Below are 72,089 nucleotides of genomic sequence, written 5' to 3' on the forward strand. Positions count from 1 at the left end.
ATACAATAACCGAGTTTTTTTTTACGATATTTCATACAATAATTTTTTGTTTTTTTGAACTTGCCTTTGGACCGATATCATCATTTTTTGTAATTTTCGTTTAAAAAGATTGCTAATAATATTTTATTGTTTCATCTTCCAAGTTCCCTAATTTTAGAATGGAGAAAATTTAAACTATAAATGTATAATCAATTTAAATTTAAACATAAACCTTAAATCCCTAATCAATTATAATTTCCAACAAACCATAATCAATCATTCAATTGCTACCAATGGGGTGGTGCTCCATTGCCAAAGGCAAAGCCTTTAAAACACCTGGGTTTTGAGGGAAGGTCTTGGGTTCAAATCCTAAAAGCAACAAAAATTAAAAGTTCACTATTAAAAAAAATCATTTAATTGCCCATAAACAATTCCAAATTAACAATTTATACAACAAATAAACAATTGCAACTTTAAGTAGAAGTAGAAGAATACCTAAATTGAACAAGTAGAATTCAAACTGTGGACGAGGGAGCGAGAGATTAAAGGAGCACCGACCGTTGGCTAGGTTGGGGTAGTGTGGGGTGGAAGCCACGACTGAATGAAAATTTGGTTTGTTGATTGTTGATGTCCGATCTAAACCAAACGTTTAAGCCTAAACGAAACAAACAGATGGTTTTATTCAGTTTGTGCTTAAATTTGGTTGGGCTTTAATTGGTTTTGGCTTTTAATTTGGTTGGGCTTTAATTGGTTTCGGCTTTTAATTTGGTTGTGCTTCAAACAAATAAGGGTAACGTCATATTTTTTTAGGGGTAGCGAAATATGAAAACCGACAAAAACATATAAAATTTGTACAACCGGTGAAAAGTTGAGAGGTAGCAGAGGCTACCCCTATTTATATACTAGGTCCGCCACTACTTTTATCATCACAAAAGAGGTAATCTACTACTTTAATAAAATAAAACCTTTCTAAAACATGTAGTGACGAACCAATAAATTTTTCTCATGAGGATGAAAATTTATATTGATTGTTTGTTTTTCGCCATATAATATTTTCTATTAATTCAGTTTTGGTTGATCATATAAAAAAAGATCGTAAATATTATATTTAGTGATAGCAAATCAAAAACATCTCGGTATAGCCACTCACTCAAGCAATCATAGTATCACACTTACTAAATAAAAAGAAAATAAACTAAATTTAAAATAAAAAAAAAGCATTTACATATATCCTCTTCCTAAGTTTCTTTATTACGTATATACTCATCCCTTAAAATCAATTTCATATTTTCCTTCCTAAAACACATATATTACATATCTCCCAATTTCACTAAAATTAACTAATTAAATAACTGTTTTACCCTTAATGAACTAATTAAATAACTTTACATATATCCCATTATTAATAGCAACAATTACATATATCCTCAATTCAAACCCAAACCGAGTCGGTGTTAAAACGAGCATATCGGTATTATTAAATTCAATCAAAGTTGATTTTTTTACTCGTTAGCAAATATAAAATAAGTACTTTTTTTTATATAGTTTATAGATTCAATATATGTAATTAAGAGACTTAAGAATATACAGAAAAATCTCTTTAATCATTTTTTGGATGAATTTAATATTTATATTATAATAAAATGATCCAATTACAATAGAGAGACATGTAAGTGGGCAACAAGTTGCTCGCGCCATCCCCTTTGAATGGAAAAACCGATGCTGCTGACAATAAAGTTATCGTTCTTCGACGTCATTGAGTTACTGTGCATAACCCGCTGAACTCTTTCAGAAATGTAGCCGCATCGGGGATAAGAGGACCAAATGTATCGAAAGTAAAATGAATGAAGGCGTATTGATTCTCAACACACGCTTCCTCGTGCTTAACATTTTTTCCTGATTCTACCTTTAGCACAACCTGCCTAGCAATACACCCGGTGTCCCTAAGCCGAACAAGAGGGAACACCCCAGTAAGGTCCACACAACCATGCTTCCCCCCCCCCCCCATCCAAACACAAGAATGTCCGTTGGTCGGAGAGTAGACCTTCCTTCACACGGATCTGACAAGAAATTCACATGAGCCTCTTTTTTGCTGAGATTCCCGCCCGATTTAACACATCACAAAGGACATCCCTGGCCAAACCATGTCTATATTTAAACCCCATGAGTTATTTGCAATGAACCGCATGTCAACAAAATTATGTAAACAAACTTTACGGCAGGCTGGGCAGGGCTTATCAACTGGGAACAGGGGGACCATTAAATGATATTTAAGAATGGCTCGGTACTCCACTGCTGAGATGTGCTGGCCTAAACCTTCGATGGGGATGATAGTCAAAAAGTCTTAAGCATGAGGAGCCTGAAGACATTCTAATACCGCTCTCTGACGAGGGGAGAGGCCAAATTTTTCTCCCAAACTTTGGACATTAAAAAGGGCACACACCAAAGAATTTTGGGCTTTGGGGGGGGGTGTCCTTATTAGTGAACCCGCCAAGATCAAGATCAGGAATAAAGTTGTGCAAACAATCCAACGCACACCCAAAATCGGAATCTAACCCATCAACACCATAATCACGCAAAATGTGGTCCTGTAACTTCCAAGATTGTGCTCTCGAGGCTACGAAAGCATAGGTGAAAACATCCTCAGCTGAATATAACCCTAAACCACCAAAACGGATATAAAGAGTACTTGAACATAGACCCCGGTAATCACATGAAAATTATCGGTGTTCATTGTTCAGTTTAAACCCATAAAACCGGTCATTGCTTTGGTTTTCAACATCAAAAAGATGTTACTAATGGTTTAGCTCACCGATTTAACATAGGATAGTCATAACCAATCGTGAACACCCCTACCTATCATATTATTTTTTTTTTCATTTATAAACCATAGCGATAGCATACTTATATTAAAGCGAATAAAATGCTTGTTCTTATGGTGCGACTTTTTTTGGAAAAATATTAGGGTACAAAAAAGTTATGGCCATTTAAATATCGTGAGGGGAAGTTGGTTTAACATTGAAATTTAAGTTAATACAAGGTTAAAGATGATGGGGTAAACTTGCAATTATCCTTTAATTTGACAAAAGTTTAGGGTGCAAAAATGTAAATATTCTAAAGAGTTTGTAAATTAAGAATATGAGTTGTGTGTTTAAAAGACAAGTTTGTAATTTTTTTACACGTATACGTTCTACATTGTTGTTTGTAAAATTCATAAAGCAAGTATCAAAAATTGCACGTGTCTCCTCCATTATGTACAGGGGCGAATTCAAGAGTAAAGGAGGGTGGGCGCATGCCCACCGTCCAGCCGGCGTTCAACCCATGTTCTTAGTGTAATTAATAAATCGATCTTCCTGTTTAAGCCCAAGTGACTGTGACATCTGCCCCGATCCGACCCGACCCAGGTACCCGTTTCTCTGACCCGATCTCTTTCTTTTATGATTTAATATTTATTTATACTTATATTTTACTTTTAATAATAATAATATACTTTCCTTCCCGCCTCTTTCTCTCTCTTTCTTTCCGCCGTTCCGTCCCTCTTCTTCTCTCTTTCCGCCTTCTTTTCCCTCTTGTCGCCGTCCCGCCCTTACGCCTTGTTTCCCTCTTTTTCTTCTAACTCTTTGCTGTCCTTTGTTCCTTCCCGCCTAAGGTTGTCTGCGCAGCTCCACGCGCCAGACCCCTTACAAGGAATCCTGCGTGAAGACCACCTGTTACAGCGATACGCGAGACGAACTCTTCTCGCAGCGCGCTAAGAATTGTAATTCTTCTCGCAGCGCGCTAAGAACGGTAGTTCATCCCTCGACGCGCGAAGAATTATAGTTCTTCCCGCGGCGCGCTAGGAATTTTAGTTCCTCCCGCGGCGCGCTAAGAAATGTGATTCTTCCCGCGGTGCGCTTAGAAATGTAGTTCTTTCCGCGACGCGTTAAGGTTGGTTCTGTCTGCCTTCGCGCTCGCGCTCTCTTGACCTTCTGTGTCTGCCTTCGCGCTCCAGCCTTCTCGCGCTAAACCCTTTGAGTTTTCTTCTGTTTAATCTAGCCGTTGCTTTTGAGTTGTCTTATCTTTTGAGCTGTTGACCTAATCTGCTTTATGTCTGAAAAGTTACTTTCGGCGCAGCATGCGCACCAACCCCATTGGTTGGCAGAAAAAGTGACTGACATAATCTTTTGAGATCTGCTTTTGCCATGCTTGACCAGTACCTTTTTCTGAACCGCCCATGCCTTTTTTTTTTACTGTTCCCTGACAGCTTTATCTTGCCTCTGCAGCTGCCATATCTTTCCATATCTTTTGCTTTTGGATCCTTATGCTCTTTGATATCTTTTGCTTGATCCTGTTAAAGATCCTTTCCCCTTTTCTAGGGATTATGTCTCCTAGGGTTTTCCTATAAATAATAATATTTTCATAACACTACACACACAAAACACTTAATCTCTCCTGTTCTCTTGCTCCTTGCTCTCTCTGCCGTCTTCCTCTCTGCCTCCGTCTTCCTCCCTGTTCTGTCCTGCTTTTCCGGTAATATATATATTATATATAATAATTTACTTATTAATTATGCTAACTTATAATCAAGACTTAAAACAAATCATTAAAACAATAATCTTATTTATAGGTTAACTTGTGCTTGTTTAAAGTTGGTTCTTGCTTTATCTTACACCGCATCGTTTATCAAGTGAGTAATCTCGTACCTAATCCCTTTTTGCTTTTAATGTTTTGGGATGTTCATGTGTTCATACAAACTTAGAGTCTTAAACTGTTTATGAACTTTAGTCGCGCAGTATCCCATGTGTTGAGGACGTAGACTTGGCTGTTTATTTGTATGTGTGGATCATTAACCGTCTTGTCGGTCTATTCCGCAGTTTTCATGGTACCATTAGATGAACACGGGAGAACTATCGTTTATGATTTTCTCTTTTGTTTACACATGCACAGTTTGTCTTGTTTGTGAGCTCAATTGTGAGCACTGGCAGTCTTATGAATCTTAGAGTTGGTCCCGATCAGATTACACCCTTGTTGAAAACCAGACATACACATGTTGCGCGCAGATTTATTGTTACCTATGTATTGTATTAAACTTGATTTCTCACCAACACGCAAGTGTTTGACGTTTATTTTAACACATGTTCATGTTTGCAGTAGCTGTTTTGGAGCTTGTGGACACATAGGAAGTTTTCTTTATTTTGGACCTAGATTAAAATGTATCAAGACAAGTTATTGCTGTTTTATTATTATGATTTATAATATATTGATTTATGATGATTTATGTTATCTTGTGTTTACCCTGCGCGTGCGCGAATGAACGTATTTATTAAATATTGACACCCAATAGTGTCACGAGTAATGAAACAATATGTGGCGCCCCGATGTATAATCCGCCTTTGGTCGGGGTGTTACAGATTGGTATCAGAGCTCGTTGACTTTAGGATAGGTGGTTAGACGTAACGGCCTAGAATACCTAAGAGTCCCTTCTCGCGCATGAGAGAAATCTCATGTTTGCGCGCTTATTGTTAATTACTCGTTATTTATGAATATGCTCGCGCTTGCGCAGTATATGATTTTATGTTTTATTTCGCGATATTTCGATTTTTGTTGAATTTCGATTTTTATTGATTTTACTTACATATTCGTTTGTTGGGATTGAAAATCCGAAAAGTCATGGTGATACATGAATAGTTGATTTTCAATTTCCATTTACGATTATGTTCTGAGGTTGGAGACTTGAAAAGTCATGGTGATACATGAATTGTCAACCTCCAATACTCATTTTCTTGTATATTTTATATTGAGGATTGAAAAGTCATGGTGATACATGAATCGTCAATCTCCAATACTCGTTTACTCGTCATTTTAAATTGAAAATTTGGAAGATCATGGTGATACATGAATTGTCGATTCTCGATTCGAATTTGTTACCTTAATTAAGTCTGCATTTAAAGTAATTTATTTTACTTTAACTTTTGATAGTATCTAACTCTGCGAAACCAAGCTTTATAAAGTTATACTTTGCGATAAAACCAAGATATTAACTAAAATTAAAACTTTTATAGAATGCCTCCGCTATCTCGCCGATTTCAGAGAAGAGAAGCCTCGCGCATGCGTAGACAGCAACGTTCCCAGGAAATGGCCGCCGCGATAGCCCAAGCCTTGAGCCAAAACAATACCTCCAGTTACAACATTAAATCCTTTAACGCGGGTAACCCTCCAAAGTTCACAGGTCTTGGAGGAGCCACCGTGATGCTCCAATGGCTCGAGAAGATAGAAAACACTTTCCTCCACACCCAATGCCCCTCAGACAGACGAACCCTATATGCTTCCAGTGTCCTGGAATCTAGAGCGCTTACATGGTGGAATGGAGTAGCTCATGCGCGTGGCGCAGAAGCTGCTTCCAGCATGCTATGGGAGGAATTTAAGGTAATTCTGACGCGAGAATTCTGCCCTCCCAACGAAGTTAAGCGCCTGTAGGAAGAATTCTGAAACTTGAAGCAATACAGTGGCGAAGCGCGCGAGTACGCGACGCGCTTCCACGAGCTAAGCTTACTGGTCCCTCACCTTGTTACCCCTTCACGCCGAGCAATAGAGAAATTCCTTGGGGGTCTCCCCATGGAAATTCAAGATTCTGTATGGGCCAGAAACCCAGTAACCCTCTCTGACGCCATTGAGTTGGCCGCTGTGCTCAGCGACAACCATGTCAGAGCAGGAACCCTGTTCCTGCGGGGAACAGAAAAGACCAAACTCACCAAGACTGCCCCTGAACCAACAGAAACCAAACCAGAACCCTCAAACCGTAACAACCTCAAGCGCAGGCGCAAGGCCTATGCGCTTACCAACCCGCCCATTGTCCAGCAACCCATCTACCAACCCCCAGTTTACGCGCCTAACCCTCTGTCAGCCTACCCAACACCTCCTGTAGCCCACAACTATGCCTTAACCAATCCAGCACTCCCTGCCCCGCCAACTAAGAAACCTTACACAGGAAACCATCCCTTTTGCCCAACCTGTAGATTTCACCACCCAACCCAAACCCCGTGTCGACTTTGTAACCGATGTGGCCGTACTGGTCACACTGCTGAAAACTGTAGAGTCCTTCCCGCCAATCCAATTGCGCCAACACCACCAGTCTACCCGCAGAACCCACAATCAATCTACCAAAACCCACGACCCAGATCGTGCTTTAACTGCGGTGATCCCAGTCATTTCCGAACGCGTGCCCAAGGCTACAAGTGCAAATCACACAAGCGAATCCGGTGAACCAGATTTCAAACCAAGTAACGCGTGGACGAGCTTTTAACATAACCGCGCACCAAGCGCAAGCGAATAATGACGTAGTTAATGGTACATTTTTACTTAACGGATTTTATGCTTCTGTACTTTTTGATACTGGCGCCGATCGAAGTTTTATCTCTCGCGCCTTTGAGCTGAAGCTTGCGCGACCGCGCGATAACTTAAAAGAAGATTTTTCAGTTGAATTGGCTAATGGCGAAACTGTTTTAATTAACTCTGTGATTAAAGATTGCACGCTTAACCTTAACGAAAACGATTTTCTAATCGACCTCATCCCCATGCCTCTTGGAAGCTTTGATGTCATTATTGGTATGGACTGGCTCTCGAATAATCGCGCCGAAGTTATTTGCGCCAAGAAGATGGTTCGCATACCTCGAGAAAATGGTGATCTTCATATCTACGGCGAAAAACCCCCCCGCGGTCTTAAACTTATGTCTTGCGCCGAAGCCCGAAGGCTCATGCGGAAAAGGTGTATTGCATTCTTAGCTCATGTGGTTAAACCTGCTGAAGAAGAGAAGCTTCGCGATATCCCTGTTGTGCGTGATTTCCCTGAAGTTTTTCCTGATGATCTTCCTGGTATCCCTCCCGCTCGTGAAGTCGAGTTTCGTGTTGATCTTGTCCCTGGTGCTTCCCCCGTAGCTAAATCTCCTTATCGTCTTGCACCCGCTGAGATGCAAGAATTGGCAAGCCAACTTCAAGAGTTGACTGCTAAAGGATTCATTCGCCCTAGCTCTTCGCCCTAGGGTGCTCGGTGTTGTTCGTTAAAAAGAAAGATGGATCGTTCCGCATGTGTATTGATTACCGCGAGTTGAACAAACTCACCATTAAAAACCGGTATCCTTTACCGCGTATTGACGACCTCTTTGATCAACTCCAAGGTGCCTCTTGTTTCTCCAAGATTGATCTCCGCTCTGGTTATCACCAGTTGCGCATCCGCGATGAAGATGTTCCGAAGACTGCTTTTCGAACTCGTTATGGCCATTTTGAATTCTTGGTCATGTCCTTCGGTCTAACCAACGCACCCGCCGTTTTCATGGATCTAATGAATCGGGTGTGTAGGCCTTTCTTGGATAAATTCGTGATCGTGTTAATCGATGATGTTCTGGTGTATTCTAAGACCAAGGCCGAGCATGAGCAACATCTTCGGTTGGTGTTGCAAAAGCTTCGAACCGAGCAACTCTATGCTAAGCTTTCCAAGTGTGAATTCTGGTCTGATGAAGTACAGTTTCTTGGTCATGTTGTCAACAAGATGGGTATCCATGTCGACCCATCCAAAATTGAAGCAATCAAGAACTGGATTACGCCATCTACTCCTACCGAGATCCGTTCCTTTCTGGGCTTAGCTGGTTATTACCGGCGCTTCATTTCGAACTTCTCGAAAATCGCTTTGCCTTTAACAGCTCTAACGCACAAAGGTAAACCGTATATTTGGGGCTCGAAGTAAGAAGAAGCCTTTCTAACGCTCAAGCGTTTGTTGTGTGAAGCTCCTGTTCTTGCGCTACCTGAGGGTAATGATGATTTTGTCGTGTACTGCGATGCCTCCAACCAAGGTCTCGGTTGTGTTCTCATGCAACGAGGCAAGGTTATCGCTTACGCATCAAGGCAACTTAAGGTTCATGAAAAGAATTATACAACTCACGACCTCGAACTTGGTGCAGTTGTTTTTGCCTTGAAGATCTGGAGACACTACCTTTATGGTACTAAGTGTATCCTCTACACTGACCATAAAAGCCTTCAGCATATCTTTGATCAAAAGGAACTCAACATGAGGCAACGCCGATGGAACGAACTCATCAGCGATTACGATTGTGAGATCCGGTATCATCCTGGTAAGGCTAATGTGGTAGCCGATGCGCTCAGCCGAAAACCCTGCCAGCTTAACTGTATCTTGCCGCGCACCCAGCTTCACTTCGCGCCGATTCAAAGCAACCTTGAATCGCGTATTCGTGACGCGCAGCGCGCATCCATCAGTAATGGTAACCTTCGCGCCGAGTTAGCGTGTGGCGCGGAAGCACTCTTTGTCCCTAATCTGAGTGGAATTCTCTGCTATCTAAATCGCATCTGGATTCCCTTTGATGAGAATCTTCGCGCTGATATCCTGAGTGAAGCGCACAAATCTCGGTATTCTATTCATCCTGGCGCTGATAAGATGTACAAGGATTTGCGCATTACTTATTGGTGGCCCGGTATGAAAAAGGATATTGCTGTGTTCGTAGCTAAATGTCTGACTTGTTCTAAAGTAAAAGCTGAACACCAACGCCCATCTGGTTTGCTCGAACAACCAGAAATTCCTACGTGGAAATGGGAAAGTATAGCGATGGACTTTATTACCAAGTTACCTTTGACAGCAAGCAAACATGATAGCATTTGGGTAATAGTGGATCGTTTGACTAAGTCTGCTCACTTTCTGCCCATTCGTGAAAACTACCGTGTTGAGCAACTCGCGCAGCTTTATGTCAAGGAAATTGTCTGCCGCCATGGTACTCCTTTGAGCATCATATCCGATCGCGATGGCCGTTTTATATCTCGCTTTTGGAAATCTCTCCAATCTGCGCTAGGAACTCGCTTGGACATGAGTACGGCATATCATCCTCAGACTGACGGTCAGTCTGAGCGAACTATTCAAACTCTTGAGGATATGCTCCGATCTTGTGTTCTTGATTTTGGAGGTAATTGGGATTCGCACCTGCCTTTGATCGAGTTCTCTTATAATAACAGCTATCATTCTAGTATTGGTATGGCCCCATTTGAAGCACTTTACGGTCGTAAGTGCCGCTCCCCGATTTGTTGGAGCGAAGTGGGAGAAGCTCAAATCACAGGACCCGAACTTGTTCAAGAGACAACCGATAAAATCGCCAAGATCCGTGATCATCTGCTGACTGCCAGAAGCCGACAGAAGAGTTACGCAGATCGCAGACGAAAGCCTCTCGAATTTCAAGTTGGTGATCTTGTTCTCCTCAAAGTGTCGCCCTGGAAGGGTGTTGTCCGCTTTGGGAAGAAAGGTAAGCTTGCTCCTCGTTATGTTGGTCCATTCAAGATTCTCGCGCGTGTAGGAAAAGTTGCCTACAGACTTGACCTGCCGCCTGCGCTCAGTAATGTGCATCCAACGTTCCATGTATCCAATCTCAAGAAGTGTTTAGCTGACGAGAACCTTCACATTCCACTTGATGAAGTTCAAGTTGATGAAACTATGCATTTCGTTGAGAAGCCTGTTGAGATTATGGATCGCGAGGTTAAGCAAACCAAGCGCAGTCGTATCCCTATCGTGAAAATTCGCTGGGAGTCCAAGCGCGGAGCCGAGTTTACATGGGAAAGGGAAGATCAAATGAAGATCAAGTACCCGCACCTGTTCTCTGCGCAACCTACTTCGAGATAAATTTCGGGACGAAATTTCTTAAAGTAGGGGAGACTGTGACATCTGCCCCGATCCGACCCGACCCAGGTACCCGTTTCTCTGACCGATCTCTTTCTTTTATGATTTAATATTTATTTATACTTATATTTTACTTTTAATAATAATAATATACTTTCCTTCCCGCCTCTTTCTCTCTCTTTCTTTCCGCCGTTCCGTCCCTCTTCTTCTCTCTTTCCGCCTTCTTTTCCCTCTTGTCGCCGTCCGGCCCTTACGCCTTGTTTCCCTCTTTTTCTTCTAACTCTTTGCTGTCCTTTGTTCCTTCCCGCCTAAGGTTGTCTGCGCAGCTCCACGCGCCAGACCCCTTACAAGGAATCCTGCGTGAAGACCACCTGTTACAGCGATACGCGAGACGAACTCTTCTCGCAGCGCGCTAAGAATTGTAATTCTTCTCGCAGCGCGCTAAGAACGGTAGTTCATCCCTCGACGCGCGAAGAATTATAGTTCTTCCCGCGGCGCGCTAGGAATTTTAGTTCCTCCCGCGGCGCGCTAAGAAATGTGATTCTTCCCGCGGCGCGCTTAGAAATGTAGTTCTTTCCGCGACGCGTTAAGGTTGGTTCTGTCTGCCTTCGCGCTCGCGCTCTCTTGACCTTCTGTGTCTGCCTTCGCGCTCCAGCCTTCTCGCGCTAAACCCTTTGAGTTTTCTTCTGTTTAATCTAGCCGTTGCTTTTGAGTTGTCTTATCTTTTGAGCTGTTGACCTAATCTGCTTTATGTCTGAAAAGTTACTTTCGGCGCAGCATGCGCACCAACCCCATTGGTTGGCAGAAAAAGTGACTGACATAATCTTTTGAGATCTGCTTTTGCCATGCTTGACCAGTACCTTTTTCTGAACCGCCCATGCCTTTTTTTTTTACTGTTCCCTGACAGCTTTATCTTGCCTCTGCAGCTGCCATATCTTTCCATATCTTTTGCTTTTGGATCCTTATGCTCTTTGATATCTTTTGCTTGATCCTGTTAAAGATCCTTTCCCCTTTTCTAGGGATTATGTCTCCTAGGGTTTTCCTATAAATAATAATATTTTCATAACACTACACACACAAAACACTTAATCTCTCCTGTTCTCTTGCTCCTTGCTCTCTCTGCCGTCTTCCTCTCTGCCTCCGTCTTCCTCCCTGTTCTGTCCTGCTTTTCCGGTAATATATATATTATATATAATAATTTACTTATTAATTATGCTAACTTATAATCAAGACTTAAAACAAATCATTAAAACAATAATCTTATTTATAGGTTAACTTGTGCTTGTTTAAAGTTGGTTCTTGCTTTATCTTACACCGCATCGTTTATCAAGTGAGTAATCTCGTACCTAATCCCTTTTTGCTTTTAATGTTTTGGGATGTTCATGTGTTCATACAAACTTAGAGTCTTAAACTGTTTATGAACTTTAGTCGCGCAGTATCCCATGTGTTGAGGACGTAGACTTGGCTGTTTATTTGTATGTGTGGATCATTAACCGTCTTGTCGGTCTATTCCGCAGTTTTCATGGTACCATTAGATGAACACGGGAGAACTATCGTTTATGATTTTCTCTTTTGTTTACACATGCACAGTTTGTCTTGTTTGTGAGCTCAATTGTGAGCACTGGCAGTCTTATGAATCTTAGAGTTGGTCCCGATCAGATTACACCCTTGTTGAAAACCAGACATACACATGTTGCGCGCAGATTTATTGTTACCTATGTATTGTATTAAACTTGATTTCTCACCAACACGCAAGTGTTTGACGTTTATTTTAACACATGTTCAGGTTTGCAGTAGCTGTTTTGGAGCTTGTGGACACATAGGAAGTTTTCTTTATTTTGGACCTAGATTAAAATGTATCAAGACAAGTTATTGCTGTTTTATTATTATGATTTATAATATATTGATTTATGATGATTTATGTTATCTTGTGTTTACCCTGCGCGTGCGCGAATGAACGTATTTATTAAATATTGACACCCAATAGTGTCACGAGTAATGAAACAATATGTGGCGCCCCGATGTATAATCCGCCTTTGGTCGGGGTGTTACAGTGCCCACCCTCTGATTACCAGTTTTTTCGTGTGAAGAGAATAGAGAAAATAACAGTAGTGATTACTGATAAGTATAAAGAAATTTACAGAAATTATAGAAAAAAGAAGGAAGAAGAAAAGTTCCCAAAACACTCCAGCCAAAATCATCTGATTCATGACATTGGAAATCCCAATGATAGATTTGGCCGGACAATGAGATTATGACAAGTGTATATTACTGATATAACGTTTAATATATATAAATCCCGTGTACATTTTATTTATTATTTTATTAGTTTTGTTCGTTTTCTTGCAAGATTTGTATACTACTAACATGGTTTTGTATTTTAGGTTCCGGGTTTCAATTGTGGTGAAAAGAGGGAGAAAAATGAGCGAAAACGAGCTAAACCGGAGAACCGGACCATCAGGAAATGAACCGGACCAGATCAGGAAGTGAACCGGACCGAGACCAAGTTAATTGGCCACGCTGCACGGCTAAATAAGGGTCTTTGGTAGCGTAGCGCGGCCAATTTGCCCACGTTGGGAGGCCAAGGAAGGGTGTTTTGGTAGCGTGGCGCAAGCAAGCTAATTTCTAGAATATTCCGGGTTTTGGGCTATAATCACTATATAAACACCCCTAATCTTACCCTTAAGGAGACGAGAAGTTGCTAGCCGAATTTGGAGAATTCACGAGCTTAGGATTGCTACTTTTGGCGACTTTGGAGTTGAAGAATCATCCGGTGGTGTGCGTATTGTTTGAAGACAAAGAACACAGGTTTTATCTTTTGTTTTCTTTCGTTTTCTTTATTATCTGCCATGAATTCTTATTTGCTTGTTTTGTTTAAACCTAAGATGCTAGGCTAAAATGCATGAATTGCCTAGGCTTAGGATGAACCTATTTTGATGTTTTGATTTGACTTTGGGATTATTTATCGTTATGGTTTAGTAAAAGATTTATCTATAACTAGTTGATGCGTATGAATGCTTAGGATTGCTTGATGAGTTTTATTCCATAGTTTTCCTGATTATTATTTGTCATATGATAGGATTGCTATTAGGTCAATTACTTTGTGTTTTTGATTATTTTATGATTGATGTAATGATAAGATCATAGGAATATTATTGTCAGATAAACCTAAGTGTGCTCCTAACATAAAATCTGTAAAGTGCTAAGTTATTGATGAGTCTTTACTATTTAATCTTGCTAGATTTAGTTCTTCGTAAGGAGTCCGTCTAAGGTTGATTATTTATTATTGTTTATCATATCAATTAAATATAGTAAATTGTCTTTGATTTCCGCGCTGTAAGGTAGGATTTCGTTATAAAGGAACTAAATTATAAATAATTGGGTGACCGTAAGGAAACTTGATTTTTAATACTGTTGTGCGTTAAAACTTGTTAGAAACCCATAGGTGCCACTTGAGAAGGGTCAGGGGTCCTGCTCGGGTTTTCTTTTAAGCATCTATTTTATGATCCCAGTTCATAACTAAACATTTTTCCGAGTCAATTCATTACTGAAATTTAGGGGAATCTAGCCTGGGTAGTTTTCTCATCATCATCTTATTTTCATAACAAACTTTGCTTTCGTTTAAATTACTTGTTTTCTTAATTAGTTTTTAATTATAGTATTAAATTAGTATTTTAAATAACCCCCCCCCCCCCCCCAAACAAATATAATTAATAAGTTGTGTTTTGTAGACGAGTCTAAATAGCTAATAAACGTAATTTAAAGAGTCTCGTGGGTTTGATATCCGGACTTACTTAGCTTTACTAGAGTCGATCGGTTCACTTGCCGGTTAGTAGTTTAGTCGAGTTTTAGAGAGTCTAGAGTATTACTTAGTATTTATTTTTAGTTAATTTTGTTAATAAATATTAAACTACTTCAAGCACATCATGTTTTTGGCGCCGTTGCCAGGGACTCTTGCAATTGCGTTATTAGCTTTGATTAGACTTACTTGCTACATACGTGCTTTTTGTATTTTTTTTTGAGTCGTAGTAATCTAAGTAGTTTGTTTTATATTTAGTTTTTATTTTGAGTCGTAGGAGTCTTATTGTCCGTGTCTTTTATTTATTTTGAGTCTCGTAAATATGTTTGAGATTTGTGGTGGACCCCATTTTACTCTTATATGTCCTCAATATGTGGGGTGTCTGGCCCATTATTATACTAACCCTCCTGTGCAGCCGCAACAAAATTTTCTGCAGGAACCTCCGCCGTATTATTATGATAATCTATATCAGCAGCCGTAGAGCTATCATGGTCAATTCGATGATCAATATTCTAGCAGCAACCCTGTTGAGAGTAGTGTGTTCGAGAAGGTGAATAAATTGGAAAATATATTGACTCAATATCTGGCCTCAGATTCCCAACAGAAGTTAGCCGAGCATGCTATCATCTTGAAAAATCGGCAGAGCATTATTACAGATCTCCAGCGTACATTAGAGAGCATTACTAGCAGATTAAATGAAGAAAAGGAGTTAGCAAAGAGATTGAAGTTATTGGAGTATGTTGATGAGTCAGATGAGGGGATCACTCAAGTAACGGAGACAAAAATGGACGATGAAGTCCCACCTCCGGTTCCAAAGTTTACTATTGCTAATTACTGGAGTGACTCTGATGATAAGATCGACAAAGAAGAATGGGCAGATTATCAGAAGTCGTTAGTGAAGAAAGAAGTGATTGAGAAGCAAGTGGATTTGGGAGACTCAGTTGAGTTGATGTTTGGTGTTGAAGAAGAGATAGAGGATAAAGTGGATTTGAGTGAGTCACTTGAGTTGTCGTTAGTGACGAAAGAAGAGATAGAGGATGAAGTAGATTTGGGAGATTCAGTTGATTTAATGTTTGGTGTTGAGGAAGAGGTCGAGAATAGGTTATGTGAGGAGGACGAGTTTTTGGATTTTGAGTTAGAAGGGTTGCCTGAGTATGATGAGATAGGTGAGTTCGATTCGGAGGGTGACTTAGCATTTTTTGAATCCCTATTAGAAGATATGGAAGTGGTGCTAGTTGAAGATCTCCACAGCTGGCCAGTGGCACTTATTATAAATGTTGCTCATAAATCAAAACCACGGGAGAAGGCGAAGAGAAGAGCATCTGTGAACCGAAATAATTTGCAAGTCAGAAGATGGTCTATAGGAAAGAAGAAGCCATTGAAGTTCGAGAACGACCAATCTTCTCGATACATGTCATGCATCTGGTTCTTGCCAGGTAAGTTTAAATTTTGGTGGTCTGACCCGTTAAGAAGTTTTAAAGCATTTTTCAATTCCATCGAGAAAATTTCAATGTTTAACAAGTACCGGGTGGAACTGAACGGGTTAGATAGGGTCCAGGTGAAAGAGAAACCTCCTGATTAAGTTCAAGTGTGGGGAGGTTTCGCTGAGTTTGTATAATTGTCGAGTCACTAACGTAGTCTGTTGTAGTTTTTCTTTGTTTTTGTGTTTTTATGTTTTTGCAGGATTTGAGCTAGAAGAGCATCCCCTTTAAGTATAATGCAACATTCAAGTGTGGGGATGGAGCAGCTGGAGCCGTATACTTTTCTAATTATTTATTTGCTGCTTTTATACATGTTTATTGGTTTGGTTGGTCGGTCTGGTTCCATACTTTGAATGATTAATATCTATCAAGTTGATAAGATGAATTTTAGATATTGTTTGTATTGTTGTCGTTCCGTTCTTGTACGAGAGAAGTCGATATTGGTTGCTGAGCACGTTCGGAGTTGGAGGGCATTTATGGAAGAAGACTTTAGCATTATACTTCACTCGCATATTACCAGCTAAGTCTTTTCCTTTTTACTTTGTTTTTATATTTTTAGTTTTTAATTTTTAGCTTTGTTTTATTCTTATTTATTTTTGTATTTTTAGGTTTTGTTTTAAATTTTTGAGTCGTGTTTCCGTTCCTGTATTGAGGGCAATGCAAATTTTAAGTGTGGGGATGGGAATACATATGTTTTTTTCGTTTAAGTTTTTATTTATATTAAAAAAAAGTTTTGAAAAATGTCCCTTGATTTTGTTTCTTTTTACGTTTAAATGGGAGATGAGGATATTTATCGGGGATCGGTTTTTCAAACTACTAATAATAAGATATAATAAAGAGCACGCACTTAACTTGGAATGTGTCGGTAGGCTCAGCCTTGAGAATGAAAGGGCAGTTTGATAGTTGGTTTTAAACGATAATATATGATTTTTAGTGGGAAACATGTTAAGTCTGTATAAAATACGAGATGAAAGGTCGGGCCATACTCAAACCTCATTTTTAGTTTCATTGTAGAAAATTATGAATTTTAAAATCTGAATACGTTATCATACGATGCTTGGGTAGGTTTAAACGTTAAAGTATGCCGTGCAGACGGTGATATAAACTTAAAGACTTGCACTTCTAGTTTTAGTGTTTAACACTTCATAGGCATATGGTTTTATAGCCTTAAATCCTGTATTGATGGGATGCCTCGGGTTCGAAGACCACGGGTCTTTTTACGGTTGTTCATATGGTATATTCGGATATTTAAGTAAATAAAAGCTTTTAAGCATAAACCCGCAGTTTGCTACAATCATTACACTCACTTACATCAATTACAGTGAATAAAAATCTTGATGATCCAGTGATCATCCTGTTGTTAGTCATACGTGGTCCTCTTACTTGCGTCCCATACCATTAAGAACAGGATCAACTAGAGACACGACGTATGTAAACCGACAGATGGAAACTTGTAAAATCACGTGTGGTAATGGGTCTGAGGTATTGCTTGATAACGGGGGTATGTCATGTAGTGGGGAATACTAGCTAGTTAGTTGAATAATTGAACCTTAATCGTATCTACTGGTCGCTTGGTATACTTTGATGTTTTAATTTAGGTGGATAAACAATATCCTTGATTATCTTAGCTATTCATGAAAAATGTGCAACAATGTTTTAATCTGCTATTATGAGGTTTAAGTCAAGTTGGGATGGTTTGATCCAGTAAAATCTAAAATAAAACGAGTCTTGACTGTGGGTTCCACTATATTATATACAAAATAATAATAATAATAATAATAATAGTTGGATCTTACTTGTCCCGGTAAAGACAAAGGTATGAGTTTAAGTGGACAACAATATCGGTGATCGCAGTTTTTGCGTTGTTCTAAATTTTAAGATAACCTTATATGTTTTTAAGACTGTATTTCTCCGATTCTGATCCCATTGCAATGAGACTTTTTCAAGGACGAAAAAAAATAAGTGTGGGGATATTTGATATAACGTTTAATATATATAAATCCCGTGTACATTTTATTTATTATTTTATTAGTTTTGTTCGTTTTCTTGCAAGATTTATATACTACTAACATGGTTTTGTATTTTAGGTTCCGGGTTTCAATTGTGGTGAAAATAGGGAGAAAAATGAGCGAAAACGAGCTAAACCGGAGAACCGGACCATCAGGAAACAAACCAGACCAGATCAGGAAGTGAACTGGACCGGGACCAAGTTAATTGGCCACGCTGCGCAGCTAAATAAGGGTCTTTGGTAGCGTAGCGCGGCCAATTTGCCCACGCTGGGCGGCCAAGGAGGGGTGTTTTGGTAGCGTGGCGCGAGCAAGCTAATTTCTAGAATATTCCGGGTTTTGGGCTATAATCACTATATAAACACCCCTAATCTTACCCTTAAGGAGACGAGAAGTTGCTAGCCGAATTTGGAGAGTTCACGAGCTTAGGATTGCTACTTTTGGCGACTTTGGAGTTGAAGAATCATCCGGTGGTGCGCGCATTGTTTGAGGACGAAGAACACGGGTTTTATCTTTTGTTTTCTTTCGTTTTCTTTATTATCCGCCATGAATTCTTATTTGCTTGTTTTGTTTAAACCTAAGATGCTAGGCTAAAGTGCATGAATTGCCTATGCTTAGGATGAACCTATTTTGATGTTTTGATTTGACTTTGGGATTATTTATCGTTATGGTTTAGTAAAAGATTTATCTATAATTAGTTGATGCGTATGAATGCTTAGGATTGCTTGATGAGTTTTATTCCATAGTTTTCCTTGATTATTGTTTGTCATATGATAGGATTGCTATTAGGTCAATTACTTTGTGTTTTTGATTATTTTATGATTGATGTCATGATAAGATCATAGGAATAATATTGTCAGATAAACTTAAGTGTGCTGCTAACCTAAAATCTGTAAAGTGTTAAGTTATTGATAAGTCTTTACTATTTAATCTTGCTAGATTTAGTTCTTCGTAAGGAGTCCGTCTAGGGTTGATTATTTATTATTGTTTATCAAATCAATTAAATATAGTAAATTGTCTTTGATTTCCGCGCTGTAAGGTAGGATTTCGTTATAAAGGAACTAAATTATAAATAATTGGGTGACCGTAAGGAAACTTGATTTTTAATACTGTTGTGCGTTAAAACTTGTTAGAAACCCATAGGTGCCACTTGAGAAGGGTCAGGGGTCCTGCTCGGGTTTTCTTTTAAGCATCTATTTTATGATCCCAGTTCATAACTAAACATTTTTCCGAGTCACAAGTTAATTATTTAGGGGAGTCTAGCCTGGGTAGTTTTCTCATCATCATCTTATTTTCATAACAAACTTTGCTTTCGTTTAAATCACTTGTTTTCTTAATTAGTTTTTAATTATAGTATTAAATTAGTATTTTAAATAACCCCCCCCCCCCCCAAACAAATATAATTAATAAGTTGTGTTTTGTAGACGAGTCTAATTAGCTAATAAACGTAATTTAAAGAGTCTCGTGGGTTCGATATCCGGACTTACTTAGCTTTACTAGAGTCGATCGGTTCACTTGCCGGTTAGTAGTTTAGTCGAGTTTTAGAGAGTCTAGAGTATTACTTAGTATTTATTTTTAGTTAATTTAGTTAATGCATATTAAACTACTTCAAGCACATCAATTACCTTACCTGTCACGTGACTTTTGTGTTCAAATCAATCAGCCCAGATAGTTTTTGTTTGAAAATCATCTCATCTAAAACCATCTCGCACGTGAATTTTGATCTTGTTTTCATCTCTTACGTGAGATTTCAAAAAACTTCAAAAAAAGTTGTATTTTGTGTTTTGTGAAATTTATCGTCTCAGATGAATTTCAAGTGAATTTAGTCTTTTGATATAAAATCCATAACAATCTTCATCTTCATCGTCTGGCCATGAACATAAAACCCACTTTCCGACCACCGGCACCACCACTGTCACTCCACCGCCGGCAAAAACCCACCTCAAAGTCCACCACCATTCCACCTGCCGGCAAAAACCCACCACCACCATTCCACACGTCGGCAAAAACCCACCACCACCACTACCCCACTATGTAACCAATACTCATGGAAATTCAAGAAAACATAAATTATAATTGAAATTTTCAAAACATACATTAAAATCTTAGTTTTAAAACGTTGATATGTAATTCTTTTTGAAGTAGACATTTTTAACCAATCTTTTGTAAAAGAAAATAAAACTTAAAAACAAGAAAATAAAACAACTACTGACATTAAAACAAGTTTAGGGTTAACTTTAAAATAACTATAACTTTCAGGATAAAAAGCAAACTTATCATTAAAAAATGGAGTACAAAAACATCGAAGTAGTGGGATCAGGATGTGCAGATCTAAGATCCCTCCACTCTTCTTTATCATTATCAACTTCAAACCCTAAATCCCTAATTATGCACTCCATGTGGCCGCTTCAATTGATAGAATCATGAAAGCTTATCCATTTTCAATAGGAAATGCCCTGAAATAGTCTGAATCGCCGGAAAATTGCTTTGAATCTGGCCGGAAGTTACTGAAACTAAGGCCGATTGGCGGCAAAGTGAGATGGGATCGGAAGCAGAGAACAACGAAGATTGTTGTTAATTATTTTTTGATTAAAAATTAAAAAGAAAAAACATTTACCGGTTCACCGGTGGTTAATCTGGTCCATCTTGATCGCAATCCGCAAAACCGACCAGCTTTTTAGAAAACGGCCCAAATAGCATGAACCTACAGCGGGTCCCAGTCGAACCGATCGGTCCGGGTTTTAATAATCAAACACGTTACAGTTGACAATTGAAATGGGATTGGTCATTTGTTGGTATTTCTGATAAGAAACAACATATTTCAGTTTTTGTTTGGATTGAGGCATACATGGAATTGACATCTTCAATTATTTGGTGTTTTGAATTTGGAATTTTACTATCTTTGCAAATTGACTTTCAAATACAATACACATATTTATTAAAATTTTTCTTAATTTTTATACACAACTCCGCGTATCACAACGGATTATAACTTACAACTCCACGTATCGCACGGGATTATAACTTAGTGACTTCATCAATGGTGGATTAATGATTTTTTACATTTTCCCTCATGAACTAAGGTCATTTCTAACATAATTCGCATATAAATCAAGCTCATAACTTTGGGTGAGCAAAATATTTACCGAATATCAGATTAAAGCAAATTAAAAGTTAGTCAAAACCGGTTTAGCCCAAACAGGTTTAACTTTGGAACCAGTTAATAAAGAGTAAAAACGATCAGTTTGTCTTTTAAACCGGTTTTCAACTGGATTGCATCAGTATTAACAGTTTCAACTAAGCAGTTGTTAAAACGAACTACAAACCACCAGACCAGATCAAGACCAAACCAGGTTTCTCCCAAACCAACTGCTAAGTCGAATATGTATCGACTTAGGAACCGGCTTCAAATCCCAAATTGGTTTCTATGCGCATCCTACTAAGCATGTTGAGTTTGACGGGAGCCTAAAAATAGTGAGCTATTATAATTATAATTATCACGCATGGTAATGATAACAGTAATAGCAGTAAAGTAGTAACAATGAAAGTTACACTAATTGAAAGTTACATGAGTTAAAAAACAAGCTAACATGATCAAAGAAAATAAGACTATAATAATAAAACCGTAACATATCTTTGACCCACCCAAACATTCAAAACTGATAGACAATAAAAATTCATGAGAATATCTAAAACCCGAACATAACTTGAATTTAAAAAACACATAAACTTATCTTTTCTTGGACACACCAACAGTCTTTCCCCTACGACCAGTAGTTTTAGTATGCTGTCCACGCACACGAAGGCCCCAGTAATGACGAAGACCACGATGATTCCTGTCAAAATTCAATCCTTGCCCGTTAAAGACATGTAAACAAACCAAACGCTCAGTGAAATGCTGGCAAGAAGTTCGTTTATTTAATAAACAAACAACCATAAACGAAAACACAAAATTTTGTTTATTTAGTTAAATAAACAAACATGAACACATATCCTATTTATTTATGTTGTTCATTTATATAAATTTGCTTGCTTCGTTTACGCTTGTTATGCTTGTAAATTACGTTAGTCTGTTTGTGAATTATGTTCTTCTGGCATAAACATAAACGAGCATGAACACCTTCACTTTCTTAACAAACAAGCATAAACAGGGAAATCAAATGTATATTTGTTTGTCCGTTTGTTCGGTTAAAGTTAAAAGAACTAACATGAAAAAGCCACGTTCGTGTTCTCCCATTTGTTTACAAGCCTACCCATTAATAATTAACTTCCGAATAAAAAATAATTAACATTATAAAACAGAAACATAACCCAAATCGAGCAAACTATAATAATAAAGTTAGAGAGTTAAGACCGACCTGATCTTCTTCAACCGCTCAAGATCGTCTCTCAATTTCATGTCAAGAGCAACTTTTTTTTTTTGCCAAACCTTGTGTATTCATTTTACACTACACAACTGAGCTCGAGCCGAGCTTAGGCACGTTAAAAGATTTTTATAAAACAAGTTAAAAGAGTTTTATAAAGATAATTTAAAACTAGATAAATTCATAAATTCTATAAAAATAATAACTTCCTAACAAACAGTGATTATAATCGAAATGTGAAATGACCTCTTGTTCATGTCGACGTCAGCCTTTTTGCAGACGATGTTAGCAAACCTCCGACCAATACCTTTGATAGAGGTCATGGCAAACATGATCTTCTGCTTGCCGTCAACGTTGGTGTTCTGAACACGAAGAATGTGCTGAAAGTCTTCATTTGCCACTAGCGACCAAGTATTAATCAAATCAGCAATTAGTTATAATAATAATAATAATAATAATAATAATAATAATAATAATAATAAATAATAAAATATTTTTCGCTTAGACATATTGTGTGGCCTGTGTCAGTGTCAAGTGTCAACCTGAGAATACATAAGTTTTCGAGTTTGTGTTTCTTGCTACCACAAACATAGCTCGTTTAACGTATACTAAACTTCATTTTAAAGTTTCAAAAGCTTCATATTTGAGCGCTTTAAAGTTGCTTTTGCTTTTTAAAAATCAAATAAGCAGTTTTTTAAAGTTCATTCAAACAACCCCTTAACTCGAGCAAATTTTCTATTCAGAAACATTAGTTGGAATGACTAAAACTTTTGATACATAGGAAATCATACTTGATAAAGCCGGAAGTAATTTAGTAATCAGTATTACTTTAGCAATTTAGTTAAAGTTTCTTTAATTTTCTTAAAAATGTTAAGAATAATCATCTATAACGTTTGTACCATTTGAAAATTTATAAATGTAAGTAAACTCACATGAATAAACAAAATATCACTTTGAGAAAAAACACATCAAAAGTATTCTAAACACTCATGATTTACGTTTGAAACTATTTCGAAAAACTTATCAAGAATTCTATCTTCGAGCACTCCTGTAACATCAATTTCTGCTCCTCCCTCCTCTCCCTGGTAACCCAAGAACACACCGAAAACACTTCAACTTTATGCCCTCTGCTGGATGTCGACGATTTGCACGGTTATGTTCGGTTCGGTTATTAGGCGAAACCTAAACCGAAATCAAAGTAATCGGTTATTTGAATATGCAAATCGTTCAGTTTTTGGTTTTCCGGTTTTTCGGTTTTCAGTTAATTTCGGTTTCGGTTCGGTTATTTTCGTTTTTTTTTATTCAATTATATGTTGACATTGCAAAAAAAAATTAAAAATGAAAATGCATATTTTTATCCTGTATAAGAACATGTTATAGTACCATAGTCCACATATATATTGAATTTAAAAAACAAAAACAGCCACATGCTACGTGAAATTATACGAATATAAAGTTGCTAAATAGAGCTTAAAAGTTAAAAAGTTTAGTCTTGATCTTCATTCATCATCTTATTTATTTATCTTAAAAGTTTAGTCCATTCCTCATCATCTTGATAATCTTTATCATTATCAATCAGTTCGGTTCGGTTTTTTTCGGTTTTTTAAAAATGGATAACCGAATCGAAACCGAAATTTAATTTTTCAAAAAAACAAAAAATTAACCGTCGGTTAATGCTTCGGTTTGGCTTTTTCGATGTGATTTTTTCAATTAATTCGGTCTCGATTCGGTTAGTTCGGTTTTGTGCTCACCCCTAGTCGACACCACTCGTTTTTATATTTTGCCCAACATTTTAAAATTTTTAAAAGTTACAAGTAATCCCTCAAATCTTGAGTTTTATAGTTGGACACAAATTCATAAATATCCTTATTTTAGTTCATACTCAGCACCATTTTAGCGTGATTGTTTGACAAATTTTATCTCCATTAACTCTTATAAATTATCAAGTATTGGGATGTTACATAACTGCATGCATAGCGCCCACAGGTTGATGACTAGGGTTGACCACGGTTCGATTCGGTTCGGTTTTTAGGTGAAACCGAAACCGAAACTGAAAAGTCGGTTTTTCAAATACACAAACCGTTCGGTTTTTGGTGTTTCGATTTTGATTTGGTTATAATCGGTTTTTTTTTTTGTGTGTGTAGGCATCGCAAAAAAATCCAAAAAAATGAAAATGCATATTAGATGCAAAACACAAAATTAGACATTTGTTATGTGGAACCAAACGAATACAAACTTGCAAGAGTACTAGAGTTTAAAATTCAACAAAGTTCATAATCAAAAAAACTAAAAGTTTAGTTCCAATCTTTATTCTTCATTTTATTCATTTTCAAAGTTTACTCCCAATCTTCATCATCTTCATAATCTTTATCACCACCAACGGTAGATCCTTTTGGTGTTTTGTTTCCAGGCATAACATCTACAAAAAATGCATATAATTGTATTAATAATTAAGTAAAAACACATATCGGTTCGGTTCGGTTTTTTTCGGTTTTTTAAAATGGAAAACCGAACCGAAACCGAAATTTCGGTTTTCCAAAAAAACAAAAAATTAACCGTCGGTTAATGCTTCGGTTTGATTTTTTCAGTTCGGTTTATTCGGTTAATTCGGTTTCTTGCTCACCCCTAGGTGGATCTATAAAGATTTTAGGGGTAGTTCGATTGCCCCTTAACTTTGTCGGCAAAGTGAAAATTAGTGAGTTTTTCTCATGAGAGAATTGTCATTTATGTCCCTATGGTTTGGTTACTTTTACCATTTCCGTCCAAAGTTTTTTTTTCGCTAGTTCCGCTCTCATGGTTACATGTTCTTGTTATTTCAGTCCAGTTTACTAACACCGATGATTACTTTCTGTTAAGTGAAGGGTATTTATAGAGGTGGTCAAAAAAACCGGTCGGCGAACCGGTTTGCCGGTTTAAACCGGAAACCGGTTTTTAAAAAAACCGGTTTTTTGTAAACCGGTTTGACCGGTTTACAAACCGGCGGTTTGTATATCGGTTACACAATTTGGATCCTAAACCGGTTTTATAACCGATTTTTAAAAAAACCGGTTTTTTTTAATAACCGGTTTATTAAAAACCGGTTTTTTTAATAACCGGTTATTAGAAAAACCGGTTAACCGGTTTTTTTATAAACCGGTTTTTGACCGTTATAAAAAAACCGGTTAACCGGTTTAAAACCGGTTTTTGAACGTTGAGTAACGGCCATATAGCCGTTTTTGGTTATTTTTGACCGTTTTTTTTTTTTCCCATTTTACCCCCACAAACATCTATATATAGCTTAGGTTGGGTATTGGTTAGATCACACTCGATTATACAACTCCAAACGCTCTAAACGTTTATTACATACGCGATTATTTTGTTATCTCACGCTCAATTATACCACATTACCACTCCATACGCTCTTATTTCGTAGTCGATTATCATGGCCTCCCAAAGTGCTGCTTCATCCGTCAACATGGGTGCCTCGAACACGGGAGAAACGGTCGTTCGGGTCATCCCCACGAAACGAAACCAAGATGTTTGGCAACATTTCGACCTATGCGAAATGTCTAACGGTACCCAAAAAGCTCGATGCAAACATTGTTTGAAGTTTTATGGCAAAGATGCAAACTCCACTTTAAGAGCGCATGTACAAAGGCCCTTTTGCAAGGCCTTGAAGGACGAATCGGGAAGTAGTTCGCAGCCGGAGATGACGAATCAAGGAACGGTGTTTACGTACGACCTTGAAGAGGTACGTCACCAGTTTTCAAACTTTGTGATTCAAAATACACTTCCTTTCAACCACTTCGACAACCCTCAATTCACGTCGATGATGCAAAAGTATGTTCAACCACGCTACCAACACGTAAGTCGTTCGACCCTTAGAAGAGATTGTCTTAAAGCTTGGAAAAACGCTAAATCCGAACTAATTTCATACTTTTCAAACTTACAAACTGGTGTAAACTTAACAACGGATGTGTGGTCGGTACCTAATGGTTCGCCCGACTCATACATTTGTGTGACGGCTCATTGGGTTGACCCCGGGTCGTGGCAAATGATGAAACGAACCGTTGCGTTTCAATTGTTTGATTACCCGCACACGGGCAGAAATATTTTTAAACTCTTGGATAAAGTCATTCGACAATACAAGATTGAAGATAAAATCTTTTCAATTTCGTTTGATAACGCGTCCAACAATACGGCCGCGGTTGGCCATTTAAAATTAAAGTATAAACCTATTTGTGATGGAGCGTTTTTTCATAGCCGATGCATTGCACATATTATCAACTTGGCCGTGCAAGATGGGTTAAACGTGATCGAAACGCAAAGAAACAATTTTAAAAGAATGTTACGAGATGTTTTTAGCAACAATAAAACATTTTCAAGATACAAAAAATTTTGTGATGAAGCTAATTGTCAATGGTTGGGGCCCAATTGGGATTGTCCAACAAGATGGAACTCGACTTGTGATATGTTTGAGAAAGCCATCCAACAAAAAGAATCACTAGTTGCGTTTCATCAAATAATGTCAAGTAGGGGTAAATGTGCACCGTACGATCCTAGAAACTGGTTATTGATTGAGATCGTTACGGAGGTACTTCAAATTTTTAAATCTTGCACAACAAGTTTATCCGGGGTTTACTATCCAACAAGCCCCATTGCTTTACCAAAAATTGCTGTCATGTGCACAAAGTTGGGTGAACTTCATTGTAGGGGTGCACCTTATTTTGATATGGGTGTAAAAATGAAAGAAAAATTTAGAAAATATTTTCAACAACTACCCGCTGTTTTGACATGTGCTGCTGCGTTAAACCCTTGCATAAATGTTGGTGGTGTTGAAGCTTTAATAGAAAAAATTTGTGATGAGCTAGAGTTAAACGACGATCAAAACCCCTATTATAACCAAACTTTAAAGAATGCTTTCAACACCACCTTGTCTAACATGTATGATGTTTACCTTACAAAATACGGGTCGTCTTCCCAAATTCATGACTCGTTAAGAGCTGTTGCCCAATCCCAATCCCAAACCGACCTTGAAATGGGGATGTACTACATGATTTGGGAAGACGCCGGTAAACGTCAAAAGGTAAACACCCCAAGCAGTGAACTTGGAAGGTATGGTGGTACCAACTTTGTGAAACACATGACTCCGGATGAATTTAGAAGTCTTGATTTGCTGGCTTGGTGGAGAGGTAAGGAGGATGAGTTTCCGATCCTCGCCGCCATGGCCAAAGATTTACTAACGGTCCAAGCTTCCACGGTAGCTTCGGAGTCTGCTTTTTCTGTTTCTGGCAGGGTTATATCGATTAGGAGGACTCGACTGACTCCACCAGCTGTAGAGATGTCTATTTGCTACAAGGATTACTTGGACGCTTTAGATAGGGCACAACATCAACGCTCACTCGAGGGGGAAATGGACTATGAGGCGGGCTTGTATGAAGACGAGGTCAATCAAGGACACACTCAACCAATGACCGATGAAGAAGCCGCGTACGACGATTACCTAAGGAATAGCTCGGGATCGGGTAGCGATGAAAATAATGAGTAAGAAACAGCAAGTTGTTAATGTAATCGTGTCTAAGCATTCTTTAATGTTTGTATTTTTGAGTTACGAATATGCGATAACGATTTAATGTTTGTATTTTTAATGTAAAAGCTATAAATGAAAGTTATGTATTTTTGAGTTACGAATATGCGATAACGATTTAATGCTTGTAGTTACCGGTTTGTTTATACTGTGAAAAAATAATGGTTATTTAAAAAAAAAAAAAAAAAAAAAAAAAAAAAAAAACCGGTTAACCGGTTAGACCGGTTATTAAAAAACCGGTCTATAAAAAAACCGGTTTATTAACCGGTTCTAACCGGTTCCCAAACCGGTCGTAACCGGTTTGACCGGTTATGGTTTTCATGCACAAAAACCGGTTATTAACCGGTCCGGTTATTAACCGAACCGGTTTTTTTCCAGGACGAAAAAAACCGGTCCGGTTAATAACCGAACCGGTTTTTTTAAAAAAACCGATTTGTGCACCTCTAGGTATTTATGACTTTTTACATGCTTTATTTTATAATCCCTTCATACGAGGCTCACGACCACCACCCCCACTATAAAATTCGGCCACCACCACCACCACAGTTAAATCTACGACCTTCAACGACTGCTATGCCAGCAACCATCACTGAGATTTGTGACCTGCGACACCAGTCATAATCATATAAACATCGGTCATCATTTAATCACTGAGATTCGTGACCTGCGACACTAGTCATAATCATATAAACACTGGTCATCATCTAATGGGGCAACTTCGTATAACAGTAAGCAACTTTCAAAAGTGTTCCAATTAGGTCACTCAACTTTAAAAAGTGTTCCAATTAAGTCATTTAACTTTCATGTTTGATTAAATTAAAGGTTTTAACATGTTTTTTTAGTTTTTTTCTTTTTTGTTTTACATAGTTAATCTTTTTACCTTTTTTTTGAAGTGGGCGCTGAGTGACGACGTGAATTTTATTTTTTATTTTTTAATTTAATAAAATTAACGTTTTTTTTAATTTTTTAATTTTAACTACATATATTGCAAAATCCAACCCCCACATCTTATCCTCCAGTTCTTTTCTTAATGCACAAAAAAATCGGTGAGACTTGATTTGAAGATTTAGTGACCCGATTTGGGAAAAATATGTATTAGTGACCTAATTGGAACACTTTTAAAATTGGTTACTATTCTATAAGATTTTTTCGTAAAGATGGAGATGATATGTATTACTGTGTTTGGTGGAAGTTAGGGTTATTATTTAAAAATGGTTTTATTTAACTGGTATTAAAATTGGTTTTATTTTATTAAGGGTATTTAGGTAATATTACACAATTTAACAGAACCATGCTAACGGAGTTAGTAATCTAGACGAAAATGGCAACCTTTAGAAACCATGAAGACGTAAATGTCAAAAAATAAATTATTGGATGGAAACTAGAAAAAGTGACAAATGACAGGGACAGAAATGACAGTTCTCTCATTTTGTCTTCATTTTATGTATCGGATACCCTTGAGCAAATATTCGGATACCCTTAGGCCCTACTCCCTAGGTCCAAAAACCAATTTTGAGATATCCCTGAATTTTTTTCTAAATCTGCCATTACTAGCGTCCCTTCCCCTTTCGCAAGTCGAATCTCAAGTATCTACACTGAGTTTAATAATTCTCTAGTTAAAAAAAAGGGAAAATGATTGGAAATTGATGGCTTCTACTCTCAAAAGATACCAGCGGTCGTAAAAGAACTTGGATCAAGATCGCTAATATCCAACTTCTTTTCCATTGCAAGGTATGAAAGAGTTTTTTTAACTGTTTTTCTCCCCGTTAAATTTGTAACCGAGTGCCATAATGCATGAGGAATAATTTATTGGTTTGTAGACATCTGCTGTAAATATTTTTCTCACTATATGAGTTTTATCTTGTCTTCTTCAAATGTTCGCTACTGGTAATTTGCTTCTCATGTTGATCCTTCATTTCTTTCAAATTCATTATAACAAAATAACTTTTAAAATGCTTCAAATTTTAAGACCTTAAAATGATTGAGTTGGCTCTCATTTAACTCAATATTAGCAATAATAAAAAGTACATAAGGTTCAAAAGCTGAGATTTTATAAATTCTTAATCAGATCTTCAAATATTTCAAATTTGGGTTTGCACTTGGAATAATTGTCAGCCTTCACCTTTCCCTTTGAAAATTTAAGACTTTTACAGGCTGAATTGATACAACACGTACATTTACAACTTTTACTTGAAAATAGGACCAACAATATCAACAAACTGGTGGCTAGTATAACCAAGATCATAATCTTGTTAACAAGTGTGCGATATAACACCGAATGACCAAGTAACCGATATGCATAGAACAGACCATCCAAAATTTGAAAATTAGTCAACAAAGAAGTAAAGATAACGCTCTTGCTATACCAAGTTCTCTAAAACTTTGTTCCTCTCATAATGGTAATAATCGATTAAAGATAAAACATGCAATAGTAAGTCGAGTACCAAGAAAAAAATAAAAAGAACACAGATGATTTTGAAAATGCAGCAAATGATCTCAAAGCTTTTTACTTCTTCTTGGCAGCATCTCCGGCCTTGGTCTGCACAAACAAGAAAATCACATTAGACCTGTTTAGTTACAATGTGGGTCAATTTGCTTTTATCTCAAATGGGTCATCTAGCTTTGACAGTGTTATATTGCACACATTATAAAAGGTTGTGCATAAAACCTTAGCTGGTTTGGTTTGAGCCCAAAGCGACACAAACCAATACATGCACCACCCTAGTTTACATGAAAATGTGTCTTAATGATTGACCGAAAAGAGCCCGTTTGCTGGTAGTATTATTATCAACTATTTGATCATTTACCTTCTTTACACCTCTGATCTTCTTGGCCCTGTTCTTTCTTTCCTTCAATTGCTTTCTTGACTTCTCAACCTTGGTGTCCAAACCATTCTACAAAACCAAAAAATATGTATTTGAAAAAAAATATATATATGACAAAAACATAAAAACAAACTTATGAGTAAGATAGTTAACTACTTACCCTGACAAGCCTGTATTTTGGTTCATACTTCTTAGCATTTTCAACGGAATCATAGATCAATCCAAAACCAGTTGATTTACCACCACCAAAGTGAGTTCTGAACTTGAATACAAATATGGCATTCGGATCTTTAACTTCGTACATTCTAGCCAACTTCTCTTTCAATTCAGCCTTAAAAAAATACAAAAAAAAAGAATCACTTTTTGATACAGCTTAAATGAGTAAAACCAATAGAATAGCTAAAAAAACAGTAAAAACAATCATCTGGCTGATAAATTGTCTATGGTAGAGCTTTACAAAATACTAAATGGCTTTAATAGAAAAAAAAAACAAGATCATTATTTTGTATAAAAGAAGCCTGTTTAGAGGGTGTTTGGGATTGAGTTTGAAAAATGCTTATTGGCTTTTTCAAAAAGCCAATAAGCAAAAAAGGTGTTTGGCAAATGTAAAAGCTCCTTTTGTTTTGGCTTTTTGATTGGCTTGAAAAAGCACTTTTCCAAAAGCCCCAATTTAGGGCTTTTCAAAAATACTTTTGGCTTTTGATTGGATTTTTACTAATCTACCCACCCTTTACCCTTTTTGATCATTTTACGTAAATAAGCTAAGCCAAACATTTTTTAAAAAGGGCTTATGGCTTTTCCAACCGCATAAGCTAATCCAAACACTTTTTTAAAAACTCCTTTTCAAAAGGCCAAAAGCCAATAAGCGCTTTTGACAAAGTTAAATAAGCAATCCCAAACACCCTCTTAATCATAAACGAAAAAACCTTTTAATTCAAGATTATCTAAAGCAATCATTTGTAAATTGCAAGTTGTTACAAAGATATAAGATTTTACATGTATAAAAACATATTCAAAATGAATAGAAGAGTGTAGAACCTTGGATACATTGGGCCTTCCAGGATGAAGCACATCAATCACCTACATGAAAAAAAAAAAAAACAAATAATTAAATTACTACAAATGACAAAAAAGAAAAAAAAACATAGTTAAAACATGAACTCACGAACTGCTTCCTGGAAAGAAGCCTGTTTGTCATAAACTTCCTGGTACGGATTGTCACTGCCTTCGTGTCCGCCATTTTCACTATTAATTAATTAATTAATCCCACCAAAAAAAAAGAATTAACAACCAGTAATACCGTTATATAAATGGGTATGAAGAAATGGGTTACACTGGACATTATTTTACTTTTAGTGGGCTACTTAAATTTATGTTTCGTTAGCCCGGCCCAGTAGCCCATCTTTATTGGTTTATGAAGTAAGTAAACAACTCAAGCGACTTTGTGAATGAATGCGCTGTTGCGACGGAAATATGGTCTAACAGTTTGTGGTAGCAAATATTGTTAGGACTTACTTTTGTTGTGTTCGACGAAAACAATTGATTAAGTAGCTGATGAATACATTCAAACCAAAAGTTTGAGCTAATCTTTATATATGATAAAGCAAGATATCATAAACCACTTCGCCTTGATTACATTATTTGGTAGATATTACAAAGCCTTGTTTTTAATTATCATTCTTCAGGATTATTAGTGGTTTAGGTCTAATACAGGTAGTGATACATATAACTATTATAATTAATTTTGTACTTTTCGACGTAGAGAACTTATTCTCTTTGCTATTATGATATAGGGCATAGGGTTTGTTGTAAGAGAAGTGTGAGGATCAAATATCAACTTAACAACTATGCTAGAAAAAAATTAAGCGTTACAAAATTGATAAAAATATAAAGAGTGATAATAGGTTGGATGATTTTTAGTTATTAGAATTGTGGGATTTTACGCCCAACTTGCGGTGCGCCCATATAATGTATATATGTGTGAACCCTCGGGTGGGCAAAAGTGAAATTGCACTAATTTTGACGTTATTTTACTAATCTCGTGAAAGTAACGTTAAAAGTGGCGGGAGGTTAATCAGGCATCATGTGGTGGCTCTGATAGCCGAAAGACAAGGGTACACGCACCAATCGGCTGATGTCCCGGTGGTTGAGTGTTATGTGTCTTATGTCCAAGGCTTGATGCAAAACTACTATCGAGCCGGGGGTCTCACCGGAAGCAGCCTCTCTATTCCTTTGGGGTAGAGGTAAGGCTGTCTACATCTTACCCTCCTCAGACCCTACCATAGTTTTGCTATCGGTGGGATTTACTGAGTACGACGACGATGATGATGATGAGAATTGTAGGATTTTATATAGCGCAAAAAATCCAGTTGTTAAAAGAAAAATTATAGGGTATTATAGAATTTAAAAGAAAAACTATGAATTAATATTTTTTTTATGGATTTTCACCCTTCCCCAACTTGGGTTGTTCACGAGTCGAGCTAGGGTGAGTTTGAGCTCGAAATTAGTTAAATGAACCCGCTCAGCTAGGCTAAGCTTGATTTTGATGTTAAACTGAGTTTGGAGCCGTGAACTTTTTGAATAGCCCTCACCCTAACCTCAGGCATCCCCATGTTCCGACGTTCACATCTCTCCTTTGTGCGCTCGTCACCGTGCTTATGAACAACCATATGGTTCCCAACCGTGTCACCCTGTATCGGTGTTCATCGTTCCTTGTGTTCGTACTATCAAATACTCACCCGTACCTTCCACACACCTTTCTTGTACAATAACACACATAAGCCAATTATTAGGGGTGCCCAAAATGCCCGAACATGATTAGCCCGGCCGAAGCCGAATAAGCTATTAAGAGTCGTGTTAAATAGAGTCAAAAAAAGTGTAAATCGGATTAGTGTCAGGTTTCATTATTTTTTTTTAATGAATAACAAAGAGCTATTTTTGACTAACTTATATTTGCAAACGACGCCGTTACGGCATTCTATCAGCAAGATATTTGGAAGCGTATACCAAATGAAGATAATGGCGAGCCTCTCTGTCTTGAATCTCTGGTCTACTCCTTGGCCGGGATCTCATAGCGGCATATTCCGGCCACGTCTTCGAGTTCGGTCATCTACTTTCTTCCGCAACAAAACCCAACGCATTCATAGCAACGGACAGCAACCGGACGAATCCGCGGGAAGGTTTTTGGATGAGGATGGCGTAGTGGAAGACATGGACGGTTATCTCAACTATCTCTCTCTCGAATACGATTCCGTTTGGAACACCAAACCTTCCTGGTAACTAACTATTTCTCCACTTTTCCTTCTTCATTTCTTCTTGTTAGAATTCAATGCCATTGTCTGCTTAATTAAGCTTTATTTCATGTGCTCAAGATGCTGGAGTGTTAGATATTTTAACGGCTCCGAGAAAGAAAAAAAAAATTGGGCCTCGATTTTGTTGGGTTTAAACAATTTAATTTTTATACGGGCTTATAATCTGGGTTGTGTAAAAAACTTTTGTATAAAAATATGATTCAACATGTCTCTGATGAGCTTTTGGTTGGGAGTAATACCCCTTTGCCACTAGATTTTATGTAATTGAGTTGAAACATTAAATATAAATATTGTTTTTAATAAAAATACATATAATTTAAAAAGAAAAAAATTGGGCCTAGCGGGGTGTCGGGCCTGTGACCGTCGACCACTCAGCCCCCCTTTAGGGTCAGCCTTGTAATTGGATTGACTTGTCGACCAATGTAAATCATAATATACATTAAACAAGTCAGGCGGAGTTGAGTGCACACCTGTTTGTTGTTTTAGTTTATTGTGATGTTAGGGACAAAGCCCCTGGGTTTCCAAGTGACAGCGCCCCTGGCCGGGGTTGACTATAATTACTATGTTGAAAATTCATTAGAAAATGAATTTTTGGATTTTGTCACATGACTATCATAAGTCAAAATAGAGAATTGATACCCTGTTCTTTTGGGTCGCATGCTCATTCTCTGGTTCATGAAAATTCACTCTCAAAAACCACATACGAAGTTCTTGATCTCTCTGAGTTTCATCTGGTTGAAATATTTGGAGAAACACCAAATAGTTTCAATCTAAAAGTGCGAACCTTTCGAAATTCCCAAAATGTATGATGGAAGAGCTCAGGAGAGATTGGAGGATTTTGAATGTGTGAATGGAACAGAATGCATGTAATTCTGTTATCTTTAGGGAAATCTACTGATGCAGTTTCATGTCAAGTTTTTAAAACCTTTTATTTGTAGGTGTCAACCATGGACAATAACATTAACCGGAGCATCAGTTGTTGCTGGCAGTTGGCTAATACTGCATAATATTATAGCCACTTCGGTAGCTTCTGTTTTAATTGGCACATGGTGGTACATTTTTCTCTATTCTTACCCAAAGGTACGACCCAACAAACTAAATCATCTGTTCTAGCGGTTGAGCTTAAGGAACCACGAGCCATGATTTGATTTTAAGCTAAATGAGCCATGTCTGGAGCCTGCGCTTACTATAAAAATGGAATATATACAATTTTTAATCTGACAAATAACTCAAGCTGTAGCCTGTAAAACCAATCACTAGTTGAGGTCAAATTTTACACATAAGGCTCTTAAGGAGCCAAACTCGAGTTCTATTAAGTTAAACATGTTAAACTCGAACTTATAGTCTTATATGTGCAATGCCCACTAATGTTATTCCGACAAACAAGCCAAGTTTGAGCATGTAAAACCTCAAGATTAACACATGAATTTTGAAACAAGCTGAATTTAAGGTATGCAGAGCTCTGGTTTGGCTTGCTCACAGTCCTATATTATTAGACAGAGCCAGGGCCCAGGGATGTTCATGAGCTGAGCTAGGGAGCTCGGGCTCGGATCAAAGATAAACCGAGCTGGCATGGCTCAGTTTTGAAACCGAGCTATAAATATGAGCTCGATCTCGGTTTATAAAAAGCTAGGGCCGGTTTGCTAATTTTTTTTATATAGTGATATATAAAAGACAATTTTTTTTAACATAACACATAATACAAAATTTATAAACTAGAGAATTTATAACAGTTATGTATTATTTTTGTTTTTCCCTATATTTTATAAGTTATTATTATATATATTTAATATGGGGTTTAATTTAAACGATCCAATTGAGTGAGCCAACCAACGAACCTGGCTCAGGCTTGGCTCTTTTACATACGAGCTTTTCTCGACCCAAGTTTTTTTCAAGCGAACCGTGAGCTTTTGATCAGCATTCAAAAGAAACTGGTGACTAGATGCTAATGCAATAATATTTACTATGTTTTCCGTTTCAGGCATATACGGAAATGATTGCTGAGCGGAGAAAAAAGGTTACCAGTGGTGTTGAAGACACGTTTGGCTTAAAAAACAGCCCTTAATCTTTGGCTAGAAACAGGAGTGCGTTTCTTTTGCTATGTAAATTGCCAACTATTTTAAGATCTTATTCTATGAATTAGCATTAAATTTCTCTATAGTTTTATAAATGTGCTAGTAAACCGATTTTGCACAAAAGAAGCATAATTCTAAAGGCCTGTGACATGAACATGACTAGATAACTTTACTCTTTTAGAGTTCTACAGGTTTGATGATCACTTGCACGATTCAGTTCTAAGAAACAGGAAAATAATAGTTTGTCAATTTCGGCTCATTTGGGCTGATTTCAATTTTTCAAGGGTCAGAAAGATCAAATCAAAAGATTAGCTAAAGGATTAAGACCATTCCCATAAATCAAAAATTGTTCAAGTCGGTCGGCCAAATAGTTTAAAAGAAAAGAAAAAACCCTTTAATTTCCGCGACTTGGTTGCTCCACCGAACATAAGTCATTCTCTTTACACATGGCAAAATGTTATTGGTAAATAAATTTTACCTTTTAAACCTTATAATCTAATTTAATTCAAAAGGTTACCCGCTTTAAAGGACAATGCATCATAATTTCATATCCACTGATTCTACCATGAATTATTAGTTCCAAATGCTTATTCAAAATAAATAATTATATTATCCAAATACCAAATTTGTAACTTTTTTTGAAACATTAATATAATTTTTATTAATATCAAAATTTTATTTAAAAATGTAAGAGTCGTACTAAGATCTTATACGATTCTTATTAAAGGTTAGAATTACATAATTAGAATTCATATAACTTGATAAGATTCATAATTTATATTATGATTCGTTGGAATATAGTCATCAAGAAATACAGTCGTTATGAAAATAGTTATTTAATTTTTTTCTATTAAAAAAATACAATAAGAATTAGAGATAATACATATCTATTTATTTTTAAAAAAATTGTTTTGTTGGGTTGATAATGAGAGTGAAAATTTTGAGTTTGGTTGGCTATATAAGTGGAAGAAAGAAAAATTAGTATTTTAATGAAAAGTTGGGTTAAGTTGGGTTGTGAATGAAAGTAACCTAAGAATAGGTTTATTGATGACCTCATAAGAAGTCATGACACTATTCAAGGAATAAAGAAAAAAATTAAATCCTTTTTACCCTCACAACCCGGGTTACAACCCCAACCTAGGTCACAACCACTTTTTAATTAAATATTCTTTTCTTTTCCTTTCTTTCAAATTATTTGTTTTTTATATAACTTACTTTTTATTTAATAATTTATATTATTAACTTATTTTAAAAATCTAAAAACACCGTTTCATTTAGTTTATTTTTATGAACATTTCGATATAAATTTTATTAAAAGACAGAGCACTTTTAAAAATATGTATTTTTTAATATTGTTTTATATGTAAAATTTTGTTTTGTTAATACTTGTAAAAATTCAAGGTTTTTTTTATAGAATTATGATATTATCCTTTTTAACAATTTTTTATACTTAAAATAATATTATTTAAAAAAATAAACATTTTTATTAGTTTTAATAACTTTTATAGAATAAACTAAAACCCTAATAAGATATATGTATTAAAATAATTGGTTTAGGTTGGGTGGGGTTGTGAATACATATGAAAAGTTGGGTTAGATTAGGTTGTGTAGATAAAAGAGAGATAAATTAGTTTTCTATTAAAAAGTTGGATGGGGTTAGGTTGAGTTCTGAATAAAATTAGTCGAAATAACTTGTCAAAATGGGTAGGACACCAACTAGGTTTACTTTTAATGGTTTATTTTATTTTATTTTATTATTTTATTTTTTTTTAGAATATCACCTTTACAATCATACTCAACACATCAAGAGTTTTCCAGGATGGTCTAATTTCAATCCGAAGCGGTATAGAGATCGTAGCCGTTTGCCATTTATTAAACACTTACAACTCTAGCATAGAAAACTAGTAGACCATTTGCGCAATATCTAACGCAAGTTAGAGCAATCCCATACCAAATTAAGTAAGTAGATTATGGTCTGAATGTCGTCATGAGAATAAACTTTACATTAGGTGAGAACTTAGTGAGCGTAACCCCTAGGGCCTTGTTGTCAATTAGGATCTTGAAGCCACTACAATCATTGTTGAGGAAAATAATCAATTGATCCATAGAAATGTGGTATGTACGAGGAGTTCTGATGACGTGTTTAATTTTTATTATATTTATTTATTTATTCTTTTGCGTGCAGTTGTCTCATCAAACGATATGAAGACGATAAGGTTGGAATGAATGTTGAATTTGTTGCAAAGGATGAAACTGACTTGGCTACGTTGGGTATTGACACACTTGTCAGTGCGTGCGTCCTAGATGTAGCAAGTCAAATGACATGATGAGGTCGGAGATGCTGTTAGCGTGCCCATTGAGTCTACCGTTGAGGATTAGGGTTTTATCGAAGAATGTTGTAGATGACCGGAGTAGATATTGGATTTGTGGGGGTTCATTGGGATGGTGGTTAGATGAAGGGGTGAACATGAGTGAGTTCAGACCGAGAATGAGTAAAAAACGAAAGGTTTTTATATTTACATAAACGACCAGTTTACTTCGATTATAAGGGAATATTGTTTAGCTGGTGTTGTTTACAATGGGGTAATCGCTGATCAATCCAAGCTCACTTCGATTAATACACATAATAAGGCTGTGTCAAATAGAAAAGAAAAAAAGTCTCTACATCGTAATTTGTCTATGTTTTATCCACATTATCACACTATGTTATCATTGTTATCTATCCCATTCATCCAAACACCCTTAAACAGCCCTTCCAATCATCACACTAATGGCTATCAGCCAATTAATCACGCCTAATAAAATTTCACTTATAAAGTAGAGTATGGGAAGACTTTGAATGAAAACACATCTTATCAATAGGATAGAGATGTTGCTCCTAGCAAGACCGGGGCTCCAAGGGCATACAAAACAAAAATGAGGCAAATAAAAGCACACGGAAACATGTGCTTATAGGACTTAACACTTAACATAAACCATTGTCAGTAGCAGCAGGAGTAGCAACGATAAATAAAAAGGCGGGCTAACAGAAATACATGTAAACGAAAAACTAAAGAATCTTAATACTCTAAACGCCCCACCTAGGTCTACGTGCTCCCTACACCTAGAGGTACGCCTAATCCCTAATATCTATATGTTCTATAAATCCCCAACCTTTATCCTACATTCCTACGCCTCCTTCATAATATGCTCTTGTCAAGTCGGTCTTTCTAAGACGGTATGTCAATCATCTATGTAGATTTTTGCGCTCCAGTCCTGACTCACTTAGGAATGCCATCAAGTAGAAAATCTATCACTGTGAAAAAACCCTCTTAAAGTCAAGTTCGATTTCAGATTCCAAGTCTTAACCATACCACATGCCATTGGTCCATAAGACCAACAGTTCACTTTACTATTTTACATCAAGTTTTGTGTAGCATTATTCATCATATTAAATATTTAATGTTTATCTTACACTTACTATTAACGAAGGGAAAGTTAAAAAGAAATTGCTAATCTAGTTATCCCTCTCCGATCAATTCTTCCTTTAAATTCTTATCCGATGAAGCATTTAATAATTTAAGATACGTCCATTCTTCTGTTCTTGGTAACTCACATTCGTTCACAAATCCTTAATCCAAGTCCGCATTTCAGTAAAGGCAAATTTTATAACATTTGCTCGTGATAACATTTGCAATATTATTTGAGTAAAATATGATTATCTTTTACTCCGTAATAAACAACATTCCCGTAATCTTTTAATATGCTAAACCTTCATTTTAAAACTTAAATCATCAGTTACAAGTGTAATTTGTGTACAGTTTATTTTTGAAGTTTTTACAAAAAAGGAAGGCTAGTCTTCACCAAAAGGTATAATGCACATTTATGCAAACCCAAACATCATCTTTTAAGTTTTAACACTTTTAAATGCAGCATCTGTGAAGTTTATTACTAATAAACTAAAAATCATGATTTTACATAATATTATAAGTAACATAAGCTAAAACCCTCAAAAAGTCTTATAAAGTGAAAATATTCAAAAAACGGTCTACCATGGACTGACTATAAGTTTTTGTGATGCTTACACAACGAGTAAATGGTTAAAAACCGGTAGATGAAAATATAAAAGTTACAGATTTAAATATAAAAGCTATCTTTGGAATAAAAAGTCTGAAAATTAATTATTGAACCCTGTGATGCGGTTAAAACCGAGCCATAAACGGTTAACTGTTAAAATTACGTTTTTTGTACTTATAACTTTAAAACTCATATATTCAAGTAATGTAAGTCCTAACTTTATTCTAAACTAGTTTTTAACCCGGCACAACGCGCCGGGCGGTGGTAAAACCCAAACGCTATCTGTTTCAAACATTGAGGTGCTAAGTTGACGCAACTTCGGTCGGTTTTGGTTACTTGCTTTACTTTATCGAAACTAAAACCAAAAATAAAACAAAAAAAGTTATAAAAACTGAGGCGGACCAATGGGGTAACGTCGATTGGTTAAACTCGGGCATTGATAAAACCCGACCGTTGTTGATCCGGGTGTTGAGGTGGCGAGTCTACGCGAATTCGGTCAGTTTCCGTCTCGTTCGTTACGATACCGAAAGTGTAAACAAAAGAACAAATTGGCATTCGGTCTGTTTTCGTTACGTTTGTTTCGATAGTGGAGCTAAAACAAAACAAAACACGATCATTCTATGAGAATTCGGTTGGTTTCCGTCACGTTCGTTACGGTACCGTAACTAAAACAAAAAATTGTCTTTAACCAATAAGGTGCTGCCAAGTGGCCCAATGGAGGTACTTGTGATACCAAGTCTCTTATTTATATTATCATATTTAAACAAAAGACACAAATAAAATATTTAAGAAAAAACTAAAAAGAAAAAAAATTCTATTTAAAGAGGAATTTCTCCATGTCAAAAAAAAGGATCATGAATCCTTGCCTTGCCTAGGAGACTTGAACCTAGGTTTCTTCCCATTCCCAAGCCCTAACTAAATTACCAACAACCAACTCACCATTATATCATAATTGTTAATACATCAAAGTGATTTACATAAATACAAAAGAAAACTAATAAAATATTCAAAAAAAACCATCTGTCGCACCAAACTTTTTAATTATACTATATAGATAATTGTTTACAAAGGTATAAAATGATAATCTATAAATCTATGCATTAAATATGTGATTATGTTTTTAAAACGTGATTTTTACCTAAACCAATAACAAAAGTGTGTGTTTGGATTCGCATCAATTACTTGTAAAGTCTTTGTAACCAGTTGCATTTTGTTTGAATGTGGTGGGCCCTTGTATCAACTACAACTAGGATGGTTTAAAAACTTCGTGGCTCGTTCGAAAAAAGCTCGGCTTAAAAAAAATATTTCCTTTAAAAAAATAAATAAATAATAAAAAATTTAACGAGGTCGGCTTGACTTCAGGCTTCAATTTAAGTGAGCCAAGCTCTAGCTAGATTTTTTAGCTCGATAAAGTAAACGAGCCTAACACAAGCCAGCTCGTTTAAGTTCAAGCATGAGATTACAACCTGCCTACAATGAGTGGAGGATAAAAGTGTGATCCAGAAGCAATCAGACCAGACCCTGGTTTGATATCATAACATGTGGCATAGTGAGCTTTGTTCATAACCTAACATATTTACACGAATCCACAATCCTAGTTTATATCCCAACTAACCATGGTTAAGTTTTGTCCCCATATAAACCCAAAGCCTCTTTTCCATTTGAACCATATTTCATTTCTAAGTGAAATAAATTGTAAGTTGCAATGCTCTTAATAATTAGATTTTCAATTACTAGTATAAATCAGTCTGATCAAACGGTTGCAATGCTCTTAATAATTAGATTTTCAAATTACTAGTATAAATCAGTCTGATCAAACGGTTTGCTAATTTTTTATTGAAGGAAACTATTGCAGATTATTTTGGTTTTAATGTAATTTAATTTGGTGGTTATGGTGTTACGTATATTTAGGAATCAATCATGATTTTATTTTTATGGTGACCCACAATCATAGGAGGTAATTGTGGGCATCCATCCCTTTATATTGTTTGTGTCAGACATATCGAATCAAGGAAAAAACATTCACAAAAGTCCAATATTTGTTATGGTAATCAGAGCCAAAATCAAGAGTTCATATTTTTTTTTGTCCAGTTAGTGCTTTCTTCTTCTTAGTTCATTTATCTTCTTCATATTCCATGTCTCCCTCCAATGAATCCTCAGCCACAAACAACCAAACTTCACCAGAAAAACAACCCTTACACCAAGCCTACAATGTCACCAACATCAACAATAAAATACAAACCCTCGACGGCAAGAAAGTAACATATTCTTCTTGGGTTAAACTTTTCAAACTCCATGTCCGCGCCTACAAATTTCTCAATCACATAGATGGCACCGAACCACCCGACGAATCTGACCCAAAATTCTCTGCCTGTTCAAACTCGATGCGCTCTCCTCCAGTGGATATATAACACATTATCCGACGATCTACTCTCCCGTGTTCTTGACATCGATATCACGGCTAGAGCCGCATGGCTAAAAATACAAGATATCTTTGTCAACAACAAACACGCCAGAGCCGTCACCCTTGAAACCATGTTCACCAACACCACCCTCAACTCCTGTTGTTCCTTTGATAACTACTGTCAAACCTTGAAGGACATCGCTGAGCAACTACGCGATGTTGATCAACCAGTCAATGAAAGCCGCCTTTTTATACAAATGGTCCGTGGACTTCCCATTGAATACGACACCATCGCTGCAATCATAAACCAAAACAAACCAACATGGGAGGTTGCTCGGAACATGATTGAAGACGAACAAACTCGAATTGCTGCTAGATCCAACAACAGCCGTGACACCGTACTCTTGCACTATAATACCCCTGCTCAAACCGATTCAACCCGGTCACCTTATCCTAATGGCTATCGGGGATGAAACTATAACCCGATAAAGGCAGCTAGAGGCCGTGGTCATAATATGCGTGGGGGGCGACAAGGCGGCAGCAGTCGCGCACCTCCATCCACTGGTGGTCGTGGGTCCAGTTCTTGGGGAACACAATTTCAAAATTCGTTGGGCCAACAACACCACCAAACCAACATTGCTCCCATACCTCAGTCTAACTTAATGCCGTCTTAACAGCCTTTTACACAGCCACCTTGGACACCCCCACCCACACCATACCCGTCTCACCCAACACACTACCCTCAACAATCCAGTGCTCACTTTCAACAACCACATCAAGTCCATTTAGCCTAACAACCCACCTCAAAACCCTCCTGGTTTCGGTCAATAACATGGGAATGCTCTCTGCCTAAGTGACATTGGTGTTGCACTCTCAAACATGAGTTTAAACTATCAAGACCCTCACTGGAACATGGACACGAGGGCATCGTCTCACATCACATCCGATCCAGGTACTATACTAACCCCATCTTTATTACATCCAAGTCCTATATTTGTTGGAAATGGCCAACGCCTGCCCATCACTGGTTCCGGTAATGGCTTATACACCCTCCCGAACAAAACCTACAAACTTAATGACATTGTTCACTCACCATGTGTTATCAAAAATTTATTATCTGTACGTAAATTTACTATTGATAACCAAGTTTCCGCTAAGTTTGACCCTTTTGGTTTTTCTTTGAAGGACCTCAAGGATGGACGGCTCCTTTCCCGCCACAATAGCAGCGGAGATTTATTTCCTTTCACCAAGCCGGAATTTACTTTGCTTTCATCCACCACTCATCCGCCATGGCATGATCGTCTCGAACATCCTGGAGCGAACGTGCTAAGCCATCTTCAACGTACTTTTAGTATTTCATGCAATAAAAATGTTGACTCATCTCTTCCTCAACACCAAACATCAAATCAAGTGAATCTCCTAAATCCACTTCATCCTCCATCTCTTCTTCAACACCAAACATCAACTCAAGTGAATCTCCCAAATTCATTTCCTCCTCTATCACTTCTTTCTTTACCAACGACCTCTGATAAGCAGCCCACTCTTCTACGTCTACTTCATCATCAGAGTCACTCCAGTAATTAGCAATAGCGACTTGTGGAACCGGAGGTGGGACTTCATCGTCCATTTTCGTCTCCGTTACTTGAGTGATCCCCTAATTTGACTTGTCAACATACTCCAATAACTCCAATCTCTTCTCTTCCTCCTTTTCTTCATTTAATCTCCTAGTAATGCTCTCTAATGTACGTTGGAGATCTGTAATAATGTTCTGCCGATTTTTCAGGATGATAGCATGCTCGGCTAACTTCTGTTGGGAATCTGAGGCCAGATATTGAGTCAATATATTTTCTAATTTATTCACCTTCTCGAACACACTACTCTCAACAGGGTTGCTGTTAGAATATTGATCATCGAATTGACCCTGATTATAGTGAGGCTGCTGATATAGATCATCATAATAATATGAATGATGCCCCTGCCAAAAATTTTGTTGTTGCTGCACAGGAGGATTAGTATAATAATGTGCCAAGCATCCCACATATTGAGGACATATAAGTGTAAAATGGGGCCCACCACAAATCTCACACATATTTACGAGACTCAAAATAAATAAAAGACACGGACAAGTAGACTCCTACTTAAATACTCCTAAATAAAACTAACAATTAAACTAAACTATATTAACCTAAATCCTATGACTCAAAAACAAAACAAAATACAAATAGCACGTATATAGCAAGTAAGTCTAATCAAAGCTAATAACGCAATCACCAAGACACCCCGGCAACGGCGCCAAAAACTTGATGCGCTAAAATTAGTCTAGTAATTATTAACTAAATTACGCTAATCTAGACATTAAGTAATACTCTAGACTCTCTAAAACTCTACTAAACTACTAACCTGCAAGTGAACCGGTCGACTCTAGTACAGCTAAGTAAGTCCGGATATCGAACCCACGAGACTCTTTAAATTACGTTTACTAGCTAATTAGACTCAACTACAGACACGGCTATTTATTTATTATTTGTTTAAGGGGGTTTTAATAATAAACTAATTTTAAACTAATTTAAACTAATTAAGGTAACTAAAGACGACTAAACTTAGAACTTTGACTTAATTCAGATGATGACAAACAACCACCTAGGCTAGAATCCCCTAAGTTTCAGTTATCAATTAACCGGGAGAATACTTAGTTATGGAATTGGGATCGTAAAATAGACGCTTAAGAGAAAACCCGAACAGGACCCCTGACCCTTCTCAAGAGACACCTATGAGTTTCTAATAAGTTTTAACGCACACTGGTATTAAAAATCAAGTTTCCTTACGGTCACCTAATTAATTACAAACTAGTTCCTTTATACGAAATCCTACCTTACAGCGGAAATCATAGGCAGTCTAATATATTCAATTGACTCGATAGACAAAGTTAATCAATCAAACCTAGACGGACTCCTTACGAAGAACTAAATCTAGCAATCCTGATCAACAAAGACCTATCAATAACCTAGCACCTTACAACTATTTAGGTTAGCAACACACTTAGGTTTATTTAATTAAATAATATTATTCCTATGATCTTATTCGAAATCAATCATAAAATAGTCAAAAACACAAAGTAGATGACCTAATAGCAACCTATCATAATGACAAATAATAATCAAGGCAACTATGGAATAATAAAACTTAATTAAACAACCCTAAGTACACATATGCATCAATTTAATATAATTAAACCTTTTAACTAGTTCATAAAAACCATAACGATAAATAAATCACAAGTCAAAATCAAACGTCAACAAAGGTTCATCATAAGCCTAGGCAGTCTATGAAGTTTAGCCTAACAATATAAAAGCAAACAAAACGATAATAAAGGAAATCATGGCGAAAATAAATAAGAACGGAAGATTAAAGGCGATAAAACCCGTGGTCTTCGTTCTAGGATGATAAGCACTTCGCTGGCTGATTCCTAGCCTTCAAACCCACCAAATATTGCAATCATAAGCTCCAGGAAACTCCAAATTCGTCTATGGTTCGTAGGGTATGCTCAGGATTAAGTTTGGGGGTGTTTATATAGGTTTCCTGGGCCCAAAACTGATAAAATACGAAGAAAATTTGAGAAACGGGATCCCCAGAGCGCCGCATAGCGGCGTTTTGTCTCCCGGTCGCGCGGCGCCACGGGCTAGGGTTGGCTGACCATTCTGGTTCGTTTCCTGATGCGGTCCGGCTCAATTCTGATGCGGTTCGGTTCAATTCTGATGCTCCGGTTCACCGGTTAGGCTTGTTTTAGCTCTTTTTTCGCCCTTTTTAACCATGAACAAGTCCCGGAACCTACATTATTCAAATATGTTAGTAGTATACAAATTCTAATAAAAACCAAACATAAACTAATAAAATAATATATAAAATATACAAGGGATTTATGTATATTAAGCACTATATCATTTGTATACAGAGCGGAGGTTCAGACTGTTGCATTTAGAGAGAGAGTACTGGGGGTTTATGACTGGCACATACCGGTTTTGGGTGTCGATGATATTTTGCCTGAGTTCTGGGGTACGATTGCTGTGGAGCGCATGCCAGCAATGTAGTCAAGGCTTCCATTCGAGATATTGTACATAGGTACGTGCACCGGGTCATTGCTTCCACTCTCATTGGCGGTTGGTCGGGCCCTGAGAAGTGCAGCAATGCAGATTTACTATGTTTATGTAGCATGATCGATGGCCACGAGGTCAACATGACCACTATTTTGTTATCATCTATTGGTCGTGGCCGACGTGCTGAGGGGGCAGTGACCCGGTTGCCATTGGGTCTGATTATTACCAGGATTATTACCTGGAGACAGTGAGGATTTTTGAGAAGTATCCGATTGAGTACCTTACTGATGGGCCAAAGACAGGGGTTGTGAACTTGTAGGATGCCCGGAAGGCCGGGATGCGTACGTTTGAGGACCTACCTCGTTGGGAGGCAATACGTAGGGTATCACCAGATGGGACGCTGGCTGTTGAGAGCTTACAAAGGCAGCATATCCCACTTTTATTTTTCCCTTATTTTTGTTTTGATCTTGTGATGGTCTATACATAAATAATATAATATTCAAGGGACAATTTATGGGGTGAATTCGCTGGTTAATATATATATATATGACTATTATATTTGCTGCTGTTTAATTTGTATATTCTGTTGTAATTGAACTTTGTGGGTAGGCCCGTAAACGAACCGAACGTTCGGTGAAATATTCGTGAACCGTTCGGCAGGAAGTTCGTTTATGTTTGTTTATTTAATAAACGAACGAACATGAACAAAAAAATTGTGTTCGTTTAATTAAATGCACGAACATGAACACATGTTCCGTTCGTTCATTTATGTTCATGAACGTTCATTTATATCTGTTTATTTATGCTCGTTTATGTATTAAAAGAAAATAATTAAATATTATCTCGATAGGTCATCTGTTTAAAGGTTTTATATTTGTTAATTTGTGTTCATTTAAGTTCGTTTATATTTGTGTTCATTTACATTTGCTCATACATGTTCGTTTATCTTTGTTCAGTTATATTCGTTTAGATTTTAAACAAAAGAACACAAATGCCCATTTTTAAATAAACAAACATGAACATAAATATTTGTTCGATTAAGTGTTCGTGTTCTTTTAAAGTTAAATGAACAAACACAACATACCCTTGTTGGTGTTCATTCGATTTGTTTACAGCCTTTCATTATTTAAATTGATGAATATATCGGTCTGAATCTAGACTCTGCCAATTTAATTTGTGTTCGTAAATCGTTCGTGAACACATTATATTCCTTAATGAACGAACACGAACATAAAATCTCGTTCGGTAAGTGTTCGTGAACCGTTCGTGAACACATTATTTTCTTAACGAACGAACATGAACAAGGCCTTGTTCGTGTTCGTTCGGTTCGTTTACAGCCCTATTTGTGGGTGTAGCTCACTATAAACTCTCACGAGACCATACTCGTCCACTCAGGATACCGGGGATTTAAAGGCCTTGTTGCATATGCTAAAAGCAACTGTGATTCATATGAAAGTGAGTTAGGTCTTTTAACATTTGCACTCGTTTAATAAATTTAATTGTGAAATTATTTAACTTGGCTTGGTAATTAAAATTGATAGTTTTGCAAACGGTTTAAAAGACCTATCCTAATAGTTTGAGAAGCGTGATTCAACACTTTTTGATAGTTTGCAGAAACAGTTGAGTCGTTTGAGGAGACGGATTTGTCTAGGCTAGCATGAGTGCAAACGGATTACATATATTAGGTGATTTCGGTTTCATAATTTTCTTGATTTTTCTAGATATCTTGTTAAGAGTGTAATTGTATAGCTTGTTATGACCATCACATTAGGCCCGAGGAGCCAAGTTTGAGCCTTTTCCCAATCGTTTGTTAAACCCTACATTACAAGCCTTTTCAGCCTTAGCCTTTTATTTTAACCATGTGTGATAAAACCCGTTATATTAGACTTGTATATAATTTGTTGGTTGAGCATATTACACAATGTACATATGTCTCGAGTAAGTTTTTTTTTATATATTTTCTTTGCTTTGAAAAAAAAATGAAAAATAATGAAAAAGAAAGAAAAAAATGAAAAAAATAGAAAAACTCAAAAAGAGTCAATGTTTGTTTAGTGTGAATAAATTGGGTTTCATTCACCATAACTCACTAAATAAAGCTTATCTTTATGCAACTGATGGTTAATTGGTGGAGATATGACTGGCTTGCAAGCTTATTACTTTGTGTTCATACTTTGTATAGAGGGCAGAGAGATACTAGCACACTCTTTGCTAGTCCATATATTAAACCAAAAGGAGCGATATATTTGTGAGGGGTGTTATCATGTGTGTCTTAACCGGAAACAAAGTAAACTTGTTTGGGTGGTTCCATTGTTTTTAAATGCATTATTAAATGGTTTGGTGGGTTATCAGTCTTGAAAGTGTTAGTCTTGGGAATTGGGAATAACCTTATACCTTACTAGTATTAATGATGATGATTGATAAACCATCGATCGAGGTGTATCTTTTACATGATAGTTTGCTTGAGGATAAGCAAATAATAAGTGTAGGGATGTGATAGTCGGGTGTATTTCATGTATGTTATCGTATTAACTAGTTTGTTTTAGTTTAAATACTATGTGAACATTGGTACTTCATGCATGTTTATGTGTTTCAGGTCTTTGAACATCCTGGATGCTTATTGATGATGTTTACGATCTTGGAATGATGATTTAGAAAAGCGGAGTTAAGTGGCACGCATCCCAATGAAGAAAACAAGAAAAGCCAAAAATTCCCTTCCATGGAAGCATTTTGCACTACGCCAAGGGATGAGAAGGGATCTTCGCACTACCCGAAGAAGCTAAAAGGAGAGACCGACTATTTTGCCCTTCGCGCTATGCGAAGGACCAAGACTGAAAAGCATCACGCTACACGGAGCAATTAAAAACGAAAAAAATTAACTTGAATCATATAAAATCATTTTTGATCCCCCATTCGACATATCTCTCATTCCAGCAGCCAGAGAAGAATCCTAAGACGATTTGCATCATCCCGGAGCTTTCGGTTTGTCCAATCAGTCCATGTTTCCATCCTTTCTTTAGATAAGCGAGTTAATCGTTATGCTGATGTCATGCTAAACACCTCTGTGATCCCTTTAGGCTAGGGTTTTGTGTAAATTGATTATGATCGGATTATTTGTGTTTCATTGATTAAGAGTTTGATAAAATATATTGTTCTATCTTTCTTTGCTTTTATGATTGATTGTTTAAATAGTTTGTGTTTTGTTTTATCAAATCTTGCATCAATTAGTCGGTTGCGTTCATCAACATTTAGGACTAGGATCTTGTTTCATTGATCCGTTAACCGTTAGTCATTGCATAATAATTAGTTTTCTTAATATAAAACTGGTAATTGGGTAGATCGCGTTCAGTTGTGTTATCAATTTGGATAGGGTTTCGTTTGCCATCATAACCAAACAAACATGTTTAGTAATTACTACGCAATCAACTTTACAAAATCAGTGATTAGTTTGTTATTGCATTACCTAGAACCTGAAGTGAATCACTCGTTTCTTACATTATTTACAATTTCCAAAAGTAATCGTGTTGCTTTCAGTCATCTGTCTAAACTGCTTGGCATCGTCTGTCCGTATAGTTCATTAGTCTAAGTTATGAGTCAAACTTGCCCTTTCCATTGATTCACTATGGAGATGGCCTTACTTACATGTATTTGTTACACGTATTTAAGTTTTATAAATTATTGTTTTTTTATTAGAGCATGACATCTACATCACTCTACTGAAGGTTTCCAATCTTATAGGCGTTCATCATCAAAATCTAAGTGGCAAGCGCCAATGAGGGTTGGTGTTGGGTTCGTGGCTAGTACCTCGGTGTGGATGATAGAGAATTTGTTGTCTAATCCCATGAGAAATTCGTAAAGATACTCCTTCTCCTCATGTTGGTTTAACTTTTTCCCAATATCTAATGTGTATTTATTAAAGATACATTGTGGGCTAGGTAATACAGTTTGTATTTATCGTTTATCATGTCTTTCATTTAACTATGTATTGGGTTGTAGGCCATTTTTTGAGTATCAAGCACACTGGGCGGCTTATTGATGTTCGGGTATGTTGTATATATATTAGTTTGTTAATTATGTAGTTTTGTTTAGTATATTGTTACAACTTTGGTACTTCATACGTGCTTTTGTATTTCAGGTCATTGATCATTAAAGATGCTAAATTGGAGACTTGTATGAGCATGGAATGATATCTCGGGAAGACCGGAGCATAAATTGAAGTCTTAGGAAGTGTTAGAAGGATTCGGGAAGAGTTTGGATGAGAAACCTAAAGCCGATGCTAAAACTGAACAAGATGGGTTCACAAAAAGCGACCAGAAAGTAAAACGAGCATATCTAGGGCTAGAAAATGAGTTACAGAACCCATAATATATGAATTTTGGGTTTCTCGACGAGAGGAATCTAAATATGAAGTTGTCTTGGACCATTGCGTAGCAAGATGGTCCCCACCGATGGGAAAGTTAGGGTTTGATGTTATATCTTGTTTGATGACCTTAGACGCCCCATTCAGTTTCCAGAGAATTTTTAGAGAAGGAGAGCAGCCTACCATCACTTCCAATCATCTCAATGCCTTATACATGTTCCATAACATTATAAACAAAGACCGAGAGATGACGAGACGCGGCTAGACCCTTCGACTCATACCCGGGATATATAGTTTGTAATCTTTCGGTTTATTTCTCATGTATTAGAACAACTAATTGTAATTGTCTTGATGTTAATCTATGAGTATTGATGTTTAGAATGTCTGTGCATTCAGTCGGTTTAGGTTTTTGTCGATTAGAACGATTAGTTTGTCGGTTTCTATAATAATTGCTCGTAGGATTGTTTTGACCTGTTAATTGTGAGAAAGCATACGTTTGCCCTTAGTTGATTTACACTGGCAGGGACCGTTTGATAACCAGTGCTGTGTGTTCGCGAGCGTGGATGCCTAAGGTTTAACCGGTTAGTCAGTCTGTAGTTAACACAAGATAGTTTATCTGTTAAGAGCATGAGTTTGCTGTTAGTTTGCTTACTTGAATTCCCGGGTGTGATTTGCTTTGTTTGATTGATTGAATACTTGATTAATTGTTCGTTTCTTATAAACTAAATTGTTTGCTAGTGTGATCAGCACTTTGATAGAATTAACTTTATAATGTTAGGAATCTATTTCACTTCACACTGACCACATACTCCTCGTGGTTCGACACCCTACTTACCCTGACTAGCTTAAGGTGATTTAGGACACTGATTTAATTGTTTTTGACTAGATTGCGACAGTCTAGCATCACTTATGGGGTCTTTTAGTGGAAACCCTTAGAGACTAGGGTGTTAATGTAAATAAGAAAATACACATTCTAGACTCATTGGACATCTTTTGCAAATCCCCATCTTTCTTCTTCTTATTTCTTTAATTTCTTTTGGTTTGTGCTTGACTCAAATGGAGATTCGAGTGTTGATAGTGATTTCCGCTAAGTATTGGCACAGATTGATCTGGTATAAGTTGTGAGATCCATTCGAGAGCCTTTTAATAATCATTTTAAACACATTCTTTTGCAAATGCTTTTCGAATACAAGGAAATTAATGTTCACAGACAAAGAAACTAATTAACAACAAGCATCTTAATGAACATGCTTACCAACCAAACCACTTCAACAAAGTACTTCACATAACTCACTTTAACCTCAACTAAGAACTTGAAAAGTACAATCTCACACCCACATTATTCGGATATCCAATAATGAAAGGTTTTAACAGGGTCACAATTATGTTAAAAAAAAATACTCGATAACAAAATTACACCACGAATTTTGTTGAACCTACAATTCTAACCTAAGGCATAGTACTTTGACATGGTCATGCTTAGTACTTTACACGGATGTGTTGACCATAGGTTGCACTACCAAACACTACCTTGACAAAAGTCATGACCGGTGGCTAACACAATCATGTCGTTCACGGGCTCTTCTACCTAAACACCAATGTGACACAATGTGATTACTTGTGTTGACACGATCGTGCACTCTGATGTAGATGTCGTGCTCTAATAAAAAACAAGTATTTATGAAACTTAAATACCTATAACTAGTACGGGTAAGTAAGGTCGTCACCAAAGGGAATCAGTGGAAAGTGAAAGTTAGAGTCATGACTCGAAAACTATTTAACTAAGCGGACAGACGGTGTCATGTAGTTTAAAAAGATGATTGAAAGCAACACGATTACTTTTAGAAGTTGTAAACAATTATGAGAAAAAAATGATTCACTTCTGGTTCAGGTAATGTGATAACACACTAATCATGGATTCAGTTAAGTAGATTGCGTAGTAATTACTAGACCTAGTAGTTGTGTTGTGATGATAAGCGAAACCCTATCCGAATTGTTGACACAGCTGAATGTGATCTACCCAATTACCAGTTTTGTATTATGAAAATCAATTATCATGCAATGACTAACGGCTATCGGATCAATGACACAAGAACCTAGTCCTAAATATTGACGAACACAACCGAATAGTTAATGCAAGATTCGATAAACAAAACATAAACCGTTTAAACAATTAATCAATAAAGTAAACAAGATCAAATACTATATTCAACCAAGTTCTTAATCAATAAAAGCCCATAGAATCCAATTAAATCAGTTTACACAAAACCCTAGCCTAAAGTAATCACAAAGGTTTTTAGCCTAACATCGGTGTCACAATTGACCCGCTTATGTGATGAAAGGATGAATGCATGGACTGATTGGACGAACCGGAAGCTCCGATATGGTTTAAAATCACCCTAAAACTTTTCTCTGGTTGCAGGAACAAAAGATAGGTCGAATTGGGGCTGTAAATTTGATTTATGAAATTACGTTTAATTTCCTATCATTGACTTTCTTCGTGTAGCATGAACTGCTTGCACCTTGGTCCTTTGCGAGTGCGAAGGACAAAATGGTCGCGGTTTCATTTTATGGTTCTTTGCGTAGCGGAAAAAACCACCTTCTCATCCCTTTCGCGTAGCACGAAGGGCTTTGGTAACATGGACTTTTGGCATTTTCTTATTTTCTGCATTGGAAATCGTGCCACTCAATTATGCTAATCTAAATAATCATTCCAAGCTCGTAAATAACCCTAAAAAGCATCCAGAATGTTCAACGACCTGAAAACACATAACATGCTTGAAGTACCAATGTTCACACAATAACTAAACTAGAACGAAAATATTTATCTAATAATGTACACGTAATACACCCGACCATCATATTCTATATGGCACGACCGTGTCAATCATCATATTATACGACACATTTGGTAGTTTGACACTATATCGTTGCTCAAGGTTAGTGGTTAGGAATTCTTAGTCCCTCAAGTTTCAAGTTAGATTATTTGGTGGTATAGGTCTATCAACTTTCAACGACATCGTTTTACATATATGATATGTTACGGCATCACATGAAAACATATGATAGATATGATATATTATTACACAATATGAATTACAAATGCACTTTTGTTTGGTTTTATATGGGAATATTGCACTCTTGGGTAGCATACTAATATACTATGCCTCCATCTTTTAGTTCAGGTCACAAGTATTATTTTCCATTCATTGTAGCATCTTATGCTTAGTTGTTCAATGAGGGTAGTTGTAGACACAGGTCAGTAGTTATTTAAAAAAAAATAATGTTTTCATATATCTTTCTTATTGGTATTGAAGAAACACTAAGTGACCCGGGGCAGATTACGGATAATCTGGGGGTTAAGTAATGTTTCCCACGAGGATGAGGTCCAGCAGAGAAGGTTATTCTTCAGGTGACCTGCAAAACAGACACCGTAAGCTCGTCACTGAGAAGGGGGGGTTCCTCCTTGTGACAACCCTCCGGCGTGAGAATCAGACTAGATTGCTCTGAATATAAGTGTATATTAAGAGATTGCTAGATAAGAATGAGATATCAGATGATGTCCTTACCATTCCAAGGTGTTGGAGTATTTATAGCCGAAGGTAGGTTTCCTAGAAGGTACAGCCGGCTGAATAGTATTCCTGTTCTACCAACAGTGGACTACGCACAGGCCATGCTGGTTGGTGGATAGACTACGGCCGACAGTAACAAGGTCGGCTGTACACTGTTCCTTTACTGCCGGCTATGCACTGTTCCACCAACTGTAGGCTGCGCACGTCCCATAGTAAGGTTTGGTGAGAAGGCAGCGGCTAATAATGACAAACAGTACTAGAGGGTGCTCCTCCTCGTACTGTTGTCGGTGAGCTGTCACCCTGTGATTGGTTCATGGGCTGTTCTGGTCAGATCGTCTGTTCTGCCCATACCTTAGTAGGTATAGTACAAAAGATCTTCCAGAAGCATACGGACTGGCTCATTTAGGCGGGAGTATTCCCGCCTTGCTCATTCCTTCATGTGACTACTGAAGTAGCTAGTGCCTTGTGCGTGTAGCCTTGCTGTTAGTGCGGGTAGCCTTCCCTGATGGCTTGCATCCGCAACTGCGGGAACAGGCGGGGTACTTCACCATTGGGAGGCTTTCCCTGCGGGTACAGCTGGCGTACTGCGCGTAAGGTTTTCTCTGAGCATGGTGGGTCCTGCGGGAGCAGTTGGTCGTTGCGCAAACGTCCCTGTTCAAGGTGAGTCTTGCGGGTCCAACTGGGCTCTGCTGGGACCTACCTCTTCAAGTCCCCCCAGTCCAATGTTCTTCTCATGAATTATTAATAAGTGAGGTGAACTTTTGGACTTAGCAAGGGGTTTTGAAAAGGGTTTTTAGTTTTTAGGTTTTCCGTGGGGATTCTTCCCGCGGTTTTCCTGATGTCACGCAGAAATTCCCGACTTTTCTGCTTGATCTTTGGGTATGAAGCGGGTAGGTTTGTAACCTCCTCGCAAGTCAGGAGCGTTGAGTCCCACTTGTGTGGATTCTCCATGGGGTTTTGGTAGTTTTCAACATATTGATCAATTATGCTAAAACCACCAATTCCATCTTGGAGTTTCAAACAATATAGTTCTCGACGTTCCCGTCATGCGGGGATGTTATTCCCGTTTCCGCAAGCATGGCCCAGAAGATCCTTCTTGGTTTGGATTCCCTGCAGAGTGCTAAGTATGTGAAGGGTTTTGCCTTGACACTGTACCCGCACTCGTCTTACGGTTACTTTACTTCCAAGGTATTCCTCGCGTCAATTCCCTGCGGGTGCTAAGTATGTGAAGGGTTTTGCCTTGACACTGTACCCGCACCCGTCTTATGGTTACTTGGTTGCCAAGGTAAGGGGTATTTTCCCGCTTACTTTTGAATCTTTTTGAATTTTTTTTTTGAAATTCGAAGAGTTGGTGAAAGGATAAGAACAGTCCAAACCTCTGAAACGTCGTGCGACGGTTTCTTCTGACTGTGTCAGGACGTGCAGGAAGTTATGGTGACGTGACAGTACATGGTCATTCCAGACGCCTTTTCAGGCGCGTGGGGCGCGATTTTTCTGGCGCGTGGCCGCGAAATTAATGGTACGCGTCCTTTCAACAGCTGTTGCCAGCTTGCTTTTTGCCACGTGTCATAGTTTCATTGCACCTTCGATTTCTCTCTCTTCCGCATTAATTTCATCGCATTAATTGCGATTAGTATATAAAGGGGGAGAGGGTTCTTTGTAATCCACACTTTCACTTTTCTCTTCATCTTCAAAGCGATTTCCGGCGAATACTCAACTTTTCAGTCGAGCATTCTCTCGAAATCGTTTTCTTCTTTCATCTGCAAGATGTCTTCTCACGATCTCGAAGCTACAGCCCAGGAGGCTGGGGTGTTCACCGATGACAAGAGTACTGCTGGCGAGTGCCAGTGTGCTCTGCCTGTCGATCTGTATCAGTACATCGTCAGGAAGTTCATGCTCGAGTCTCTCGAGCCTGAGTTTCCTGAACCCCATCAGACGGTGTATGATGCCCCCAGAGGCAAGATCGGGGTATATGCTGCATTCTTTGTTTATGGGAACCTTAGGTTCCCATTGACAAAGTTTGTGTACCGTGTCCTGGAGAGGCACGGTGTGCACCTGACCGAGGTGCACCCGATGGCGATCGCGAAGATTCGCCACTTCGAGTGGGTGTGCCGGATTCTGGGCATTGAGCCCTTCGTCGACCGCCTGATGACCTTCTACTCTTGGAGGTGCATCCAGGGGTGGTATACGCTGATAACCCGAATCAAGGGTTTGAAGATTTGCGCAACCGAGCGCAGTCTTCGTTCGTGGAAGAGGGAGTTCTTCTGCCTCTCTGCTCGCGCCATCCCCCTTGCCATGAAATTTAAGAATGGGCAAGCTCTCCCAAGCCTTCACGCCTCCAACTACCAGGAGGCGGAATGGTTCTCGAAGATATCCCGGGTCCAATCTCCGGTTTACCGGTTTGCGGAGTCCGGGATGGTGATGCTCGGGATGAGCCGGGTGTGGAAGGATGCGGATGCGCGAAAGATCCCGATCGTCCTAAAATACGGTTCGAACTCTGTTCCTTATGGTATGCTCTGTTTCTTTTTGTTGATTTAGAATCTCTTCTAACTTTTTTCCTGTTTATTTCAGAGGGGAACGACTTGCAGTCGCTCATGTATCCGCGGGAGGCTGACAGTCCCGCTCGGATAGGTACTCGTGCTCTAGACGAGAACGAGTTGCCCATCCTAGAACAAACGGCGGATCGGTTTGTGGAGGTCTACCCGCTAGGCCATGAGATCCTGAGCGCCAGGCGGCCAGGTAAGGCGCTATTCAGCCCTCGACCCCTCAATGTTGAAACCTCTGCTGGAATTCCTCTAATCGTATGTTCTGATGAGGAATCCGCAGATGGTCCTCCGTTGGTGCGGAAGAAGAAGGCTGCCGGCGGGAAGGGGAAGGAGAAGGTGGCCTCCACTGCCGATCCAGTGCCTCGGTCTGACTTAGAGGCCGAGAGCGAGGAGGTGGCGGGGAACCCCGGTGGTGATAAGACCACTGCTCCGGAGGCTGCGACGATTGTCACCTCCGGAGAGCCCAGGATGACAACGGTGACCGGCGTGAAGAGGCCGGCTCCATCGGGTTCATCCCCGCCTGTCCGCACTTTTAGGCTCAAGAAAACCCGTAAGTACAAACTTTATTTTTAACTTCGTAGATTTCCATCATTAATACTTCTTCTTTGTGCAGGCGTGGATGTTAACGCATTCCAGGGTGGAGCGGGGAGGAGTACCCCCCCGCCAATGACGGTAGGCCTGGTCAGCTTACCTGAGGCGACGACCCAGGCGGCTGCGCCTGCTTCCGCTGGTTCAGTTGCTCATTCCATTGAGCCAACTGTTCCAGCTGTGATGACGTCACCGCCGGCTGTCAGTGCCATTTTTACATCATCTTTCACTGAGCCGGCGGTTACTTTTCCTGCGGACTCTGCAACGGCGACCGCGGCAGCCGCGGCGGCCTTCACCATGCCTCCTCCGTCATCGGCAACGACGGCCGATCCTTCAGGTATGCATGGGGCTTCTCGTCAACCTCTGCCTCCTTCCCATCTACCTGACCTTTTGGACGGATTTCCCTTAGGTTCAGGTGATGGGTTTGGCGGCTATCGGCCTGTTATTGACCCTACAGGTACGTAGGGTTTTTTTGGCCTAATTTTTATTTATTTTTTATATCATCTTTTCCTAACTGCTTTTTGTTTTTTGCAGGTCGGATTCCAATGAAGTGTATGTTCCACGATGGAACATCCGCCGAGGAACAACCCTTCGCACACCTGTGGAGTGCGTGGAGTGGGCTCGTCACGCAGCTCCCAGTGGTGCGTTGGGGGAAGCCATGGCTAGCTACCAGGAGGGTAGGCTAACCAATGAGCTTCGGGTTCTCCTGGCCCGGATGCAGCCGCGCGTCGAGCTGCTTTGTCGTGAAAACGACAAGTTAAAAGCAGCTCGTATTCAAGAAGTAGCTCAGGCGCGGGCTGTCCTGGAGGAGAATAGGAGGCTCTCCGCCGCGGCCGCGGAGAAGGAGAAGGCGTTCAAGGCCCTTGAAGTTGAGGTTCAGGCCCGTCTCGAGGCCCGTTCCAAGGCTGCCCAAGCTGTTAACGAACAGCTTCGGCTGGCTAAGGAAACTGCTAGGAACGCAACTGAAAGGGCCACCAAGGCTGAAGCTGTTGCTGAGCCTCTACGCCTCGAGAATGTGGAACTTAAAGCTAAATTAGAGGCGCTCAAACAGGCTCATGATGCCTTGGCGATGGAGGACGCGAAGAAGCTCCAAGAGATCCTGGACCAGAGGGGCGTGCTTGACCACACTGAGCGGAAGCTAAAGGGCGTCGAAGAGGCTGCTGCAAAGGAAGTGTTGCTTGCCAACCTGAATAAAAGTGAAGCCGAACGCGCCTGTACCCAAGCTCAAGCCGCCCTCCAAGAAGCTCTGGTTGCCAAGGAATGGCTTCTTCGAGAAGCGTTGTCTCAGGTAAGCTTTTCATGTTTTTACGCTTTTCTTTGTAAATAGAAAAGGTTTTGATACTTGTATTTTTTTTTTCTTTTTGTAGGTTGTGCATCGGGTCTTCACGGAGACATCTTATGACGATGCTATGAGCACAGTCCTCAACGCTTCTCATGAGGATGGGGAAAAGGCCGGCTTCCTGCTTGGTCTAGGGTTTGTTGAGAAAGGCATCCCGCCTTCCAACTTCCCTTTGTATAATGTGGATACTGAAGCTGTTTATGACCAAGCAGTGAATCAGTATGCCGCCTTCCCGCATCCGGTGGTGGAGAAGGTAAACGAAGTCGCTGCTGCTGATGATGGGCTAGCTATTCTTAAAGCTTTCCTTGAACCGCCACGCTCTACTGATGGTGCGGGTCCAAGTGGAAGTGGTCCTGAAGCATGATCCTGAAGATCCCTCTCCACCATTAGCGTAGATTTTTGTTTTTGTATAGCTTCTTTTGTATGCGGGTATGCACCCAGCAATCTTTGTAATATTTGAACTTTGTGGAATAAAGATTGTGTTAATCCCTTGCCTTGTTTATTTTACGCATGTTTTGATTTAACTTAGCAATTTCTTTAGTACTTAGATAAGTTAACTTTTTAACGTGGCCAATTATAAGTTTGTTTCACTTCCTCTTTCATGATTGTGCGGGTATGACCGTCACTTACACTTAGTAGGATGGCTTAACTTTACTTATATCTGTCCTGCGTGGAAGTTTTCCTCATCTTTTCCTTGGAAATTTTCTAAGTGTTCAGAATAAGTTAACCTTTGGACGTGGTAGATAATAGGTTGAAGTTTTGCCTCCTTGTTCATGATTGTGCGGGTAAGACCGTCACTTGCACTTACAAGGATAGCTAAACTTTACTTACATCTGACCTGCGTGGATGTTTTCCTTAACTTGAAATTTTTACCGTTGTGTTTATGCGGGTTTTGCCGCCTTCCACACGTAACGACTTACTTCTTCCCCTATTTATGAGGTGAATACCGGCACATCAGTGTGGGAAGTTCATAAGTATAAAGGTAAGGCTATCAACACATTGTGAAAGGAGAATCATTTCCATTAGAAGTGGCTCTAGGCCTTTTCTTTACAAGTTTGGAATTGATCTACATATAACATTTGCGTAATTGAGCTCCATTCCATGTTCTTGGAATGGGAGTGCCATCGAGCCTTTCGAGCCGGTATGCGCCCTTTCCCAGAACTTCTTTGATAATGTATGGCCCTTCCCAGACCGGGGGCCAGCTTTCCTGGGCGTTCTTGGTTCGAAGCCTCGTTGTTACGCAGTATGTAGTCTCCTACATTGAAGTTGCAGAGTTTTACCCGCGTGTTGTAGTACTTTTGCATTTGTCGCTTGTAGTTCTCTTCACGCACTGCGGCTAAGTCTCTGCGTTCCTCGGTTAGCATAAGGTCTAACCGTCTTTCCGCATCATTGTCTTCTGGCTGAATCAAGACCCTTGGTGAGGGTAAATCAATTTCGACCGGGACCATGGCTTCAGTGCCATAAGTGAGACTGAACGGGGTTTCTCCCGTACTGGCCTTCTTCAGCGTTTTGTTTGCCCAAAGGACGTGCGGAAGCTCGTCCACCCAGCCGGATCTGTGTTCCAAGAGTCTTTTCTTTATGCCTTCGACGATGCTCTTATTTGCTCTTTCCACCTCACCATTACCTTGCGGGTGTGCCACTGAGGTAAAGGTGTGGGTGATTTGAAGTTCTTTCAGCCACTGTTGTAGCTTCTTGTCAGCAAAGTTGGTGCCGTTATCGCTCACCAAATTATGTGGAAGTCCAAAACGACAAATAATGAATTCCCAAATAAATTTTTTGATATGTTTCGCGGTTGTTTGGGCTAAGGGTTTTGCTTCTATCCACTTGGTGAAGTAGTCGATGGCTACCACTAGGAACTGAACATTTCCTGCTGCTGTAGGGAATGGGCCTGTCACATCGATGGCCCACTTCTGAAATGGCCATGAAGAGGTGACTGGGACAAGTTCATTCTTCGGGCGGTGCGTGTTGGGTGCGTAGAGCTGGCAAGACCTGCATTTTCTGATGTATGCCAGCGCATCCGTATGCATCCCCGGCCAAAAGTATCCCGCGTTGTTTAGCTTAGCTACAACAGCGCGTGGACCTGCGTGTACTCCACAGATGCCTTCGTGTACTTCCCTTAGGAGGTAGTCAGCATCTTGGTTGTCCACGCATCTTAAGAGTGGGCCAAGAAAGTTACGTCTGTAAAGGATGTCATCGATGAGTTGATAATTCAGTGCTTTACAGCCTAGTTTTCTTGCCTGTGTTTTTGACTCTGGTAGTGTACCTGCCGCAAGGTATTTTATTATTGGTGTCATCCACGTTTCTGTGCCTGTTTGGATGACACAAATTTCCTTGTGCGGGACCGAAGGTGCCTCAAGGAGTTCAATGCGGATGTCCTTTCCCAAGTGGGTGAAGGCTAATGATGCAAGCTTGCTTAACGCATCCGCAGATTTGTTTTCACTACGCTTGACGTGTATGACTTTGCAATCATTAAAATCGCGCATAAGGGTTTTTGCTTGTGCGAGGTACAGGGCCATTGTGTCGTTCACGGCCGTGTACGTCCCGTTTATTTGGTTGGCTACTAACATGGAATCCACGTGGGCTTCCAAGTGTTTCACTCCCATCTTACGCGCAATTCTCAGCCCAGCCAAGAATGCCTCATACTCGGCTTCGTTATTCGTACTTGTAAAATCCAGTCGAATAGCGTAAGTGTATTCTTGGCCTGCTGGGTTGGTTAGTTTCAGCCCTGCGCCTGAACCCTCGTTACTGGCTGCTCCATCAGTGTAGAGTCGCCAGACGTCATTGATGTCTTGTGCTGGAGAGGGTTGAGCCTCTTCCTGGCACTCTTTTTCCCGCGATGCAGGCACTTCCGCAATAAAGTCGGCCAAAACCTGGCCTTTTATGGCTGGTCTTGGCTTATACTTTATCGCGTACTCCGCCAACTCAATTGCCCATTTGGCTAGGCGTCCCGATAACTCGGGTTTGCCTAGAACGTTTGCAAGTTTGAAGTTGGAGAGAACGGTGATTGGGTGACCCTGGAAATATCGTCTTAACCTGCGTGAAGCGTGTAAAAGTGCTAAGACTAATTTTTCGAGGGTAGAGTACCGGGTTTCTACGTCTGTTAGGATACGGCTGACATAATAGATTGGCATTTGGATGCCTTTTCGCTCTACTAGCAGGACTGCCCCGGTTGCTCTATCTGTTGCGGAAAGGTATAGGATTAGCCCCTCCCCCGCTTCTGGTGCCGTGAGTGTTGGGAGTTCGATCAAGCGTGACCGAATCTCCTGAAAAGCTGCTTCCGCTTCTGGCGTCCAGCGGAAGTGCGTTTTCTTTAAACAGTTTCTCAACGTTGACACGAAAGGAAACGACTTGTCCGCGTGGTTTGCCAAAAATCGATTAAGTGCGACTAGTCGTCCATTCAGTGTCTGAGCCTGTTTGATGGTAGTAGGTGATTCCATTTTGATAATGGCTTCGACCTTTTCAGGGTTCGCTCTGAAGCCATCTTTAGTGACGATGACCCCCAAGAACTTCCCTTCTTCCATTCCAAAGGTACACTTGCTCGGGTTGAGCTTCATGTTTATCTTCCTGAGCGTGTTGAAAGTTTCTTCGATGTCTTTCAACATCGCTTCTGCGTCAGGGCTTTTGATGACCAAGTCATCCATATAGACTTCCAAGTTCCTCCCAATTTGGGCATGAAACTGGTTGTCCATCAGGCGTTGGTATGTGGACCCGGCATTCTTAAGTCCGAATGGCATCATTTGGTAACAAAATGTGCCATCGGGCGTCCGAAAAGCGGTTTTGTCCTGATTATCAACGGCCATGTGGATTTGATGGTACCCCTTATTTATGCCTCCATCTTTTAGTTCAGGTCACAAGTATTATTTTCCATTCATTGTAGCATCTTATGCTTAGTTGTTCAATGAGGGTAGTTGTAGACACAGGTCAGTAGTTATTTAAAAAAAAAATAATGTTTTCATATATCTTTCTTATTGGTATTGTTATATAAAAATATATAAAACTCCTAATTACTTCACATTAAGTCTATGTAAAAAGGGTAATAAAACCATGGTTATGTAATTTCTAATGAAGAAACTACAATTAAGCAAATTGCTTGGTGTTTCTTCTTAAACCTTCTTTTTTACTCTTAACTTCTCTTAAAAGCAATATGACTCGTATCTTATGGAGAGCAACTAGTACATAGTGTGACATTCGTCAAATTTTCAAACCCGAAACCCGATCTGTTTTTCATTTCCTTTACGAAACCAGGAAATTGAATGTGTATACGGAATTTACTGTAATAGTTTTTTTTTTATGCTTAAATGATTTTGAAATAAAAGTTAAGGTTAAATAAATATAAAAGTTAACTACATGGGTAAGTATTTAAGTTCACATAAATTAATTGATTTCATATAAGTGTAAAGTCGGGGGGCCAATTGTGTCAAATAGGAAAAGTTTGTTTTGAAGTTTGGTTCCAGCCTTCCAACCCCATGACCGGTCATCGACCGTGTTTTCCAGCGAACTTTAAGGCATCAAATTAGTAAATGAAACAACCAAATTGATTACATCTTTTTACTCAGGATCCTTTGTCACCATCTTTGAGATTTAATTCGTGTGTTTTAACCTCCATTTGATTTAGCGAAAACCTCTGTTAACCAAAAATAGCAAACGCGTCCTTAACTCTATAAATTAAAACGATATCCGCTCATATATGACGCAACCCACTCACCGCCCTATGTCCGTCACCTGCAATCACCCTCTGCCATGTTTAATAGCATCCGCTGCCGCCGTGTTTTAACTTTGGCCAGGTTCGCCATCGTCAAATCGAGCCTAATTCGAGGTAATAATTACACCAATCGCTTGTTTTCATTTTTCAGATCAAAGCCCTAGGATCTCGTATGCTGAATATTATTGTTGAACGCGAATTCTGTAACTGAATTTGGGGATAGTTTTAGGGTGATATAAAAATAAATGCATGCCTTAAAATGTTTTCCTGGTCCAAATGTTTTCATGGTCTCAACACATACATTATATTATATATATACTGATGTCTATTTTTTTTCATATAAAAGGGATCGTTATACTCTATTATTGCATATTTTTGTTTAGAGTACAAATCATTTATATGGATTGATACGTTGTTTAACTAACACATTTTTTGAAGGATACATTCATTTACAAAATAGTTATGTACTATAATTTGGTCATAATATTATAAGATCCAAGTTACAAATTTATTTTCATCGTACTATAAACCACTAAATAGCAATCATACAAAGATCTTTTTATTAACCAATAATTGATGATTACTTATTATTATGTAAACTATAACTTAAGTTTATTTAAACTAGTTTTGAACCGTAAGCAATAAACGACCCTCAATTTGATCTAGAATCTCTAACTCCCTTCTAATATAAGGTTTCCCTAAAGCGATACAAGTTTATTCCAGTACCTATTAAACTAGTATTTATTTAACCATCTAGGAGAATCTTTTGGGATTTCATCCAATCTACGCCTACTTGTGAACTTTCTAGTCATCTATATGCCAAGGTGAGTTCTTCATAACCTCATTTTAACGCTTTATAATATTTTGGGGGTAGCACGTCACACGTTTTTTTTTCGTTAGTTATGTGCTTGTTTACAAACCGATTCACTTATATCGTACATGTTAATATTATTCGTGTATATGGTTTATGATTATACGTGAATTTGCTTGCAACGTGTTTATTGTTTTTATGGTGGAAGTTACGCAAACGAAAACGCATACACATAGTGGGAGGGTCCGACGGGACGTACCCGCGCCGTCTAACGTTACGACTTCGGTTGTTAACGTATGGTGGTTCTCATTTCCCCAACTTCAACGGCTTCGGCTAAATGAACGAGAGGACGACACTATTTGATTTCATTTACTTTACGCTTGAATATTTATTGCATGACAATCGTTGAATCGTGAGTTTTATATATATGTATACACAAAAACTTATGAAAACTCACAAACATTAATGTTGACAAAATTATTATTATTTTCAACATGCTACAGGATAAGATGATGTGGAAGGAATGAAGATAACTAGTTTGAACTTTAGGATTATTTAAACAGGTTGTCTTCTTTTTATCAATGTATTGTTATTCAATTGATGCAAATGTGTACTTGTGATTATTTGAAATGAAATAAACATATTTTCACGTTAATAGTGTTACGAGCTTATGAGTAATCTTTAACGTACCGCCCTGGCGTATAATCCGCCTAAGGTCGGGGTGTTATATATAGCCTACATTTTAAGAACATAACAGCAAGCTGGTATTAATTAGTTTAGTACTTAGTGGGACCTATAGAAAAAATTATAATAACATACATAAGAAACCAGGGAAATAAACTCATTTCTATTGGAACCAACTTTTGGTCCAACTGCTTACGTTCAAATCCTCAAGTTGTTTTTGTTTTTGTTAAATGTTTATTTCTAGTTGTTTTTGGTATCTAAATGCAAATTGTAATGTAGGGTTCAAGACATAACAATAAGGACAAGAAGGAAAGGGGAATTGCTTTAGAGGCTTATCCACATTTGATTCTCAACAACCTATCCACCAAGGTAAAAATTCACTTTTTTGTCATACTATAATATTGACTGTCATAGGGCCTATGCAGGAAAAGTGCGCTTGTTAACATGAACATGGTGACCTCCGTTACTGAGTACTGACAAATTCTGAACTTGTAGGTGTAGATCAAGTGCCGCTGGTAAATTACTACATTGTCAATTGTCATATGTTGAAAATTCCATTTTCTGATAATTTATATGTCATGACAATGCATTACGAATCATGCGAATCTCAAACAAAAGAAAATACTTTGGCAGAAAAAGATTTAAAGGTGGAGCAAATTAAGGACCAAAGATACACACTTGAGTCTTGTAGCAAGGTAATAGTTTTGTTAGAACTTAGACTAACGTAATAATTTTTCGTCATAGTTCTTGGACTGCATACAAATTAACATGTGTTTGATTTAGCTTTTGACTGCCACATACTCAGAGAAGGAAACATTCGTTAGTAGCCTAAAAGAGAGTGAAGACATTGGTGATGAATTTGAACATGATTGTACTGGAAAATTTAAAGATCTCAAAAAGGTGTAAACAAAATGCTACTTTTAAGATTTTAATCTCGTTATGAGCATTGTACATCTAATCATGTTTGATTTGTAGTTATCAGAACCAGTTGAACATAAATATCAAGAAAAAGTAAAAGCAAAAACGGAAAACGCTCGCGAGATTCAAGTAAAAGCGTTGCGGATCAGTTGTCTAAAATAAAGGAATCCGTGAAAAACTGTCGACTTTTGTTGCAACTATCATTTTTGGTGAAATTTTGTATCGACATTAATGAAATATTGTTAACTTTGAGATATTGTATGAAATGAATTCTTTATAGTTATATATGTATTTTATTTTATATAATTAGAAAAGTAACGTGAAGACCAGTATTTCTATAAAATTTTCTTTTTAAACACCTAAAGCCATGACACGCAAATGTGTGTCAAAAATGCATATATGTCAAGAATGCGTGTCATAAATACATGAACAGATGACACGCAAATGTGCAAATGTGTGTCAAAAAATGCATATATGTCAAGAAAGCGTGTCATAAATACATGAACAGATGACACGCAAATGTGCGTCATCTTTCTTTATGACATGGCTTTCTTGACACGCTTAAGCGTGTCATCTACCCCCTTTAATGACACGCATTTTGCATCATTAAAGGTCTATTTTCTAGTACTGTGCTATTATTATATAGAGTTTGTCATACCAAAAACTGTTAGGACTTATTTATCATTATCGTTCGCTTTTGGCCTTTGGCTTGTGTGATTACTAAGAATTAGGCAAGTATGGGCTTGGTAGATTAATACTAATTGTTATTAGTGTTTGATGTTAAGCACTAATTCATTTGAATGATTATCTTCTTGTTATTTCATTAATAGATCCTATTATAATTAGCCCTACAAACTGTATTTTAGTGATTATCTTGTGATCATCCTGACTTCATCTTGCTTATTGCATCTCGTTCGTGTTTCCAGATGTTATACATTTTATGCCGACGAGTTCTAGGTGTTTTCGTCTACTTAGTCCTCAGTTTCGATCCATTTTGTTTTAGATCTAAGAGGAGGTAACAGGGACCTATACTAAAAATGTTATACATACTCTAAATATAATCAATATACTCCAACCCAACTAAAAAAATTAACAAAGTTATACAAAATGGAAAAATCCTAACAAAATTTAAGTGAAAAAAATGGCGGTTTATGCATAGCGTGAATGTGGTTGAGTATAAGATGTCTAGACCGTTCAAACAAGTTGAAGTTCAATTAAAGTACTTTAAGATCAACATATATACTCATATACATTTAATCAACAAGCTAATTTTACATAATATCTTAAAAATAATTTGACAAATTGTGAGGATAACTCATAAATATTTAAAATACTTCATGTAGTGGTGTACTGTACTTAACTACATATCCTTGCTTTTCGCAAGATAACACATGAATATATACAAGATTTCCAAAAGTTTAAGTACTATTTATTTAATCGATCCTACATCAAACGTATAACAATACTTGTCTTTTCTTGTATTAATGTTTTTGGTGTTATCATAGAACTTTCTTTAGTAGAAAGTTTCCTTGTGTCTATTTAACATATTGGTGTTACGTATTTTAAATTTGTAAAAGGTTACTAGGTAATGTTTAATCAAGCACAGTTATCATTAGCTATGGCTTAATATCTAGTCCTTGGCCTTTATAGGATCATCTAAAAGTAGTCCTGTATGTTTATGTAGCATAAATTTTTTTGTTCCTAGGGGTTTTTTAAGAGTGTAATGGGTTTAAGATCATGATGTGTGTATATATATATATATAGGGTCAAGTTATTCTATAAACGGAGACAAAATTGAGAAGGATTTATAACAACACAAAAAAACCCTTCAAAAAACATTAAAAAATAAATAAATAAAAAATCATAACTCAAAATTTAATAAAAAACAAAAAAAGTAAAAGCACAAAAATGTTTTCACCTTCTTCCTCGTTCTAAAAAAAAAACTCGAAAAAGACCATTGTGTCTTTTTGTTTATCATTGTGTTTTGTGTTTATTTTCGTTATTGATTGTGTCTTTTTTCCTTGACATTGTGTCTTTTTTTTATATTGTGTTATATTTTGCTAATTATTGTGTCTTTTTTTTAGTTATAATTGTGTTTTTTGTTTATTTTCGTCATTGTGTCTTTTGTCTCTGCATTGTTTTTTTTGTTTTTTTTTGAACGAGAATGATGAGGGAAACATTTTTGTTTTTTAAATTTTTTTATTTTTTATTTATATTTTGAGTTAAGATTTTTTGTAATTAATTTTTCGGAATTTTTTTAAGGGGGTTTTTATGTGGCCACAAATTTTTCTCATTTTTGTTTCACTTTATATTTTAACTTTTCCATATATATATATATAGGCAAAGTATAGAATGAAAACCCACTTGAGTTGTGAAAACCCGCGAAAACCCTATATAACATCCTTTTTTTTTGTTACATGTAATATATATTGTAATATTTAATACAAAACATCGAAACATTAAAAAAATTGTTTTGCTATTTTTTAACATTTTTTATATGTTTTTAGGAGAGAGAAAAAGTTATATTTAAGTTAACATTTTTTATTAACTTTGATTATGCATCACAAGATTTAATCTTTAATTAAAAACATGTGGTTGAGAATAGGTTTTTTGAGTCTTCACAACTCAAGTGGGTTTGTATTTTAACCTAACCCTATATATATAGGAGAACTATAGTTTGAAAACACTCTTGAGTTGAGAAAACCCGTGAAAACCCTATGTAACATCGTTTTTTTTTGTTACACGTAATATATGTTGTTACATTTAATACAAAATATCGAAAACATAAAAAAAAATGTTTTGCTATTTTTTTTACATTTTTTTAGTAATTTTTATATATGTTTTCAGGAGAGAGAAAATGTAAATAAACTTTTACATTTTTTATTAACTTTAATTGTGGACCACAAGATTTAATCTTTAATTAAAAACATGTGGTTACGAATGAGTTTCTAGAGTTTTCACAACTCAAGTGGGTTTTTATTCTAACCTAACTATATCTATAATATATATAAACGAAAACCCAAAAATCCTATGTGTCGTGATGTTGTCGCTCCCCCCCTTTTATGGAAGCCACCATATTTCTTGATTTTTAAATTGAGGTCTCTAATTGATTTAACCCAAATTCATGGGTGGTCTTACCAAAACCAGATAGCTCTTAAACGGGTTATAACATCTCATTAAATTAAGAATTAATTTTACCAATTATTTGATATGAAAATCCTACAAAATAGGAATATACTAAATTTAAGAAACGGAATCAAATGCATTTTATTCTTAACATGAAAACAGTGAGAATAAAATTAAACTCAAGTAGGTTTTTATTCTAACCTACAAAATATGAAAATCCTACAAAATATGAATATACTAAACTCAAGTGGGTTTTTATTCTAACCTAACTATATCTATAATATATATAAACGAAAACCCAAAAATCATATGTGTCGTGATGTTGTCGCTCCCCCCTTTTATGGACGAGAAGCCACCAGATTTCTTGATTTTTAAATGGAGGTCTCTAATTGATTTAACCCAAATTCATGGGTGGTCTTACCAAAACCAGATAGCTCTTAAACGGGTTATAACATCTCATTAAATTAAGAATTAATTTTACCAATTATTTGATATGAAAATCCTACAAAATAGGAATATACTAAATTTAAGAAACGGAATCAAATGCATTTTTTTCTTAACTTGAAAACAGTGAGAATAAAATTAAACTCAAGTGGGTTTTTATTCTAACCTACAAAATATGAAAATCCTACAAAATATGAATATACTAAACTCAAGTGGGTTTTTATTCTAACCTAACTATATCTATAATATATATAAACGAAAACCCAAAAATCCTATGTGTCGTGATGTTGTCGCTCCCCCCTTTTATGGAAGCCACCAGATTTCTTGATTTTTAAATGGAGGTCTCTAATTGATTTAACCCAAATTCATGGGTGGTCTTACCAAAACCAGATAGCTCTTAAACGGGTTATAACATCTCATTAAATTAAGAATTAATTTTACCAATTATTTGAAATGAAAATCCTACAAAATAGGAATATACTAAATTTAAGAAACGGAATCAAATGCATTTTATTCTTAACATGAAAACAGTGAGAACCAATTTGCTGTTATTATTAGGTTTATTTTTATAAGTGTTTGATGTTATTTTTTGTTCGTAGTTGCTAATTTTCGATTTTGAGACATTATAAGTATTTGCTTATTTATGTTTTGTTGTTATTATTAGATTTCTTCTTTTGCTGATATAAGTATTTGTTGGTATTTGCTGTTATTATTTTGTTCTTGATTTTGATTCTTTTGTTATAATTTTTAGGTTTTTTTCTTTGTTATTATAAATAATTGTTTATGTAGATTTATATTTTAGTTGATAGTGTTTCTTACGTTCTCATTTTTTTATAAATTGGTATTATTTCCTACGTTATCATGTTAAGAATAAAATGCACATGAACCTTCCCCCTAAATTTAATATCCAATTTAAAAAGAAAAAGATATTATTTATAATTAATAAACAATTTTATAGTAAAAAACATAAGCGGTCATGGGTCACCAAATCCAATAAGCTTTTAAACGGGTTATAACATATTATTTATTTATGAAAGTCTTTCATCATCAAATCCTAAGTATATTATTAACTTTCTTACAATAAAAAAAATTAAAATCCAAAAAATAAATATTAAAAAACGAAAAATGTAAAACAACAATATTCTCAAGCCATCAGATTACTTTATTTGTAAATGAAGGTTTCTCACGCATTTGACCCGAATTCACGGGCAAAGGTCTCACCAAACCCAGATAGCTCTTAAACGGGTTATAACATCTCATTATATTAAAAAATAATCTCATCAAATATTTGATATGAAAATCCTATAAAATAGGAATATCTAAAAATTAATATCCTGTTTTATTTTAAAAAAAGATATTATTTATAATTAATAAACAATTTTATAATAAAGAAAATAAATGGGTAATGGGTATCACTAAACCATATAGCTTTTAAACCGGATTATAACATATCATTTATTTGTGAAACCATTTCATAATCAAACCTCAAGTATATTAATTTGTAACTTTCCTACAATAAATAAAATTAAAATCCAAATATACATATATAAATATTAAAAACGAATAATGTAAAATAACCCTCATAATACGGGGGATAAAATCTAGTGTGTGTGTGTATATATATATATATATATTACCTTTCGGGTTGTTGAGAAGGTCCATATTAGGTCATTAGTCATAAATCGTATGGTTTGGGATAAATTTGACAATTAATGGTTATAACAGAGGTTGCGTTAAACCGTCATCATTTCACCCTCTAACTACATAAGTAATAATTAGTGTGTTAGACATGGTTAGAAAAACTAGATAATATATATATTTTTTTTGGTTTTTAGAATTATAAAGTGCGGGGCTTTTAAGTAGATAATGGTTTTAATAGACATTATGATATCTTATTATTAACCACTTGAAAAAGTTCATGTGTACAACCAGTGTTTTGAAACCCGGCCTGGCTGGTCGGACTGGTTCTGTACGGGGCTGGGTCAGGGCATTTGGGCCCTTTCCAAAAAACCCGGCCAGATTTTACGGGTGGCGGTCGGCCCGGACCGGTGACCCTGCGGGTGAACTGGTAAAACCTATTTTTTCATTAAATCCAAACTATAATGTGCATGACGGGATTCAAACTTGGGTCATTTCCAAGATAGACGTCTTAGTAATTACCTCATGAGCCAACCAACCAAGCTTCAATGATGTCATTATCAATCAAACATAAATCATATATATTTAAAAAACAATGTATAAAACATAAATAAACATTAAAGTTTGTTATTATTATTATTTTTGGTTAATACATACATACATACGTACGTACGTGCGTGCGTGCGTGCGTACATACATACATACATACATAGTGTAAAGTAAAAATGCAAACGGAGACAAAAATGAGAAGTGTGA

The 72,089-nt window shown here is 37.4% G+C and overlaps 3 protein-coding genes and 1 pseudogene across 4 annotated transcripts; 2 read left to right on the plus strand and 2 right to left on the minus strand.

Annotated features, from left to right (window-relative positions):
- Positions 1-21,489: 21,489 nt before the first annotated feature.
- Positions 21,490-22,708, minus strand: LOC143556727 (small ribosomal subunit protein uS13z/uS13y/uS13x pseudogene; annotated as a pseudogene). The gene is made up of 2 exons (XR_013139429.1): positions 22,272-22,708; positions 21,490-21,749 (listed from the first exon to the last, which is right to left on the minus strand). The product of XR_013139429.1 is annotated as a small ribosomal subunit protein uS13z/uS13y/uS13x pseudogene (transcript).
- A 7,496-nt stretch (positions 22,709-30,204) lies between these two features.
- Positions 30,205-31,917, minus strand: LOC143556736 (small ribosomal subunit protein eS24z-like). Its single transcript, XM_077045992.1, has 5 exons — positions 31,834-31,917; positions 31,707-31,748; positions 30,829-30,999; positions 30,651-30,737; positions 30,205-30,382 (listed from the first exon to the last, which is right to left on the minus strand). Exons 1-5 carry the CDS (start codon positions 31,906-31,908, stop codon positions 30,350-30,352), a joined length of 408 nt encoding a protein of 135 aa, XP_076902107.1. The 5' UTR covers positions 31,909-31,917; the 3' UTR covers positions 30,205-30,349.
- A 1,769-nt stretch (positions 31,918-33,686) lies between these two features.
- Positions 33,687-36,139, plus strand: LOC143556728 (uncharacterized). Its single transcript, XM_077045984.1, has 3 exons — positions 33,687-33,943; positions 34,918-35,059; positions 35,961-36,139. The coding sequence occupies exons 1-3, from the start codon at positions 33,687-33,689 to the stop codon at positions 36,042-36,044; spliced, it is 483 nt and encodes a 160-aa protein (XP_076902099.1). The 3' UTR covers positions 36,045-36,139.
- A 6,299-nt stretch (positions 36,140-42,438) lies between these two features.
- LOC143556729 (uncharacterized) lies at positions 42,439-42,987 on the plus strand. The gene has a single exon (XM_077045985.1). It carries the CDS (start codon positions 42,439-42,441, stop codon positions 42,985-42,987), a length of 549 nt encoding a protein of 182 aa, XP_076902100.1.
- The last annotated feature ends 29,102 nt before the right edge of the window (positions 42,988-72,089 follow it).

This window comes from Bidens hawaiensis, unplaced genomic scaffold, assembly GCF_021521415.1.
Source record: "Bidens hawaiensis isolate Kalapana, Puna unplaced genomic scaffold, B.hawaiensis_p1.1 tig00018672_1, whole genome shotgun sequence".
NCBI classification, from domain to species: Eukaryota; Viridiplantae; Streptophyta; class Magnoliopsida; order Asterales; family Asteraceae; genus Bidens; species Bidens hawaiensis.

Coding starts and splice junctions, on each gene's coding strand:
- LOC143556736 (XM_077045992.1), bottom strand. CDS start 31,908: ATGGCGGACACGAAGGCAGTGACAATCCGTACCAGGAAGTTTATGACA. Junction 31,749..31,833: donor TTCTTTCCAGGAAGCAGTTC/GTGAGTTCATGT, acceptor TTTTTCATGTAG/GTGATTGATGTGCTTCATCC. Junction 31,000..31,706: donor GAAGGCCCAATGTATCCAAG/GTTCTACACTCT, acceptor TATTTTTTTAAG/GCTGAATTGAAAGAGAAGTT.
- LOC143556728 (XM_077045984.1), top strand. CDS start 33,687: ATGGCGAGCCTCTCTGTCTTGAATCTCTGGTCTACTCCTTGGCCGGGA. Junction 33,944..34,917: donor TGGAACACCAAACCTTCCTG/GTAACTAACTAT, acceptor TTTTATTTGTAG/GTGTCAACCATGGACAATAA. Junction 35,060..35,960: donor TTCTCTATTCTTACCCAAAG/GTACGACCCAAC, acceptor TTTCCGTTTCAG/GCATATACGGAAATGATTGC.
- LOC143556729 (XM_077045985.1), top strand. CDS start 42,439: ATGGCACCGAACCACCCGACGAATCTGACCCAAAATTCTCTGCCTGTT.